The sequence below is a fragment of the Rhinolophus hipposideros genome (genome assembly GCF_964194185.1).
Source record: "Rhinolophus hipposideros genome assembly, chromosome: 13".
Lineage (NCBI taxonomy): Eukaryota > Metazoa > Chordata > Mammalia > Chiroptera > Rhinolophidae > Rhinolophus > Rhinolophus hipposideros.
In genome coordinates, this window is record NC_138059.1 from 31176257 (window position 1) to 31248345 (window position 72089).

Sequence of the window (72089 nt, forward strand, 5' to 3'; positions counted from 1 at the left end):
GTTTAGAGTGAGAGTATTGAATTCCTAGGAGTAGGAGAGAAACACATATATTTAAAGAAGCTGTTTAAGCGTCCTTTTTTCTGAGTCAAATACTATATTTAGAACTTTATAATCCAATTATTATGTCTCATGAAATAAATAAAAGAAAGAAATATATTTTGAACTAAGGGTACTTTATTTATTTATATATATTTAAAATTTTTGTTTTATTTTTTATTTTAGTGTGTTTTTCCAGGACCCATCAGCTCCAAGTCACGTAGTTGTTTCAATCTAGTTGTGGAGGGCGCAGCTCACAGTGGTTCATGAGGGGGCTTGAACTAGCAACCTTGTTGTTAAGAGCACCACGTTCTAACCAACTGAGCTAACTGGCCACCCCTCCATTAACTGTATTTTAAATAGGTAATGTCATAGTGTTATGAAACAACATCACTTTGACTTTTTGAGGATGAAATTGTACTTAAATAATTTTGTTTTAGTTCATTGAAGCAAAAACTTTCACTTCCAAAGGAAAAGGAAATATAAGCCAGCCAATTAGTACCTATGCAATTTCTACTAAACTTTAAAATACAATTGAGTTCATTATTACATATGAAATTCTTAGCTTCATAAAATGTCCATTGTTGTTCTAATTAGAAAAAATCCAACCATAGTATTCTTTTCAAATTTATAATACTGTAATCCGTGTCTTTTGAGCTTGGCACACCAGAGTTCTCCTCAGCCTACAAGGCCTGTCATTGCCTTCAAGGCCAATTTATAGAAAAATGAGTACCTGTCTAAGACCTCATTAAGAGAACACAAAATCTTTTATGATGATTGGATGTTCGGCCTTAAAAACATAGTGCTAGTGTTTCTGTTTCATCTGTTGTTTAAAATGCCAACATTTTACCCAGAAAGGAAAGGGAGTCCTTAATTTCCCTTCACACACTGGTTTGGGTGATTAGAAAGGACGACTCAGGGAAGGCAACATTTAAGCTGAGACTGAGGCCAGGGCCAACTTCATGGGGTTATAACCCACGTGGTCACACAGGACCCCACACTCAGAAGGGTCTGTGCATAATTTAATACTCTGCTGTTACCATCTTGAAATTCTTAATCATTTTTGAGTAAGAGGGCCTGATTTTCATTTTACTGGGGGCCCTGCAAATTAGGTAGTCAGTTCTGCCTGGTGTAGAGTAGTGCTTTGTGAAATATTTGTTGAGTGGATGACAAGAAAGAGCCAGTCATGCAAAGAACCCACAAGTGGACATATCAGGTAGAAGGATCAGCAGGTACCAAGGCCTTGCAGTGAGAAGGAGTTTGGAGTGTGTGAGCGGGGATGCCATGTTGCACATTTCCGGGGGCATCATTCACCTTGCAGCCTACTGAGTGCCCCCCTGAAATTACGCACTGAGCAACCTGCATGTCTGCACATAGTGGCCCTGTGTATGAGAAACAGAAAAGTCAGTGTGGATAGATCTTTGCAAGGTGATGTAGTGTAGGTGGGTGGGTCAGACACAGTGTAGACAGAGATTACTACAAGAGAGAGGAGAACGGTATGATATAAAATGGGAGAGTCTGGCAGGGGCCAGATCACATAGGGCCTCACAGATCATGAGGATAGGCTTGGATTTTATTCTGAGATGAGATGATGCAGATGAGTTTTAAGCAGATGAGTGACATGATTTGATTTACTTACAAGATGACTCCAGCTTCAGTGTGGAAAGTGGATGGAGGGCATCAGAATTAAAGCAGGTAGACTGATTAAGAGTCCAGGTTAGTGATAGTGATATGATGTCTTGGACTTTGGTGGTAGCAGCAGAAAGTGAAGTGTGAGCCAAGTGTGAGTATATATTTTAGAACCAGTAGTGGTATTTACTAGCAATATTTATGCCTGTTTCTACTGGCACCTACTAACCTTGTTTGTTCTATGTCATAAGAAATCACTAAATTCTCAAGGTCATCTAATTGTCAGAATTGATGGAGTCCTATCTGACTTGTCTGTTCCGAGAGTACACAGCTACATAACAGATCTAGGTATATCCAATTTAGATTATGAAATCATGCTCTTCTATGAAACAAGGAATCTGACACTTGTGGATATATTTATTTTTGATTATCAAGAATCTCTGTCATATCAATAGGAAATGAAACCACAAAAAAATAAAACTGTCAAAATTAGTTAAGACAAGAACTGCTGTATCATAATGACTATGTTCCCATAGCGATCTCACAAGATATGCAAAAACCTGGGGCCACTTTGCAGCCAGCACACGACTATGGATTGACAATGAGCTCGTTGGTGGATGATGGGAATCGGCTTATGGCTGCCTCCTTCCAATAGGCAAAAAATTCTCACCAGTAGCAGAATAGTGAAAACTGCCATAGAATTCAGCTACTTTAAAAGCACCCTGATGCACAATTGTCAAAGATATAGGAATACAGAATAAATATCAAACTGAGCACTTTGGAGATAAGCAACTTTGTATGGTGCCAAGTCCAAGATCAACTTCCAGACCAGCAGGCAAGCCTAGAGAATAAGGTCAGATTACTGGAATTTGTCCTTGACCAAGGTGTCCAGCATCTTCAGCAAATCAAGCTGTCTACACTTTAAAATCCATGGAAGGAGCTTCAGCAGTGTCATGCATTTGAACTTGAGTTATGCTTTTTAGTTATCAAGCTCCTCTTTCCAGCACTGGGCTGACAGAGCATGGTGGGCAGAGGGGTGTGACAACAACTATTTTGCATTGCTCTGAAGCTGGGATGCAGGGCAAAGCACACCATAAGGACAAAAGGCAACATGACTGCAGAACGCTTGGGAGGAAAGGGAAGCCCATAAACCAACCTGGTGTGTCACAATTAGACCTGGGGTGGGTCAGCTAGAGTAGATAGGAGGCAGAAAAAACCATGATAATTTTGGAAACTAGTCCTATAGGTGAGCAGAGAGCCACAAACCAGAAGACAGTTTTTATACACCAGCTCGGTGTGGGAGAGAATGTTGCATAGACAGTGTTAGAAGGAGAGAAACAATGGCTGCCTGAGCACCTTCTAGTGGGAAACTAGTGCTAGAAGACGTGATTCACCCTGGCTCTGCCACCTACTAGCTGTGGAGCCTTGGGCATGTCCTTTAAGCTGTCTGAGTCCCATTTTTTTTCTCATTTGTCACCAAAGAACACTTCTGAGTATTTGTTCTATGTGTCACTGCTGTAGCATTTGACGCTGGACCCACCCTGACCTTAAAGAACCTTCCTTTTTCTATTGACTTCTCTAAACTCCTAGTCTCTGGCCCTCCTACCAGTCTGACCACTCTTCATTAGTTTCTCTTTTAGTGCTCACCTCTTAAATGCCAGTGTTCCCCAGCACTGATCCCTCTTCCCATGTCACACTCTGGGCAATCCTGTTCACATCCAAGCTCTGCCTACCACGGTGTTTTCCAAATCTATCTCCAGCACCAACCATTCTCAGGGTCCATGGACAAGTATTTTCAACTACCTAGAGGAATGGAGATTTCTACCTTGATATTCTTCAGTCAACTCAAACTCATTATTTCTAGTTCAAGCTCATATTCTTCTCTCCTTTCTCTCCTGCTAGATTTTCTATCACAGTTAATAACTATGAGCGTCCACTCACCTAGAAACCTAGGAGTTGTTCTTCCTCCCTCACATAAGATCAAACAGTCATCAAAAATATATTTCTCAAATACATATTTTGCTCTCCAGTACATACCCACTACTTAATTCTACCTCCAGAGAATATTATTAGAATTGGATTGTGAAGAGTTCTATTTAATTGGCTTATAGGAATTATGCACTTATATTAAAAAAGAACTTAAAAATATAATAGAAACTAATCCAAATGTTTTTGAAGATCATGTAATCTGGACAAATACTTGATATTAAAGCTGTTTTGAACTTGTTTTGGTTAAATAAGCATGTCTTTAGAGTTATTAGCATGAAATAGTAGGTAATACAAAAATAAATTCATACTATCTCTGCTACAAAGTTTGACAGCAAGAAAATGTCTTGGGATAATAATTAGTTAATTATTATTGTCTGATATCTCATGGAGTTTTCATAGGTAATTTAACCATAATTATTAAGAACTAATAATCTAAACAGATGTAAGTAGGATAAAAACTTATTTTAGGGAGAACTTTTTAGTAATAATTATATGGTATATGTATTTAAAATGGTTTCCTAGGGTGGCTTCCAGTCAAGATGACACAGTAGGTAAATGCCGTGGTCACCTCCTCCCATGACCACATCAAAATTACAACTAAACTACAGAACAACCATCGTTGAGAACCTCCTGAAGTCTAGCTGAAATCCTATAACTAAGGATATACAGAAGAAGCCACATTGAGGCTGGTAGAAAAGGCAGAGACACTGAACGGGCTAGTCCCACACCCACGTGTGGTGGTTAAAAACTTGGAGAGCTATCTAGGTTGTGGAGTTCCCCCCATGAGGTCCCAGCCCACACCATGGCTCCCCAGCACAGGGTTCCAGTACCAGGAAGAGAAGTACCCATAACTTCTGGCTGTGAAAACCAGCAGAGATTATGACTGAGTGAAATAGAGGGCTGCTGGAGTCCCAGGTACTCTTCCTAAAGGACTGATGCATGGATTCACTTGCTGAAGGACTTATTCTCTCTGAGCTCCAGCACTTCGACAGCAGCTCAAAAAGTGCTGAGGACACTGGAGAGAAACTGAATTGTCTGGCTTTAAGGCGAGGACAGGCGGGGCAGCTTTCTCCCAGATAAAAGTTCTGGCAGAAGCTATCTAAGCTATTTCTAGAAGTTCCTTTGTTGAGCTTTCACCCCTCCCACTGTGCAGATGTAGGCTGCCACCGTGTCTGTGTCCATCAACCTAGTTAAAACTGTTTGCCCCACCTGATGATTCCCTGATACTTCGCCCTACCCAACTTGTGGGAGCACCCAAGCCACTTCCAGTGGCTTTTCCATACAAATGGCCTGTCTTGCTCATACTTTGAACTTTCCCCAAATCTCTCAAAGATTCACACCCCAAACAAGCAGCATCTGGCCTTGGCATGCCCCATACCTCATGCTAAGCAGCCCTAAGCCTGGCATTAATGTTAGTTGTCCTCAGTTTCCAGGTTAGCCTCCTCCAGGCTCCTCCTAGTCCAGCACAAGTGGCAACAATCTGCAGATCACTTTGTAGCTCATACCAAGTGGCCCCAGGCAGGGGACAGGCAGCAGCTGAACTAGGCCTGCTCCAGAGCCCCTTCCAAGAAACCTCACAACCAACACACCCAGTGGCCAGTTTCAGACCACACCAAGCCACCAGCTAACTACCTCCACAAATGACACACCAAAAGGGCACACTAGGTAGACACTAGAGCCCCACCAAAGTGCATCCTCCTCTGGAGGATCAGCCCCTGCACAACAGCTCCTCCATTATAATAAGGCCAGTCCTCACAACCAATCAGCCCAAGGGTGAATCCTTCCCACTGATGTGCAAACAGCAACCAAGGCTCACCTACAACAGGAGGGCACACACAACCCACACAAGGGACACAGCTGGAGCACCTGGCTCAGTTGACCAGGGAGACTATGCCACAGGGCCTCAAAGGACACTTGCTGCTAAAGCTACTCTACTATGACATGGAGGCATAGCTCTACCTAATACATAGAAACAAACACAGGGAGGCATCCAAAATGGACTGCCTCCATTTGGGACAAAGAACTATGTCCCAAATGAGAGAACAGAACGAAGTGTTTTTCTAGAATTTCCTATAAATGGAATCATACCAGGATGTCCTGACAATCAATGAGACCTGGAACATTGTAAGAAAGGGGCAGAATTCCAGTAAGGGGTTTTCTAAATCTAAATGCTCCAAGGAAGAAAGTATACAGTGAAAGATCTCATCAGTGTAGATAATAATAACTAGCATCCTTGGAATTATATACCGGGCATATAATCTCCCAATTGCCCCGTGGGGGACCTACTACTACTATTTCCATTTTGCCAGTGAAGGAACAGAGATATAGACAGAAGGAAACTGCCTGTGGCAGACACAGAGTTGTGCTGCTCAGAGGCCCTTGAGGGAAAGACTTGCCACTCAGCTGTCAATAGACAGCTTCCTCCTTCAGGTCCTGCTCAGTTGCAGAGACCCATATCATGCAAGGTCATGACCTGGGCATCTGGTGACTGGGTGAGATGGGTGAGATGGATAAAGTCCAGGCCATTTCAGCTTATACAGGAGATATTGGACAGGCCATCCTTGCTTGAGAATTTCCAATCAGATTGGCTGAGACTTTGTTGAGTTGTTTTTGACTTCTTCCTCTGCCCTACTTCCTCCCTCTTCCTCTCATGACCTTGATTTCTAATAACCATCTTGCACCTCAAAGTCCATCTCAGTGCCTGCTTTGAGGGAAACCATGCTGCGATACTGCCTGAAATCATGTAGCTAGTAAGTGGTGAAGATGGGCTTCTGACACAAGCAGTCTACCTATAATCAAAATTCCACAGCTGATTGCGAAATCTACTCACAGGATAAATTCAAGTCCCATAGAGTGGCATTTAAGGCCATTTATAATTTGATTCCAATCTTCTTTGCTCACCTTATTTCCTACCACTCCCCACGACTCTATTGCCATACCAAGCATTTGCTCAAGTGGTATTTTGACTGGAATGCCCTTTCTCTTCCCAATGAGGTCCTTCCAAGTCTAGCTCAGAGATCATCTCCTCTGTGCAGCCTCTCTGAGACCCGCCTCCTCACTCCCCCAGAATAAGAAATAGCATAGCATAGTGAATGCAGCCTGAAAGTCTGTCAGGCTTAAGTTCAAATGCCAGCTCCATGACATAGCTGTGTGACACAGAGTGAATTATGTCACTCCATTTCCTATCTATAATATGGGGATAATAACAACTACCTCACTGGCTTGTGAATTAAAATCTGCAAGTCACCTCGCCCAGTACTTCTCCATCATTAATGGGCATAGAGATGTCTCGAACATGTTGTTAAAATGCGGAGTCTGAATCAGTCGGTGTAGGGTGAGGCCTGAAATCCTGTATTTCTAACAAGTACCCAGGTGATGCTGGTGCCGGGTGAACCGCACTTTGAGGAGCAAGACCCTCGCCCAGTACCTGGCACTTAGTAGGCACTCAGTGGCATTTACTTTTCCCCACTCCCTTCTTTAATTCTTCCTTTTGGTGCCCATAACATTTTGCTCATTCCACTTGCGTAATGCTAACCCCATCACACTTTACTTAGCTGCTACAAGTATATCTGTGTCTCCCACTAGACTCTGAGCAATTTAAGGAGAGAAACTGTATCTTCCTCTCAATATCACCAGTGCCCAGCATAGGGCCAGATATATAAAAAGGGATCAATAAATGTTTGATGAACTAAGCCTATAAAATGGAAATAAAAATATCAAGTCTCCATGTCTCAATAAGTTGTTGTAATGAGGCAAGTGCGATAATTTGGGAGCGAGAGCGGAGAAACGTATCGTGTGGTACAGACATAAAGTATTATTATCCATCAGCTTTCCACTCTTCAGCACTTCAGATTTATGCAGCTGAAGCATGTTTACTCGTGGCGGTTGCTCAGACTCTGGTGATTATAAAAACTCAGTTTCATCTATAGTTTAAAAATAAACCAAGTTCTCTTAGGATAACAACTGTGGCATCTTTGCCTGTGGTAAGAAAGTAATTACAATGATGTAAATGAAAAGTGTGTATCTTTCATTCAATGGATCTTTCATCAGGAAGCAGGCAATGAGTACCTCTCTCCAGGTGGCGTTGGGTTTTCTAATCTACCTCCCCCAAAAGAGTAAGTGATACAGCCTTATCGTCTCTTACCTGTTTGAAGGTGGGCAGATGAATGGAAGGAAGATGAGGTCAGAAGCAGGGTAGATGTGAGAGCAGCTCAGGAAGTAGTGCAGAATCAGACTCAAGACTAAGGAGAAAATACCCCTCTTCCTTTCTGGGTGGGGCTTGGGCCATGTGGTGGGACCTACGCAGCTTTACTCGGTGAGTGGGCATGACCCTGCCTGCTCCATTAGCAGATGGTCCCAGGTGTGGTGGGACGGTGTGTGCCTCAAAGCTAGCCATCTGTAAGTCATTCCCACAAAAATGGTTACACTGGAGGACGCAGGCAGTGATTCACCTGAAACCCATTCAGGTATTTTTCCTTTTGCGTTGCAAAGGACGATGCCAGGTAGGCCACCAGCAAGAGCTCTGTGGGGCTTGCCCTGCTTCTCGGTAGTAGTGCTGGTAGGTGACGGAATGAGGGGACTGAGACAAGTTCTGGAGAAGACTCTGCCTCATGCTTTAGGCAGGCTTCTGAGTCAGCCATTCCTCACTAAGTAGGAAATGCTGGGTAAGAATTTTAACGTAAAAGTAAAGTTCCTAAAATCTAGCAAGATGTGGCTGATGTGATAGTTTCATGTAGATCAAGAATAAATATCTACAAACCAATAAAATAATATTTTAAAATAGGATAAAATTCATGGCAAATATAAAGAGAAAGGCAGAAAAAAAGCCATATGTTAAGAATGTTCAAGATGAGTTAAATATATATGTATATATCATTCAAAAAATATTAATTCTCATTATGTTTGGGTGATTTAAATTTCTATGTTTATTTTTTTCTGTATTTTCCTAATTAATATATATTATTTTATTACATGGGAAAATGTTTTCCTTTAAAAAAAAGGGAAAAACGTTTAGAAGTAAATGAACCAAAAGATTAATAGTAATTATCGGTGAATTACGGGCTCATAAATATTTTGTATTTCTTAATTTTACTTTCATATGTTCTACACAAATATATATTGCTTTTATAATTAAAAATGTTAAATTTTCTTAAGATATATAGTAGCAGTAGAAAATAAAGAAAAGTTCATTTACCCATCTCCAAACCTCAAAATGATCCCTGATTTCTTTCTCTTTTACTTCCTGCACCTAATTTATCAGCAAGCTTGTTGACTCCAAAATACCTTTGGAATCTCAACCATGTCTCCTCCTCTGTCTCTGCCTCTACCCTGGTTCAAGCCTGTCACCTGAATTATACTGCAATCACCTCCTGATTTCTCTGATTCCATTCTCTGCCATATACAATCTCTTCTCCCCATTCTAGCCAAAGAAAGCTTTTGACCCATAAATAGGATTGTGCCTGTCCTCTGCCTAGAGTCTTCAATGGCTCCCCATTGCCCTCATGATAAAATCCAGACTCCTCACCCCAGCCAGAGCCCATCACTCCAAGTTCCTCTCCTATACCTCTTCCTTACTCACTTCACTCCAGCCACGTTGTCCTTTCTGTTTCTCAGTTTAGGAAAAACTTGCAGTTGAATGCTCATCCCACAGATCTTTAAATGCCACTAGCTTCTTCTCAATCAAGTCTCATATTAAACCTCACCTCCTCACAGAAGACTTTGCTGACCATCTTAATCTGAAATAGCCTATTAGTTCTCTCTAGTTCATCATTCTGATTTTAATTTCATTTTTTAAGACACCCAATATTTTCTATTTTCTAACTGCTTGCATCAGAAAGTAAAGGGAAGTGTCTTTGTCCTTCTTACTCACCCTTGTATTCCTAAGAACTTTGAACAGAGTCCAGTACCTAGGAGGCACCCAATATTTTAGAATAAATTAGAGGTTAGGGAGAGTGTAATTAATGGAATTCCAAGTCTAGACTTACCAAAGCCAAGGAAAGCAAAATTATTTCTTATGGCCAATTCTGAGAGGATTCGTGGAAAATGTGGGAGGTTTGGGGACGTTCGCAATTCCCACAGACTGGCCCCAATCTGTCTTTGGAGCCATCTCTTCTGATATTTCCAGACAGTTTCTTAAAAGTCTTTCCCCATAGTATTCTCTCTCTTTTTCGTATCACTAAATTCTTGCATTCTCATCATCAACCTTTTAATCACTTGATCGCTAGTCCAGCTTTAGGAGAGAGCTTCTATTCCAACCACAGAAGCCATGGAACCTGCTTTGCTCCATCGAGCATTAATTCCTGGAACACTCAGAGTTCCAGAAGAAAGCTTTGATTTCTCCCTGCGCCATCTTTCCCTTCTGCTCCAAGTAGGAAATGCTGATGTGCTGGGAAGAGATGTTTCAGCCGAGTGTGCCATGGGGATCTTAGAATGCTAGTCCAAAGATTGCACACTCTGCATCGGAGAGCACAGAGCCCCACATCGTGTGTGACTGCTCTTCTTGTAACTACTGCATGCAGAAATCCTGCCTTTTGGTGGTATCACCTGAAGATTTTGCACTTAATAAGTAAGTTCATGCCATCATATAGAGAGATGATTTGAAATGTGCTTGATTCAATGACATATGTACATAGGCAAATATCCCCTGAATCAACCCATAGGTCCCTTCTCCTAGATGCAACCACTGTTACCATTTTGGTAGATGATCATTTAACTCACAGGATTTAGTCATGGTTACTGGTTAAGAATCTTCAGAATGGCAAATATTTTCTCCAGCCATTCCCACACTTTCAACTATCGTAAACATACTCTGTAATGAAGATAAGACACAAAATCAAGAGATTGTTTGCTGACTTTTAGTTCAAATTGTAACCAGACTATTGCTGATTCTTTGAGGCCTTAGGTGGGCCTGTACTGTTTGCTGTAGTTGGACATATTTCTAGATAAACAAGAAAATCTAGAATCCAGAAGAAGCTCTATACCTAAGCAGATAATACCCCTGTAGTGACTTCAGAGATTAAAAGATTCACTGTCCTTTAATACCACCCATGTGGGCTTTCTAGGACAGGCACAGTTCCCTCTACTTTGCTCTAAGTCACCATGGTGTAACACGGGGTCATACAAAGAACATGTGATAAACAGGTCTGGATGCAAAGCCCAGGTCTTCTTGTAAACTGGGTGACCTAGGACATGTTGCTTAACTTCTCTGAGGTGCTTTCCTCCAGTGTAAAGTCAGAACAATATATATACCTCATAGGGTTGTTGCAAAGATTAAATGTAATGATCTGTGTGAATGGCTCTCACAAAGTAGGTATGTCCTACTTTGTTAAATGACTTAAGACCCATTTAAAATTCAGATGAGATCCCCCAAGAGTGTCTTATGTTACTGGTCCCACTTGACTCTATGTAACATCAGCATCTGCTGGTATCTCTCTCTTCCTGTTTGGAGCCAGCCCCTCTGCAGCCAATCCCATTGTATCTCTCATCCTGTCTCCTTCCAACACCTGCTACCATCATTAATTTTTGTCTCCTGTATCTTGAGTTTCTCTTGTCCATTGGCTTTTTGCTTTCAGGTTGCTCAAGTCTTTCATACTGAAAAACAAAAGGTCCATCAGTGAATCCTGTGTCCTCCACCATCTCCCATTCTTTCATCTTCTTTTCTAACAAACAAACTTAAAAAATAGCCTGGGTGACTGTTCACACCCCTTGAGCTGGGACAGGACTTCTAGAATCTGCTCAAGGCTACAGGCTAAGTAGACTTCCATCCTCCTTCCATGTTGGCGGTAAATGAGGAAGACTTTGGATCCTAGCTAAGACCATGAGCAGGGAGAAAAGGACCCAGCAGTGATTAAGAGAAGGGGCCCAACTCCTCTTCATTTTTCTCTGCTTTTAAGAGCCTGGGGAGATTCCAGGTGAAAGACCAGTCTTCCCTGAGAAGAACCATACATTCCATTTTAACTGAGTTCAAGTTTGACCAGGAAGGGAAGGACATCCTGAGGCTCCCCATTCACCTTAAAGTTACAAGACTGCACTTGAGATAAGTCTCAAGTCACATCCTTGGGCTGTCCTCCAGAAAGCCACTGTCCAGTGGGGGCTGAGCAGGAACAAGCTGGGACTCCAGAGCAATGACAGGGAACCTCATCTTCCATAATATGGCGGCTCTCTAGACCCTAGAAATTGTGGGGGTGGGGGCAAGGTCTGAGGAAGTCAGAGGAGGGACATTAACTAAAAGGGAAGTGACTTGTGAAAGCCTACTAATTCCGAGGCTCGACAGATGGCTTCACTGAGAGATGAAATCATTCATGCAGAGCCCCCTGGTCCACTGCTTCCCCTTGAGGAGGGATCTCTGTTGGAATGGAAGATGGATCCATCATCTACAAATAGAGGGAAGCAAAAAGATGTAGACTGTTAGAGGTGTCCAGGGAAAGTGGAGTGATGTTGAGGAAAGGATCTCCCCCGCATTTCTCTACCAGGATTGGTTTTAGGGTTTCTCCTGTCTACTTTACAGTTCTTGTTCCCAATTGCTTGGCTCCTAGGCAAGGGGGAAGGTCAAAAAGAAAAGGATCGTCTCCCCCAAGTGACTGTGGTGTACAGCAGCATCTTACGATGGAAAGCGTGGAACTGTCTTCACTTCCGCCCCTCCCACCCATTCACTTCCACCACATCCCTGGAACCATCTCCCCCAGGGTTACCGAAGTCTCCCTTTATGCAGAATTCAAGGGACACTTCTAAGTCCTTCTTTCCTGGATCTCTCTTGGGAGTTGCCATCCTTCCTTGAAACTGTCCCCTTGGCTCCTGAAACTCTTCCATTCTCCTTCTCCTTCTTTGGTATCAGGACTTTTGTTCCTCTTCATGATTCTTCCTCCGCCTACCCCCTAAATATTGAAAAAATCAAGGATTTTTCCTTGGATCATTGTCCTTCTCTGACTTGTCTAAACAACCACAGTCTCAGACTCTACCTACCTCTTCTCTGTGGGGAACTTACAGATTCTTATGTCCAGCACGGACTTCCTCTCTGAGCACCCAGAAGCTACTGAATGCTGAACATCTCTACTTTGAAGTCACACACACACCTCAAAATTAACATTTGCAAAACTAACCTTATTATTTTCCCTCCACTTAGCCCCCTATCCCCTAGATTATACAAAACAAACCCTAGTATCCTTTCCCCTCTACTTCATATGTAAGTTCATGGTACTGCCATCCACTCAACACCCAAACCAGAACCTGCGTGTCCTCTTGTATCCCTTATCTTTCCTTTCAATATTGTGTGTCCAATACTAAGTCCTGCTGGTGTTTGCTTCTGGAATGTTTCTTCTCCACTATAATAGTTCAGAATTGACTATCTTTCTTCTGGAATATAATCTCCTAACTTCCTCTGGACTAGCATCTCAAAATCACACTCTACCCTAGAGCTGGGAAGATAAATCCAAATTTGCCCTGTTATTCTCTTGCTTAAAAAACTAGAATGGTTTCTTCTTACCCATGAGACTGATGGCTCTCCTTGATTTGACCCCTATCTGTTTTTCTATCCACCCCTCAACTTATACTTGTTATTCCCACAACTCACCATGCTAATTCTCATGGACTATGCTGGGAATGCCCTGCCCACCTCTCTCTACTTGTAAAATTCTTACTCCGTCTGTAAGATATAAGTCAGATGTTATCATTTCCAAGAACCCTCCTCTGAACCCTTAGGGTGGGTTCTGGCTCCCGTCATCATACCCTGTTACCATGTGTCCTGGGGAATAATTGGGAAGACTAGCAGTCTCCCAGGACGTTCGCTTGGTGAATTTACTATTCCAGGTTCTGGTACTCAACCTGGCAGATACAGAAACCTGACATCATCAGCTTATTGAGAACAGATCCATCTCTTAGTGGCAGACTCAAATTAACTAACTTCTTGAATAGGTATAGAGTCAGAATATCAACAGATTCATTATAGTAAGAACTACAACTTTCCTATGGACTCTAATACTGGAGTGTGAGAGAACAGCACATTCTTTCCCTGCAAAGAGACCTACCATGGCCATGAATGAGAATCAGAACAATGGAAGTTAGATAAATCAAACAACTCATGAAATCAGAGTAAAAAAATCTGATACCTCTATCTCCACATCAGGAATGGACTTGCCAATGAGAAAGCAATATTAGAAGTCTGTTTTTTAATGTTCCCTGGATAATCACTGCCAATGCTAGCCTCTGTAATTGCTTTTTTCACTTCCCTGGCTGACTAAATCCCATGCCTCCTGGTCTGGGTGCTTCTGTCTCATTAATCTTTTAATGAAGTTACTGAAGAGGCCTGTTAGCAAAGGCCACCCTTTTGGCTTATGCTTTGGTTCTTTAAGTGTGGGTTTCATAATTTAAGAACTCACACTTATTTCCAGGTTCTTGACTCAGGCCTCTCTGTAGCAGACAAATAGAAACCAGAAACTTTAACACTTTTCTATTATCAGAAACAGGAGTCCAGCACCTCGCAAGGGAGGTGGGGTGAAGGGATGGGAGTTTTGGGGAGAGGTTTAAGAATTCCTCTCCCCTACCCCCATTCCAGCACAATTTTCAAAAACAGCAGCCTTGTACACAATTTTTTGGAGTTAGAATTTGCCACTGCAGTTGTTAACATTGTGGTGAAGACTATCAAGGAAGTGATGGAAGCTCAGTGGTCAGACCTTGAGACCTACAGAGAAAGAAGGCAAAGGATGGCACTGGTTTTTCTGTGCTTCACACCCCCAGCTCTATGCCACCATCAACCTAGAGCAGTTCCGGAACCAGCAGGGTCAGCATCACCTGGGAATGTGTTGGAAATGCAGGCTCCCAGGTCCCACTCCTGATGTACTAAATCAGAAACTGTAGGAGTGTGGCCCAGTAATTTGTGTTTTAACAGGCCCTCAGGGAGAGTGTGACGTCCAGTAAAATATGAGAACTACTGACCTATGGCCCTCCTCCCAACACACACCCCCACCCACACTCAGGCTGACCTGTCCGCTGGATGGATTCCCCCTGATATTATGAAGTGGCCTTCCCTGGGCCAGCCTCAGGAATCTTGTTTTATTTATACCTGTATTCCCAGGTCTAGCACACTGAAGATGTTTAATATATGGCTAGTGAGCTAAGCTGAATTGCATAAACTGAGATAAGTTCATTTATGCTATTCCTTAGATGTCTATGATTCAGCGATACCCAAGATTGTCTTTCACATTATTTCTTTCTATTTTCTTCAGAAGTTCCTTTCCCCCCTTCCCCCTCTCCCTAATTCTAACGTCCAGAGCCCTCCAAGGCCCTGTGGTGCATAGTCTGTTCTTTCCTCTTTAAATTCAGTCTCTCAGAAATATTCACACTATTTCAAATATCACTGCTATGGCATAATTTCCAGCTACAGATTTCCCCCTGAAGGTCCCAGCATATCAAACTCAACATGGGCTACCCCATGCTTTAACCCCCTTTATTCCTTCCTCCTACCTTGTCCCCGGTTGTCTGACCTCATTCCTTCTGTGAGTGGTCTCCCCATTCTCTCTCACTTTGGCTCCAACTCCTATTCTTGCTGATATCCCTGAATCTGTCCTCCATTTGTTGCTTCCATTCCATTCTAGTCAACACAACAATAGTTAAAGTCTCAATTTCTGGGCAATTGTGATTGGCTCCCAACTGTTCTCTACCTCACATGTCTCCTCTCTCTGACCCAACCACGGCTCGTCACTATCAGAATAATTTTCATAAGACACCACTAAGGTCCTGACAGGGAGGGAAGCCCTGCAGAAAAAACTATCATGAATATGACATCCCTGTTCCCACAGCACCATTCCTGAGAATTTTCACAGGTCCTGCCGCAAAGAGTCTATCCACCCACATCACCCTTGTCCTCAAACTAGGCTCCTCTCTCTCCCCACTTACTCTAATTTTTTCTCCCCTTCCTTCCCAGATTTGAAATTTATTCTTCATCATGTAAGCCATTTGACTCCTAACTTATTCCTGCCATCTCCTTAAGACTACCTTCTGACAATCAAAATGGTCTGAGAAAGGATTTTACTAAGTCCTGTTGTTTAGCTAAAGATAGTTCTTTCTCTTAAAAGAAGTTCTGTTGACTGTTTTTAATCTTAACACTGTATCTTTTCTCCCCACTATAGAATGATGAAGGATCAAAGAGGTTCAGACTGCAGTGGGTTATCGGACTGCAGTGGGTTATCAGACTGCAGTGGGTCCAGGCCCAAAGGCCTCCAGAGGCTTCCTGAGTACACTGGAATCCTGAGAGAGGGAAAGAACCAGCCTTTAAGGGGTGGTGGGAAGAAAATGCAGAACTGGAATCTGTCTGACTGTACTTCCATAGAGAAAGTTAAACCTCCTTCCTTTTGGAAGCCACTAAAGAGAAGGTAAGAACTAAAGACCCGGAGGTCAAGAGACATTTGCAAAACTAGTCTCATTCTCTTCGTAGAGAAACCTCCTAGCTAAGAAGGCCAACCAAAGCATTTCCCAGCAAGGTGTTCCTAGGCTTGCTTGGGATGACATAATTGTTTTCTTAGTGAATATGCATCTCTTAATCCTGGAAAGATTTCCAATTAATAGAGATGTAGAGAAGGAAATCATATCTCATGGTGTTATATTTTTGTAGATAAGGGTTCTATATATGTGGTATTTTAAATGCTTCTGATGTTCGATGTTTTAAATACTTTTAATGTTTGATAGTATTTAACAGAAACACTTTTAAGGTTTAATAAAGTATCTGAAAATTAACCTTGCAATGCTGATTTAAAGCATGTAACTAATTGATTTAAACTTTTAAGTTAAAAATCTTTTTAAAGTTTCTATTCTATACTGGAACTTTTAAGATAACTTACCACTTGCAACGTGTACTTGTTTTTTAGTTTTATGAGAATTACTTAAGAATTTGGAAGAGCTTGTTAATAAAAAAATTGCTGTGTTTGAAAAAAATAATCAAATTATTAAATTAATAAATGCAATTTAAAATGATTAATCAAGTGGATCAGATATCAATTTGCTAGAGAAATGGAATAATTAAATGGATATATTTAATGTAAAAGCTTAAAGACAAATTTTGAATTTTAATGTGATGAATATTAATTTTTTAAAACCAAAGTTTAAAAACGTGTAGCTTCTAAATAATCCTATCAGGGTGAAAAGTCTTAATGTATTTTTAAAATCCTTTTCTTTTTTTATACTACCACACCACAGAGAAAGTTCACAAGGAAATATCAAAATCTATAAATGTGAATTCTTCTCAACAGTGAATTGCCAAGCAAAGAGCATCTAAGGCTACATGAGTAGGCAGAGAATGTGCTGTATGGGAAAGAGTCAGAGGTTAAAAAAAAAAAAAAAGACACAATATAAACTCTGACTTCTGACCTTGTTTCTAGACTTGTTTCTGTGGTTGCCTTCAGGACTTCAACTAAATATCCTTGAACCACCTTCAACTTTGCATTTCTGAAACTTTGCTCATCACTTTTTTATCTCCACCTCTCTACTGTTGGCTTCAGCCAAAAGGTTTTGCTTCAGAATTAACATGTTTATTGCACCACAATTAGCCCAGTTCTACAGGCTGGAAACCTTCTGGTTGGTTTTTTAATCTTCCTTCTCTTTCTTCCCTACTCAAAGCCATCATCTAGTCCTGATGAGCCTTTCTCTGAAGGTCCACTTTCCTTCCATTTTCCTCAGTTACCACCAGTTTATGACTATGTCTCCTTACACCAGGATTACTGTACTAGTCTTTGGTTGGTCTCCCCTGCTACAATTCATTCTACATAGCTGCTACAGAGTCATCAAATGTTGCTCTCATTTCTTTTATTTGCATAAGCTTTTACCAAATCCCCAACGCATGTCAAATAAAGTGCAATCTCACCTTGACATCTAAGGCCGCAGCCAACTAGGAGTACTCCTCATCTTAGTATCCTCAGCTTTCATTATTCCTACTAGATGGAGCCCCTCTATTTGCTGGCCACGTTCTCCACATGACATCCTGCCTATGGGCACTTCTGTGTTTGCATAGCCCGTTGCCTCTGTATTGAAGGTTAGGATCCCTCTTGTTTCTGACCCCTTGAATCTGGTTTCTTCCTCTCCTTCCAAATTGTTAACACTCACTTCTTCCTAGGCTTTCTAATAGATCTCATTCGGCTATATACAATGCTACATATGATTCATGATGTCCGTGGTGTCTGTATACATTTCCATAATTAATTTCCATGTGTTTGTATTACTCTATAACAATGTCTTCAGTTTTGCATGTGTATTGTTTCCTTTAAGAGACTATGGAAATTCTTTAGGGAAGGAATTTTACCAGTCTTGTCAACCACAAGGGTGGTAAAGAGGATCGAATGAAATAGTTTATGTAGAAGTACTTTGTATACTACCAAGTTTTATTCAAATACAGTGTTGGAATAGTGGTGGTGTGGCTGAAAACTTCAAGGATTTGGACTTAGAAGTTTGACTTGCAAGAGTTCAGTTCACTGATTCTCTTTTACCAGTTATGTTGTTTTAAGAAAAATTTAATCTTTCCTGAGTTCAAGTAACTTCACCAGTAAAATGGCCATAAGATGCCTTAGAGGGTAGATGGAGTTGTGAAGATCAAATAAATTGACAAAAAACTTTTTACAAACTTTAAAGCACCATATAAATGCATATTTTTCAGTAATGATGAGGTAAGCACTTGGCTAATAAATATCGACAGAATGACCAATACTTGTTGACTTAGTGACTCTAAAAGATTATACAATGAAGAGGACATACAATTATGGCATAAGCGGCATTACTTAATAGATGGCATATCATAGCAGATGCAAGTAGCTTTAATGAGTCAAACATATTGAACCACTCTGACTTGCAAAAGAAGTATTTAGGACTCCAGACAGAGGTTAACAGAATAAAAAGCCTCATATAAAAACAGTATTTCTTTTAGAGTAATATACTGTGTTTCATTATGAGGGACTATTTGAAAGGGCAAGCACTATTTTAGGTCCTGCAGATGGATTGGCGAAGGCAGTTCAAGTCACCTGTTCTCAGAGATCTTACATTCCAACGGAAGAGAGATAACGTAAATAAACAAAATAACTGTAGATTAAATAAGTGCTATGAAGAAAGTAGCAGCGTGTGGTGGGATGAGAGAGCACTACAGATGACACATTCAGGAAAGACATCAAGGAGGCGACATTTAAGCTGAGGTTGGAAGATGAAGTAGAGAGTCACAGAAAGAGCATGCCCCACTGAGAGAAGAGTGAGTGCAAAGGCCCTGAGGCAGGAAGGGAGGGGCTGGCTATGTTAAGAGGCCTATAGGTTTGGAGCCTAGTGATTAAGAAGCCTGGAGCCAATCATGCAAAGCCTGGCAGGCCTTGGTGAGGAGTTTGGATTTTATTCTACGCACAATGGGAAGCCACTAAAGGAGCTTGCTTGCATATTATTGAAACTATAATTATACCATTTTTTTAAAAAATCATAGTCAGTGTTATCATAATATAATATTTTGGGTCACTTCACAAAGCTTAGCATGATTTGGTTCAAAATGTAAGTTTAAAAGATAAAGGACTAGCCAATTTTAAATTTGGGCCTCCTCCATATGGGTGGGGTACACTGAGTAGGAACTGCCATAGGTTCTACCTGCTATTATCCTTAACTTTCTTGTACAATTAGTATTCTACATATTCTAAATGCAAGCTGTCTCATCAGTTGTCAATACGGCAGACAAGCCATCTTTAGGTATCCTTTAAAATAGATTCTTAAGACTGCAGTCATAGGGAAAAAGACTGTTGATATACTAATATAGAGTGATCCCTAAGATAAGTTAAGAGGGAAAAGCCTGTGCACAATGAAGGCATGATATCATTATACACTCTATATGCATAAACTATTCCCGGGACACATAAGAAACTGATAACATTTGTCACACCTATGAGTAGCTGGGGATAGAGTGGGAGAGAATTCTTACTGTCTGCCTTTTTATATTTTTTCATGTTTTAAACAACATGAATGTATTACCTATTCAAAAAAATTAAAATCCTAAATTTTTTTCAGTATAGATCCCATCTTTAAGAAAATGGAGAATATTCCAGAAGGAATTTGTATCGCTGGGTAACCTAAAATTATTCCATATACTTAGAAAGAAGGTTTAGGGTCTAGACCAATGCTGTCCACTACAGTAGTCACGAGTCACGAGTCTATTTAACTTTAAATTTAAGTTAATTAAATTTAGAATTCAGTTCACTAGCCACATTTCAAGTGCTCAATAGCCATTATCTGTGGATAGCACAGATATAGAATATTCCCCCGTTATGGAAAGTCCTATCAGACAGCCTGCTATAGACTTATGCAAAATATCACCAAGGTGATGAACTAGCTTTAAAACTCTGCTGATTAATGCAGAGAGACTCAGGAGTACCAAAATTCAAACATATTCCAACATGAATTTTCCCAAAATGACTCACTAGAATGGCACATTGAGGTGCAATCAAAACTCCCAGCATTAGATTTCTAAGGCAGTTAGGGACATAATTTTGTCACTATCAAAAAAAGTCAGTTTGCACTAGTATAGACACTGGCAGTTATGGCCTAAGAGTTAAGAATTATCCTTCTAAATGTAAACTTAGATTAAGTAAAAGTAACATACATAATATTTACTGAATTTAATATTCTGCACTGATTCAATACATGAGCCAAATAGTACTAACATTGTAAAGGTAAGTAATGAGATTCAATTATATCAACTTCTTTAGTACAATTCGTCAACTTTTCTCATTTTTGCTATCATTATGTACTCAGCTTTTTAAAAATTAACATATTTCAACTCACTGTAATCATCACTCACTGTTGTCAATACTCAAATTGACAGAATTTAGCCAATGGGTTTCCCTTAAACTGGCTTGTTTTCTTCCATACAACACCATTTTGAAAGCAGTCTTGCTTTCTGGCCCAATAAAATATTTCAAGATTCACCTGTACCTTCCCAGACACAGACATGAATCAGCCATTATTTGAAGCCATGTTGTTTCTTTTAAGTGAAAAACAGTATTAGACCCCAAAATTTAGGCATTAGGAGTACATATTAGGCTCACGATAGTGGATTAATATTATTTCTTGGGCATTTCATTGAACAGAGCTAGAAAAGACATATTTTATTAAATATTATTAGTTTATATTAATATTTCCAACTTAGTTCTCACATTATATGTGCTACTTCAATTTTTTAATTCTTCATCCAAATTATATTTCCTTATTATAATCCAATCAAACCTTCAATTATCGTGGCAAATAAAAATGTTGGATTCTTAGCATAATTACTCACTACTCACTTCTTTTATCTGATGATAAAAGCATAAAATATTAAAACAAATATTAATATTAATAGTGAAATTACTATGTAACATTCAAAATTTTCTTTGCTTTTCTATTTGAATGCATCTCACTAAGGCCGTCTAGCCAATTATTTTGCCACTCACAATAAGTCTTCATTTTGCACGCTTATATAATACTTACAAGTGTATAGTTCAGCCCTCTTGTCTTTTTCCATGTGAGGGCATCAGCAGACAGAAAACTGACACTTCTGAGTTCTTGGATGTAGTGGCTTTCAGCCTCTCACTTTTACCTCTTGAGAAACTAGGATTTTGTTTTTCAAATGCAAATTATTTCATCAACAGTTAAATGGCAGATACGCTATCCACATTATCTTTTAGAAATAGATTTTTATATGCAAAGAAATGGACACTGTTCCAAAATTATTAGTGAAAAGGCAATGGTATGGAGGTTCCTCAAAAACATTAAAAATAGAACTACCTTATTACCCAGCAATTCCACTCCTGGGTATTTATCCAAAGAAATCCAAAAGACTGATTTGAAAAAATATATACACCCCTATGTTTATTGCAGCACTATTCACAATAGCCAAAATATGGACACAACCAAAATGCGCATCAATAGACGATTGGATAAAGAAATTGAGCTACATTTCCACAATGGAGTATTACTCTGCCATAAAAAAGAATGAAATCTTACCATTTGCTACAACATGGATGGATCTAGAGAATATTATGCTAAGTGAAATAAGTCAGACTGAGAAAGACAAATACCATATGATCTCACTTATATGTAGAATCTAAAGAACAGAATAAACGAGCAAACAAAACAGAAATAGACTCATAGGTACAGAGAAAAAAAACTGATGGTTGCTATATGGGAGGGAGGTTGGAGGGTGAGGGAGAAGGTAAAGGGATTAGAAAGTACAAATTAGTAGTCACAAAATAGTCATGGGGATGTAAAATACAGTATAGGGAATATAATCAATAATGTTGTACAGATTATGTAGGGTATCAGATGGGTACTGGACTTTTTGGGGGAATCATTGCATAGATTGTGTAGATGCTTGACCACTGCGCTGCATGATGTAGAAGCTGATGATGTAGAATAACATTGAATGTCAACTATAATTAAATATATATATGCCAAAAAATGTAGACACATTTTAAGAAAGGAAAAACTGTATTAAAATTGTACACTTTGAGCATCTCTTTTAATTGCAGAAGTCAAATGTGACTTGTATTCATCTTTTGTTATTGGTATATGATTATTACAATTTTAATACAGTTTTCCTTAAAATGTGTATACATGTTTTAGCTCATATATATATATATATATATGTATATATATATATATATATATATATACACACACATATACACATATATACTATATATATTATAAATATATGGTCATGGGATGTAAAGTATAGCATAGAGAATATAGTTAATTGTATTGTAACAGCTATATACAATGCCAGAGGGGTAGTAGTAGACTGGGAGGGGAGTTATCACTTTGTGAGGTGTGTAAATGTCTAATCATTATGTTGTTTTGTATACCTGAAACTAACAAAAAAAAAAAAGGAAAGGTATCACTAGGTAAATCTTAAGTCTAACCGATTAAAAGTAGGCTTAAAAAACAGACAATACAACTATAGATTTCCAAGTCAGAGACCCACTGGACAGGCACCTATACACTATTCTGTCACTATAATCATTCAACGTACACTTGTGCAGAAGGACATAGGGCAGTTATCCACCATTTAGCATAAATACATTTTTTGCTCAACCTATGAGTGAGCCCAAAGAAATATTTCCAGAAGGAAGTTGTTCAGATGTATTTGGTTTTCTAGAAGAAGAAATAAAATAAACCAATGAACCATAATTACTTACAGGAGCTGCCTACTAACTAATAATACTGAAGTGGAACTGATTTTCTTCATTTAATCTGACATGTCAGTCGCTTATGACTCACGAGAGCTGCCACAGTGTTCTATCAGGGCCTAACCCAAAGGAGGTGGCACTACCACTGAGTGCGTTGCTAGTGGGCCTGGACCTGGAGTCTAGCTGAGTGCTGACCTCTGGGCCTCACTTTGCTCCTCCCTTGAGCTGTGTGTTCAGTAAACAGGCTTGCTAAGTGGTGGCTATTGTTAAATTAAGGAAACTCAGCCTGATTGCTCCTCTCATGCCCCTGCCCCAAATACCCAAAGCTGAGTTCAATGTACCTGCTTTGTGTACTCAGAGCAACTTGTGCTCACCTACTATTCCACTTAGTGTGTTGCATTATAATGGTTGGCAATCATGTCTGTCACCACATTAGACTACATTTCCTTCATGTAATATTTTGCCATTATAGAAGTCTCCAGAAAGCATATCCCTTTAGTAGGGAGTTGCTATATTCCCTTATTATTCGTATCAGATAGGCCTCTTAATGTTAGATTTAAATACCTCATAAAACCAGTCAACTCTGATTTAGGTTACATAACAAGGTATATTATAAATTATTCTAGGTATATCCTAGAGAGATGTAGCATAAAAATTATTTGTAAGTTATTTATAAATCTCTGGATTTATTCTAGAGAACTATGCAATCCTTTCACTAAAAACATCTACACAAGAGGTGAATTCAATGGCATTAATGTTATTACAGATTCTTTAAGGTAGAGATTTCTTTTCTCTATTTTTGTATCTGCAGTGTTCCAAGGTTCTTACCATATCACTCAGTAAATATATAGTGAAAGAGTAAAGTATGTATATGTAAATATATATAGTCCTTTTCAATCACCAGCCCAGAGTAGTTGTCCTTTAGTCACCTACAAGAGACTTCAGTTTGAAAATTACTTCAATCTACCTTTTTAAAAAGACCCACTGATATTTGAGATATATTGCCTGAAGGCTACACGACCACCAGTTTCTATAGATTTGGTAAGTTTTATGCCAAATTCAGCTCTTAATAGGAATACCTTTGCTGGATTATAGTTAGCCATTATTAAGAGGTAACAAAAGAAAAACACCCACATGAAAATTGTTCCTGCGTTTTTTGTAAAATCACTATGACAGTTGCCCAATTCTTTAGAAAGTAAGCTCCATGAAAGTAGAGACTTTACTGGTTTTAATATTTTATATACAATGCCTTAAACAGCACACACTGTAGGCCTAAATAAACATTTGATTTGTACTGAATGAATGAATGAATTCTGTAAATTCAGTGTCCTTTACATAAAGAAATACACAATAAATTCTTTTTAAGATTTACTACAGGGGAAAAGTTTTACTTCCTGAGTAAAATGGTGTGCTTCTTTTCATTAGACCAAAGTGGGGCTATTCCAAGAATATCTTAATTGGTCTCCCTTTGTCTGTCTTTCAAATCCAATACATGGCACTGCCACCAAAATTACCTTCTGATAAACCACAAGTCCACAAGATTAAAATTCTGTGCCCCGTTTCATTGCAGCCTCAATCTATTTTTCCAATATTCAAGCCCGAATCTATTTTTCCTTGTATTTGTCCCCTCTCACTCTTTCACTTGCCTTTATTTCCTTCTGTCTGCCATGTTTCAGCCTTGGAATTTTGTAATACCTGCAACAAATCTTGCTTATTCCCACCTCCATGACATCCGTGATGTTATTTCCTCCACCTTACAATACCCTTTCCTCTCATTATTCCAAGTACTGGCCCCCCCTTAATTCCCAAATACCTCATCTTTTGAACTTGCACTTCCTGCGTTTGAATCAAAGTTGTTCAACTTCTCTAAGCCTTAATTTCCTCATTGGCAATACTGTAGTTTCACACCTGATAGGGTTGTGATGAGGACGCATGTAAATGCTCAATAAATACTAGCTCTGAATATTAATTAAAAAAAATGTTTACCAGAAATTTTTGATCCTTCTTTATACTTTACATGCTTAGGTTATCTGTGCCTTAGGAACCACAGTCCTAGAGTATTATCCCTTTCAAAGTTCTCACATTTGACCCCTCCACACATATTTCACACCCTAATTATTATTGTTATTATTTTAAAGTTTGTTTAATTTTTTTCACACCTTAATTAGGTAATTGACTTACATTATTTTTTGTTGTTGTTATTTGTCTAATATTTAACATTATCTCAATGTAGCCATTGCATTTTTCTGTTCTCCAAATTGCTTTAGGACAGTGACAGCTGTATCTTTTGTATGTCTGTATGTGTCTCTGTTTAATACTCCTCACGTGAATTTGAATTTTGTATCTGCCAAATCAATATGTAGTTATACTTACAGAAATAGGAGTTGCTCAATAAATGGTAGCACTGTGCATGATGTAATTTAAATTTACATATAATATCAGGTCTTACAATAGTCCTATTAGGTAGGTAGTGATAATACCTGTTACAGTAGTGTCCCTGCTGTTATCATTGTAACAAATATACTGGTTCAACAGGGAGGGCTAGGTTTAGAAGAGCACTTTATAAGAAACTTATGTATTCTGACATTTCTCTGAGTTTATTATTCTCTTCAACAACAAAGCGTTTAATTACCCTTTTCTCCCAATATAGTTTCTGTGTTTATGACCCTAAGTGGGTCTGTTTCAGGATCTTGCTTCTTCCTTGGCAGTCATTTTCTCAGAACTCAGATGTTGCATCATCTGACACACAATGTCACAACCAATTTCAAACTCTTATAGATCCCTTTCTTCTTGGTTGGTATGAAGAAAATATGCAATGCATATGGAAGGAAACACAAAATCTGAATGGGACTTTTATTATAGAAAATCCTTCTGATCATAGGCACAATTTACAAATTTGAATAGGTATTTTATTCCCAGCAAACCAATCAAAGAACTAAATAGCTAATCTTCCTAAACATTGCATAGTTTGAGTCTTATTATGGACATTGATTAATATTTTTATATTTTAGGGACCTACAGAAAATATATCCCTTCAGTTGGGAGGGGACTACTATATTCTCTTACTATTCATCTCAAATATATCTCTCATTATTACCTAAAAATCTTAAAGCCCAGACAACTTTAATTTGTCTTACATTACGTGAAACACTATAAATTATTCTGTAATTATTCAGAATAAATCCTGGATATAGCCTGAAAATTATTTATAAATCTCCAGTGAAGTTCAAGTGAGCAACTTCTGTGGAGAACTTTACATTTTATCTGCTAAGATAAAAACAGGTTAATTGAATAGTGTTGATGTCATTAGACATTCTAAAGCACCCACAGTGAGATGCTGCACATATAGAGACATTATTCTGTCCCACAGCTTGCAATCTAAAATTAGATATACACAGGCAAGCCAGATAAACATAGACAGCACATTTTTTAAGACCAAAAATAAATGATGGAGAGAAATGTGAAGAGTAGCGAATCAAGAAGCCAAAGGGAATTGACAAATATTCTATCTTCTGCCTTTTATTTGTAGCCTCAACCATCTTTATCAAAATAAATCATACTGCTAAAGTCAAAGAGGGAGGCTGTCTGATTGCCCCTGAAGAGTGACATGACAGGACGTGAATGGGATTTGCCATTGTATAGTGTCCTCAGCTTTGGAGGCCCAGAAACTCCTTTTATCCAGCAGTCCTTGTTTGCCCTGCTTGCCTAACTCTGGGCACTAGCGATCTACTACCTCCAAGCTCAGCATTGGAAATGAGCGCCTAACCAGGATGTTAGGAAATACTCCTTCCAGTAGCCTGGGGAGTTTGGAAGTAGTACACTGCAGTAGGCCAAGCAGTCTGGACTTGAACACAGCTCTACGTGTCCATGTGAACTTCAGGTTGCGATCTGATTAATCCCCAGCCTTGTGTGGTCAGTCCACAAGGCCGGTTGGTCTTCTCCCTAGTCAGGTTGAAAAAAAACAAACACCTCCAATGTGCGAGGCTTCACATTTGGTGGTAGGAATACAGATAAATAGGATATAGGCTCTCTTTTAAAGCTTGCAAATTATTTTGGGAGATAGCTCATAAACAGAGTGTTTTAATACAATGTGGTAAAGTAGGGGCAAAGGGGTAGTCAAGTTAAAGCCCAAAGGAAGGGTACCCACCCCACTCTGGTGGTGAGGAAGGATGACAAGGAGACGAGGAATAGTTGGAGAGCTGGGTGGAACCAGAAGCCAAGAGAGTTAGAAAAAGAGGAGGAAAACAGGGTCAGATTCTGCAGATGGTAAACAAAATGGATCTGAAGAAAATCCATTGGATTTGTCAAATATTAGAGGGATCATCGGCAACTGTTGACAGGGGCAGTTTGAGTGTGTAGAGGTGAGAGAATCCACATCATAGTGGGTTGAGGATTTAAGGGGAGACAAAAAGTGGAAATAAAAAACTTGGCTGTGAAGAGTATGAATTAGAGAAGAATGTTATTAAGGGAAAGTGTGGTTTTTTTGTTTTGATTTTTGACTGGAAAGGTTTCTAATTTGAGAGAAAGGAGCTCTTGGAGATAAAGAGAATGAGGTGATTTGATTGATGGACCAAGGGAATTACCTTCTTGGTTCCAGTTCCAGATCCCACTGTTTCCTCCTGAGATTAGCTCTGATTCTCTCTCCTGATTCAACTAGCCACCTCCCCCCACCACCCCTGCCACCAGGGATGGACTTTGCTTCTAGTTTCCCTTGCACATACTCAACTATACCTCCCTAAAATATGACAGTGATATCCCCTGAATGTCAAGAACCATAGCTGCATAGAAATCCTGATGACCAGCTTCCTTTCCAAAGTATTTATTAATGTACAAAGAACTGATTATACCTTTCCAGTGACTAGAATACTTCTACCATTCAGGTCATCCATTTCCTGTGTCAAGGTGCCCTGGAAAGTCAACTATTCACTGGACTAATCAATTGGGAAGTCATTTTTTCAAAACGGATTTGTAAGAGGTCTTTTGAGAATTATTTAATCCAGGCTCTAGTGAAACCTGAGAGTAAACCCTTTCTAGTGACTGGAGTACTCAAAACCACCCTAGACAGTGCTTGCCAAACTCTTACTGACAAAGTTTTCTAGACTCAAAGCAGACTATTTTTTTCATCTTTGTTATTTATAATCATTTTAGTGAGGCCCACCAGAAACTGTACACTCATCTTCCTCTACCAGAAGTATATGTAAAATCTTAGTAATTACGCATGATTTGGATAGTTTTAACTCAGTGTAATCTAATTTCCAAATTATTAGAGCTGATCTCCCTTATTCTTGTTTATTGAATACACCTCCTCTTTTATTCGTTTGGTATTTCATACTGTCTCTGCTCAGTAATTTAATGAAAGCACTAAAATGAAGTCATGTTTTCTTTTCAAGTACAATAATGGAATTTCCACCCTCTTATTTTTTTAAGAAATAAAATTTAGAATCCAGTAGAAAATTTTCATTGACAGATAATATACTCGGATTGGGTGTTTATTGTACTGATTTTAATGCTTACATTTATATGACTATCAGAGAACTCATCCTAAGCCTCTTAGAACAGGAATTTATTTTTGTCATCTGTCTTCCTTACTAACAGATACAGTACTCTCCACCTAGTAGACATTCTATAAATATATTGATGGATTGATTTTAACCACAGAATTCTAATAGATCAAATGATTTATCATTTGTAATAGATCTGTCTTAATGAACAGTCGTAAGTTTTGCTCTTTTGCCTAATAAAAGCACATGAGGCAACATGTTTTTCAGAAACATTATCTTTTTATCAAGATAGGGGTAAAAGAGCACTTATGTAGGGTTCTGCTAGTTTAAATTTTAATTGAATGAGAATAAAGTACCCAGTCCACACTTGGCAATACATTGACCATGCATTGAAGTGAAGAATGCACTGGGCATTTAACTTGAGACTGTTCCCTTAACAGTAAAATGAAATTATTACTTGCTCCACCTCCTACACAAGATTGTTGTAGGGAACAAATGATGTTTATGAAAATGCTTTAAAAACTGTAAAATACATCACTACTTTAAAGTGGGAACTTGTATGTTGACTTAATGTCATTCTTATTATCTGGTATTTCTACAGCTATCAATTCATTAAATTTAGCATTCCGATTAAAAGCCATTAACTAATGTACAAAATTGTTTTAAACATTGGTAATACTGCGTTTTAGACTCTTTTAACTAAATTTGCCTGGTTGCAGGTCTGTGGTGCCATGTGCAACTGTGATAGCCTCATACTTTTAAGAAAAACATTTTTCTCGAGTGCCGTCTTCTACCTCAAAGAAATTTCTGGCAGAAATAGAACGAATCAGTGATTCCAACCTAGCCCCTTAAGTTAACAGTGATCACGATACTTTAAAGAGGGAAACGGACAAAGCCCCCAAGACAGCGTTCCCAAATTAAAGCCACTGACCAACGACCGAGTCCAAACAAGAGCCTGAGTAGTCTTAAGGCTCGGAAACCCGAGGACGAGAAGCCCAAGGAACCCTCCCCCTACTGGACGCTCCGCGGGGGCGGCGACCGGCGTCCAGCGCCCAGACGGTTGGGGGTCCCAGAGCGGGCGGCCAGGACACGCGGCCAGTCAGGGTCAGCGGGCACAGCCGTTGGGGACTCCAGGTACCAGCAGGCACCGCTTCTGCGGCCGACGCGCGTGGCAGCGCTGCCCGCTAAGACTCGTAGTGCGGTCTGGGTAGGAAAAAGGGGGACCAGCCCTGGCTCCTTTCACGCACATTTCGGAAACCGGGCCTAGAAAGGATCACGCCGGCCCATTCGTGCCCGGCCTCCCTCGGGGACGGGGGCGGGTAGAGCAGAGCTGGCTGCCGCGGGAGGAGGCCCGGGCAACCGTGCACGTGGGGGGTGGTTAGCGCTGAGGAACCCGGAAGCCCTAAGCACCGCCCACTGCCGCGGTGACGGGTTAACGCTTCTCCGGGGTGGAGGTGGGGGCGGGGTGTGTGGAGAGAGAGGCCGCACCACCCGACTTCTCCGAAAGCCGCCCGCGAACCGGCTCTCCCCTCCCCCACGGGCCCTAGCACAGCGCGGGCCCCGCCTCTCCGGCCGCGGCGCGTGCGCAGAAGCCCCGCCCCTCCGTTCCAGCCCCACCCCCGCACCCGCAGCAGCCGCCGTCACCACCTCTCCCTTCCTCTCTGCTCTTTTCTCCTCCAGTTTTCTCTTCCCTCCTCCCCTTCGCTTCTTTTTCTCCACCTCCTCCTCCGGCGCTGACGCTCACGTAGGCCCTGGCGTCAGACGCGCGGGGGCGGGGCGAGTGCCGCGGCGGGTATAAGTAGAGGGTTTAGGAGGCGGTGCTTCCCCTTCTCCCCGGCGGTTAGTGCTGAGAGTGCGGAGTGTGTGCTCCGGGCTCGGAACACACATTTATTATTAAAAAACCCAAAAAAAATCTAAAAAAATCTTTTAAAAAACCCAAAAAAAATTTACAAAAAATCCGCGTCTCCCCCGCCGGAGACTTTTATTTTTTTTTCTTCCTCTTTTATAAAATAACCCGGTGAAGCAGCCGAGACCGACCTGCCCGCCCGCGGCCCCGCAGCAGCTCCAAGAAGCAACCAAGAGACCGAGGCCTTCCCGCTGCCCGGACCCGACACCGTCACCCTCGCTCCCCAGCCAGCAGCCGGCAGTCAGCGGCAGCGGATCGACTCCGTTCTGCGGCCGTTGAGTAGTTTTCGATTCCGGTTGATTTTTGTCCCTCTGTGCTTGCCCCCGCTCCCCTCCCCCCGGCTCGGCCCCCGGCCCCAGCACTAGCCCTCCTCACGGAAAGGTCGCGGCCTGTGGCTCTGCGGGCAGCCGTGCCGAGATGAACCCCAGCGCCCCCAGCTACCCCATGGCCTCGCTCTACGTGGGGGACCTACACCCCGACGTGACCGAGGCGATGCTCTATGAGAAGTTCAGCCCGGCCGGGCCCATCCTGTCCATCCGGGTCTGCAGGGACATGATCACCCGCCGCTCCTTGGGCTACGCGTATGTGAACTTCCAGCAGCCGGCGGACGGTGAGAAGCCGGGCCCGGCGGGCGGGCTGGCGGCCATGAGGCTCAGGCGGCAGCAGGCGGGCTAGGCCGGCGGGTCTGGGGGGGGGCGGGAGGGCATGTCACCCCCTGCAAGCCGGGACCGGCGGGAGAACGCCGGGACCCGCGTTCCCCGTCCCCTCGGGGACACGCGCAGCCGACAGCCGCACGCCTCTCGCACGCCAGGCCACTTCCTCCTTTGCAACCATTTTCTCGGCCTCAGCCGCTCTCAAACTTTAGGGTGATGACGCGCCGGGAGGGTGGGTGAGAGGAGTCGCTCCCGCCTGTGGTCCTGGGATCCTGGGGAGTGCGGCGCCGAGCCGCTCTCCCCGGTCGTAGGTAGAGGCGCTCCCCCCACCTGGGGCTCTGGCCGGCGCCCCAGGACCGGGAGGAAGTGTAATTCGGTGCTCGAAAAATACCACGTGTTGAACCCTGTAACCTCACAGGCCCGAGGCCTGTTCCTGTTACTGGCCCAATCGCCTGGGGAAACCACAAGGACTTGGAATATTCAAAGTTAATACGGTGGTGCAGTGGTGGTCCTCAGGTTTCTAATTCCATTCTTAATAACTTGTCAGTGATTGATGGCTCTAGAAACGTGAATTACCAGTGAGATTTGCATTTAGGGTTTTCCCCTAGTTCAAACGTTTCTCACTCGAACATTAATAGGGTGGGAGGAGGGGATGTGGAGGATGATCCCTTTGAAGGCCGTCGTTTTCTCAGGCAGTTAAGATCATTTTAATTTTTTAATCAAGTTAGTTTCATAGTACTGGTGATTTGTTCAGAATATTGTTTTTATCTCTTCTGAAATAGTCCTGTGATTTTGAGGGGTTTTATTTTAAAATGTATTGACCAAGTTTGGCTGTAAAATGTTACTTGTGAGTGTAGTGTGTGGACTGGACCATTATAGTTCTGTGGCAGAACCTATAGTTCAGGTTTCTTTATTTTTTAAAATGGTCCAGAATATCTATAAATCATAGAGAATGAGTACAAAGTAACAGATTAGAGTTAGCTTGAAATTTGTGGGGGGAAAAGCTAGCTAACTTTATGTTTTTATTTTGAAATTAAACAGTTCACAAAAGCAAAATTGAGCAAACATGATGCCATATGTGGCCTGATGTGTGTTGCCAAGATTTTTTTCCTTATACCTGGATCAGTTGACTTCCAAAAGTCACCTTCAGTCAACTTTAGGGCCCAGTTTTGCCTTTTCCTACCAGGCTGCTTAAATACATGTCAAACATTCTAAAATACACAGATAATTGTTTTTATTTTTGTAGAAAAGACGTTAAAGGTGGAATTTAAACTTTAAGTTCACTTAATGAAGCTTAAATTACTTAATGATCAGCTTTTCATTTGTTAAAGTTAATACTCAGATTTTGGGTAGGCAGACTTATTGAGTTACACTGAGCCAAAAGTTGTAAAACTGCACTGCAGGTTTCCTGCCCTTTTGCTCTGTAAGCAGTAGCTCCAAATGTCACTCCATAACAGTTCTTCCCAACTCTGGGCAAGATTTACCACTCAACAGAAGACAAAGTAATATTAGGGAAGATAATTTTGAGTCAGGTAATCAAAATCTAACGAGTTGATAGAGAAAACTTGAACAAATTCTAGATACTGGAAAATAGTAATTTTTGAAAGTGGCTTTTATTTTTTCTAAGCTTAACCATTTTAAAATTTAAAAAACAATTTTTAAAATTTCTTGGGGATTTGAAAAGTTGAACTTTAGATTACCATGGTTAGAGGACAGGGTAGGTAGTAATAGTGTATACCAAAGAAGATAGCATTTTTCCATCTTTCAGCTTGGTTTCTATGTGTACAAATTACTGTCTTTCCAAATAGTTTTTTTAGTGGTTTTCTTTTTCTGTTTCCTTATTTATTGCTACATGAATAGACTTGTAGAATAACTTCTGAAAGTGACCAGTTTCCAATTAAACCGGAAGAGGTGACTCATTAAAAAGAAGCTTTAGCAAAGTCAGCTTAAAAAAAACTAGGGGAGCTGAGTGGGTGTGGTCAATTGATAAAGAGCTGACAGCTGATCGGCACTATTTTTTAGAAAGTGAAATTTTCATTGTTAAAAATAATTGGCCAGAAAATTTGCCCCCTCAATAACTTCAGTTACATTGGCATGGAATTTGTGAAAACTGGTGTAGAACTTCAAATGGACCACATTTTTCCCCCTCTGAAGAGATTAGTATTAGCCTTTTTCGCTTAAGGATGTATTTTTTTCATTTTGAGTCTCAACTGCTTTAAGTGTTTCTTTAATGGTACAGGTGCACATAATTCAATCCTTTGTAGACCCTGAAATCATAGGGTAGATTTTGAAATTTTGTAGCACTATCCAGAAATAATTGGTTAAATGATCAGTTACTGAGTAAAACAGTGATCTAAGATAAAATTGGTTTTATACATCAAGAAAGCGTTAATAGTGAATTGTGACTATTGTAGTTGTGGTATTTCAAAAATTATTATACAGCTAAGAATGTCCAACTTCATATTAGCTTTTGAAGGCCTGATTCAAATCTTGATCTTAATAAATATAGTCTTATTTTTTACATGGCAATAGGAAGTTGTGCCATGATTCACTGAAAATCCTCCCAATAATTCAGGAAGTTCTTTTTTAAGAAAATAGACTAACTTGTGTAATATTGGAAGTGATAAGTTGCCAATGAAACCACTAATTTTGGCGAGCAACAAAGAAGTTAAAATACTTAAAAATCCATGAAATACTTTTCAGCCTGTGGGTCGTTTTCAGTTGCCTAATGTCTTTTATATTGCTCATTAAACATTATGTTGTTGCTCATTATGTGAAAGGGAATTTTGGTTTTATCTTGACTAGGAACAAAAAAATTGCTTTTAAATTTAATGGCAATGAAAGGAAGAAATGTTTTAGAAATACATTAATAGTGATATGTCATCCATTAACGAGTGGGAAATTTGGGTTTCTGATATTTGTCTTTTTTTTTGCATTATAAATTTAAATCTAGACTACTGAGAGGTAAGGTCCAGTCATCGTGAAGTTTAAAGAGGTAGAGCGATCGAATGCCTAATCACTCCACCTCACACACAATAGATTATATAATTTTAAGTGGCTTGTAAAAGTTTTGAAGTAATATTTACTCTGAAAATGTCCTTCTTGTAGCGGAGCGTGCTTTGGACACCATGAATTTTGATGTTATAAAGGGCAAGCCAGTACGCATCATGTGGTCTCAGCGTGATCCATCACTTCGCAAAAGTGGAGTGGGCAACATATTCATTAAAAATTTGGACAAATCTATTGATAATAAAGCACTGTATGATACGTTTTCTGCTTTTGGTAACATCCTTTCATGTAAGGTAAGCGAAAAGGTGATAGTAAACATATTTATAGTATCTTAGCTATTTGCAGTTTATTCCTTAAAATAAGCAATATTGTCTGTTAATAGATATCTTTGTGTCCCAAATACCCAGGTTAGGTGGCTGACAAGTTACAGTTGACCCTTGAATAATGCATGTTTGAACTTCGTGGGTCCACTTAAACACAGATTTTTTTTCAATAAGTACCTGTAGTGTTTTTTATCTGTGGCTGGGCATCCACGGATACAGAGAACTGGTTGTATGCATTTTATGTAGGGACTTTGAGCATCTGTGGATTTTGGTATCCATAGGGGGTCCTGGAACCAATTCCCCCATGGATACTGAGGGACAACTTTTGGGGAGTCAAAAGTTATACTTAGATTTTTTTTGCTGTACTGGAGTGGGGGGAGGTCTGCACCCTTAACCCTTGTGTAAGCTGTGTTTCGAACACTGGAAAAATGCTAAATTAGTAGTAAGTAATGAAAAATTGGTATACATTTTTTCCTAGGTGGTTTGTGATGAAAATGGTTCCAAGGGTTACGGATTTGTACATTTTGAGACACAGGAAGCAGCTGAAAGAGCTATTGAAAAAATGAATGGGATGCTTCTAAATGATCGCAAAGTGTAAGTATAACTTTAGTTGACATATATTTAGTTTATATATATATTTAGTTAATCATACTTCAAGTCTGTTTTTAATAATTCAGATGTGTTCATTTTATAAGTTAATATATTTGCTCTTAAAGAGATACAGTTAGAATGAAAATAAACCACATTTTGGTAGATTTTATAATTGTGTTTTCTCTACATTTAATGTAACATACAAATAACTGAATTAATAAAATGGTCAACATTCAAACCAAAAAGGAAAAGGGAAAAAATGAATATGCTAGGATATAGAACTTTTTCAAAGTAAGTGCACAGTTGAAAAACTAGGAGTCAAGACAGAAACTTAATTGTAAGTCCTGAGGTAGTAAGTAGCCCATTTTACATTTGAGGAAACGGGCTAAAATAATTTTCCTGTATTTACATGCTAGTATGATAGGTTAGGATACAAACCCAGTGGGGAAAATTCAGAGACCAGGGTGGCTTTTACTAGTTATACTGCTGCAATTTATTGATGGAGTTTAAAGTTAGGGTGTTGTTTTTGTTTTTTTAACCTTTTAACGCCCTTCACCTCTTTAAAGAAAGATGAAGCTCAATTAAACCAGAAGTCTTCGTTTCATGATTAATCTTTCTGAAGTAAACTTGTACTTAAAAGTTGCAAACTTTTAAAATAATGACACTGATAAGACTTCTATAAGACTTCTGCTTCAGGTTGAAAGAATACAGACTTTATGAGCCCAGCGAAATGACATATCTTAATTTGTTTTATCCTCAGTGCCATGGATTTTGGTTAATTATCTGGGCAGTTTCAGCTGTGAGGTCATATTGTAAATGATCTGTGAGTTCATGTTACTCTGTAATGATGGCATGCAAATTGGGTTTGGTTGTTATAAGTCAATTGCATCACTCTTAAGGTGTGGGTCTCATAAATCAGCGCATCAGGTGTGATCCGGTCTGTACATGAAGGAGTTCTTACGTATATGGTGTTACCTGTTTGAATTCTGTGTCAATTGCATGATTAAGGAAAGACTTTGTAATATATAAAGAACCCATGTAAGTCTTAGGAAAACTAGCAATTCCTCAATATGAATAATGTTTACAAAGGCTAATTCTTAGAAAGAGTACATCTTTAAATGAGAAATAATTCAGCATTATTAATATTCACAGATGAAAACAACTTTGTCTGGCAACAATGCTTTAGAGAGGAAAAAATTATGCCTACCACTGGTGGGGTCTCTAGATTAAATAAAGACTTGATTTATTGCTGTTCTGAGAATAAAATGATATAACCCTTTTGGAAACAGTTTGAATGCATAAACTTAGGGTCGTTTATATACCCTTTGAACTACCATGATTTTTCTGCGACTCTGCCCTAAGAACAAGTAATAGTCTCATAAAGTTCCAGCATTATTTATAGAGGCGGAAAGTTAAGTCCACAAAGGAATATTATGCTTCCATTGGAACATTTATAAAATTAATAGCATGGAGAAGCACCACCATATGGGTGGGGGGGGGTATACAAGGAAACAAAATCATAGTTATCTCCTTGAACGTTCTTGAACACAGAAACAAAAAGACATACGAAAATTCAGTTGTGATTTGAATGGGATTATAGGAGATGGTTTTCTGTTTTGATGTATATTAAATATTTTTTAGTGATCCGTGTACTACTTTTGTTTTAAAGGAAAACTAAATTTTTAAAATGCATTCTGTTGATATTGTTGCAAAGAAAATTATGCCCGGCTATTGTGTGTTAAGAATTCAGAATTCAGAAGTTTACATTTTAATTTAGGAGATTATAAACAAAGTTTAAGGCCCACTTGAAAAAGCAGTGATGAAAGCTTTTAGGTCTTTTCATTGGCATGGTGCATGTTTTCTCCCACTCATTTGTATTGATAGGCGTGATCTCATTAACCCTGGGTTAGCTGGACAGAAGGGAGACAAGTGTGTATTAAGACACAAAATTGTGATTGTAATGACAAGGTTTGTTCTTATTTTATGCTTTCATTTCTTCAATTGAGGCCCTGTTCTGTTTTACAGTGTGCTCTATTGGGGGTGCTGAAATTATCAGTAACATTTACAAATCAACCATCAGGCTTAATTAATTTGAACTTCATAAAATAGAACCTAATTTTATAGTCATTTCATACTTCATTAGATTTGTTGGACGATTTAAATCTCGTAAAGAACGAGAAGCAGAACTCGGAGCTAGGGCAAAAGAATTCACCAACGTTTACATCAAGAATTTTGGAGAAGACATGGATGATGAGCGCCTTAAGGATCTCTTTGGCAAGTTTGGTAATGTGTCTGAATTAAATTTTTACACCCAAAAGTTTTTAATGTAATTGCTCAACAATAGTTTTGGCTAATTTTTTATACTACAAAAGTAAATGAAATGAGATTTAACATGGTACTTAAAAATATTTAGTTATTTGTATCAAGCTACTGATAGTCTATTATATTTCAAAGCAGTATACAAATAGAATTTTATTCGGTTATAAGAACAATAGCATTGTATTAGCACAGCAAGGTGTGACTAATCCGAACAGATTTTAAAAGGTTTTGCACTGTTAGAAATTGGTGGATTTATGCATTTATGGATCCTATCTCATCAGAGCATGTGTGTGACACAGCCATTTTAGGATGGAGTGCAGTCTTTATGGGACAGGAAGGCTGGCTAACTTTAGGCTATTTGGCTAGTCTTAGTAGCATCATATTTGAGCAGTGACATTTACAGACAAAGCCAAAGATCCAGATTTTCCAAGGGTATCTCCTTGGGATGGCTTTCTGAATCCATGGGATCTTAAACTACTCTTTCCTTGTATTTCAAATTAACTTCATTAAACTCCAAATTAATGAGGTGTAACCAGCCTTACTTTAGGTAGTTGTGTTAAGTGATCAGATGAACCTTAAATTGCACATTTTTGTAAATGATTTGCCTCTTACCCTTTGCTTTCCTTTGGTTGACCTTAAATAATTTAAGGTGGCTTTTTAAAAGCATTTCAAATAATAAAGAATTAGGAACTCTAATCCTTTTCTATTGCCAAGTTAGCACGCCACATTGAACCCTCTATTCCTTTGAGCAAAAACATTGTCATTATTGCATAAAGATGAATTGGGTAAGACAAAAATATGTGACCTCATGTCTTGCATCTTATTCCACATTTTCTTTGGTGACCAGCTTTTGTATATTTCATGTTTTGTTTTCTAATTAGAAGCTATTTCTAAAGTTGGATATTGTTAACTGCTGTCCCAAATGAATAATGCTATGTCAGTTTGAACACCAATATGTAAATACGCCAATTATTTATGATTTACATAACAGACTTTGGAAATAGAGCCTTAGGACTGAGATAAATTCAGAAGTAACAGTCTACCTATGCCCATACATTTTGAGTAATTTCTGTAATCAAATGTGATTTTTACCCTTTTTTGCCCCGCCTGCCTGAGGTAACATCTACCTCACTTAAGTCTCTATTTCACTTACGAGGGTAGAGAAGGGACTTGTGTCTTCAGAAACATGCCACCTTCTCCAGGTGATGCTGCTATGTCTTCCCAGTGTCAAACCCTGTATTGCCTGTTGAAATATAGACTTAAGAAATTAAATAAGAAATTCTTATTTCTTAATGTGTCTGATGTCAAGGAAACCAATTATTGGGTTTTAAAAAAACACCTTTTTTTGCTAATGTTAAAAATAAAACTTCATTTTTCACAGATGTCTAAAACATACTTCTGTAAATGAAAGTAGGAATGTTTCAGGGAATAAAGTATTTATTTAGCTTCTTAGTAGAAATAAAGGGTCTTCGAAGAGAATATTTAGTGTCTATGGCTAGGTGAATGGGGTTCAGTTAGAGCATGAATAAATTTCTGAAGGCTTGGAATTTTTTTAACCATTTTTTTTCATGGCTTTGTTTTTATATATTGAAGTTTGAAATGTATAAACTAAATGTTGTATAGAATATCTTAAGTCATTAAAAAATTTTGTTTTTAGGACCTGCCTTAAGTGTGAAAGTAATGACTGATGAAAGTGGAAAATCCAAAGGTTTTGGATTTGTAAGCTTCGAAAGGCATGAAGATGCACAGAAAGTAAGACTTAAATATACTAAAGGCAGTGTGGGTTTTCTGTATGTTATGGTAAAGGGGGATATAAAGTTGGGTTGCTCTTGTGTTGAAATTTACATGCACACCAAAGGCTACTTTAGTATGTTCATCTTTACGTGTGTTTTGAATTAGTTGCATTTTATGTATCAGTTTTGATAGTATAAATTGGAAACCTGTGTTTTCCCAAAACTTCAGTTTTATTTTTGTAGTGGGTCTATCTTTAGCTTTCATAATCTAACAAGTTTTCTTTATTGTTAAAGGAATGAACTTTGCAAGTTAGTAATTAAAATTTTTGTGATTTCTGTAAGGCTGTGGATGAGATGAACGGAAAGGAGCTCAATGGAAAACAAATTTACGTTGGTCGAGCTCAGAAAAAAGTGGAACGGCAGACGGAACTTAAGCGCAAATTTGAACAGATGAAGCAAGATAGGATCACCAGATACCAGGTTCATTTTTAATTGAACAAGCAAAATATGACTGGGATGAAGAAATCTATTTTACTTTAATTTCAGTTACTGCCAGGTAACTGGAAGGTTTGAGAGGGTGAAAAGAGAAGAAACATGGGATAAAACAATAGGAAGTGTGATTAAGTACCACCATGGTTTTCTTTTTTCTTTTTCTACAGTTATGTTTTTTTTTTTTTTCCTTAGGGTGTTAACCTTTATGTGAAAAATCTTGATGATGGTATTGATGATGAACGTCTCCGGAAGGAGTTTTCTCCATTTGGTACAATCACTAGTGCAAAGGTAAAGCATATGATGAATTTTTTAAAAAAGATTTTGGGAAAATCCATACACATGGATATATGTATATAAATTTTACATTATTTTGTAAACCAATAGCCAAATAGGATCCCCCTACCCGAGACAAACTTTATTTTTCTGGAAATTGAGTTTTTCATTCATTGCTTCAGAAACAATCAAATTTGAAGTGGATGTTGTAGCCCCATGGTTTAGTTTTGCAGATGGCAAGTTCTGAAATCTTTATGAAGAAGGCTGCATTTCATGACTGTAGTTACTGATTGGTCCTCAGTGATAAGCACTGTTCTATACTCTGCTACGCTGGTTATTTAACTGGTTAAAGAAGGCAGTTTATTAGGGAACTATACTTGTTAACTACCAGGCTAATCTATTCACTTACTCAGTTCATTCTGGGGAGTCAAACTTCAAGTCCCTAGCAGTAAAGATAGAGATCATATTTCTTTTTTACTTGAAATCAGAAATTAAGAAATACAACAGTAGGACTCTATTCTAAATTATGGAATTTTGATTCAAGAAACTGCTCTAGGTGTTTTTTTTATGGTGTCCATGGTACATGAATCCCTTTGTATATTAAGTTTTGTGCACATGTATTTTGGAGGGGTGGGAGGACTGTCTAAAACTTTAGGCAGGTTCTCAAAAGTATAGCAACAATTAAAACTCAGTGCTCTGGAATGACCAGAGCACTGGTCATTCCAGATAAGTCTAGAATGACTTATATTTCTACTCAACTTTTCCTGCCAACCCCATTGGGTTATGAATATGAAAGTAAGGAAATGATAGATGAATACAAATGAAAATGAAGGTGATGTGGTTGCCTTGTGTTTCAGCCTGGCTTTTGTAAGTACCTGGAGTGTGATAGAATATATTCCTGATTGTCTTGATCCTTAGTGTGTTCCCTGAGAGTTGTTTAAATTGAATATTTTGCATTAGTTTATTTTAAATGCATGATGCATGCATTTTTTTTTTTTTACAAAGGAGAGTCTTTATTAAGTCTTTTTTTTTTTTTTAAGTCCTTTGTGGATTGTAATGTGCCTGTTGGCAAAGAGGGGAAAAGTTTGGCAAGAATTTATTTTGGAGGAAGAGGTCATTATGTTGGTTTAATAATGCTTGCTGGAAAACAAATTTATCAAGGTAGAAGGATAAAAAGTGAGAGGCGACCCTTCCATCTTCTGTTCTCAGCTTCCAAAAAGGAGTTTGAGTGGCCATCCCAGATAATCTTCCACACTTGTCCAGTTTATATGTATAGCTTTTAGAAAACAGGATCATACTAGACATATTTTGCAATTTGCTGTTTTATTTAGTAGTAAATCTAAATGTATGTTTATTTCAATCATTTTTCTCAATTATTTGCTGAATATTCATGGTGTGGATGCACCATTAGTTATTTTACTGTAACTGTATTGATAATCATTTAGGTTGCTTTGCATGTTTCCACTATTAGACCTACCAGTATAATAAACATTCTTATGCATGTATATCTTGACACACGTGCCAGTATTTCTGAAGTTCTAGAGTTGAAATTACTGATTAGTGGGTATATTGTGTTTAAAATTGATACAACTGAATTGTCCAAAAGGGCTGAACAAACTTCTACATCTTGTTAATTTAGTAGAAAGTGGTGTGCATCTTTTCAAATGGTGACATGTTTTTCATGTGTTTACTAGTTTTGCCTTTTCTTTGCATATTTTTATATTACATTGTTTTGGGGTTTTTAATGGAGAATTTTATGTCAGCCCTTTTTTTTTATATATTGCAAGTATTTTCTCCCAGTTTTTCACTTAGGACTTTGGGATCTTGTGTCATCTTAGATTTTCCCTGTATTTTTGCATTTTATGTTCAGATTGAGACTTTTATCTGGCAATTTTATTTTTTAATGTGATATAAGAGATTTAACTTCTTTTCAGTTGTGCCAGTGTACCATGTACTAAATAGTTAAAAGTCCATTTTTCCCCCCACTATTTAAAAATGTTTAACATACTAAATTCACATAATTGCACGGGTATGTTTCTGGAGGCTTTGTTTTATTTAGATATAATTGATATATGACATTTAATTTCAGGTATACAACATAATTCAATATTTGTATAGATTGCAAAGTGATCACCACAATCCATCATCATATAATTACAAAATTTTTTCCTTATAATGAAAACTTAAGATCTGCTCTCTTAGCAACCTTCAAATATACAATACAGTATTATTAGCTGTAGTCCCCATGCTGTACATCATTCCCATGATTTATTTTGTAGCTAGGAGTTTGTATGTTTTTAACCCCTTTCACCCATTTCCCTTCCCACCCTCACCCTTCTGGCACCAACTAGGCTGTTCTCTGTATCCATGAATTTAGGGTTTTGTTTGTTTTCTTTTACTGTTTATTTTTTGGGGTTTTTTTTTTTTTTTTGATTCCACATATAAGTGAGATCATTGGACTCTGTCTTATTTGTTCCACGAGCATACTGTTTTTAAAGTTGGATTGCATGCTTATATATATTACAGGACCTGTGAGTTCTTTGCGTAACCTCATTGCTCGTTTACATTTAAAAGATCTTTGCAATCAATGAATGGTAGCTTCCTCCTGAATATTGTTATACCCCAATATTTATGGCCCTTGTCTTGAATGTGAAATTTTTATTTTAAAATAATTGGTATTAGAAGATTCAACTGTTCCCTCCCAAACAGTAGTCAAGCATCTCATCAGCTTGAATTTCTACAAGAGTCAAATTTTATGAGACTGACGCACTACTTACTGCGCTAACGAGGCACCTATAGAAGACTCAAATTTTAATTGTGTGCATTTCCAGTGGTGCCAAAGAGTCAAATATAGTAGGCCTTGAATCTATTTAGATATTTATACCTTAATATTCAAAACCTAATATCTAAATAACTAACGTTGCTGTTTTACCTTTACCCCTTCACTTCTTTGGCTTGGCTGGGATAACATATATGTGTGGTTTGCCCTTAATATGTAGGTATTAAGGACAAATTGTTGGGATGTGGTGAAAGCATTAAGTCTTTAGTTATTTGAGTCAGTAGCTATAATCGACTAAATAGTAATGCTCTCCTTTTTGAGCCTCATTCTACCATTGCATTAACCTTGTTTAATATTTTTTTCTTTTAATAGGTTATGATGGAGGGTGGTCGCAGCAAAGGGTTTGGTTTTGTATGTTTCTCCTCCCCAGAAGAAGCCACTAAAGCAGTTACAGAAATGAATGGTAGAATCGTGGCCACCAAGCCATTGTATGTAGCTTTAGCTCAGCGCAAAGAAGAGCGCCAGGCTCACCTCACTAACCAGTATATGCAGAGAATGGCGAGTGTCAGAGCTGTGCCCAACCCTGTAATCAACCCCTACCAGCCAGCACCTCCTTCAGGTTACTTCATGGCAGCTATTCCACAGGTAGGTTTTAGAAGAGAACAAAAACAGCATGAAAGTTTTCATATTTGGTCATTTTTAGTGTTTTGTGCGAAAAATAATAATAAAAGCCTTAAGATGAAAATATTAAGAGACATGTGAATTGTGATTAAATTTGGAAAAAATGCTTAAAGTGTGATGACGACTTTCTAAATGTTTTGAGAATGTCTAACTAGTTACATTATTTGCATTTTTCTTTCACTGATGCATTTGCTTGGCTTTCTGCAGACCCAGAACCGTGCTGCATACTATCCTCCTAGCCAAATTGCTCAACTAAGACCAAGTCCTCGCTGGACTGCTCAGGGTGCCAGACCTCATCGTAAGCCTTTCATTTTTCTCTTAATTAAGGTGGTGAATTATTTGGAAAAGAAATACACATGAGTTAAATTAGCTGTATATGTCAATGGTATATTAACTTGATTTTCATAATTTATGGGTATGTTCATTTTGCAAATCCTAGCTTTTTTTTTAAAGAATTATAAAATGCTTTATAATTCATGTCTTAATGACAGTGATTTCTGTGCTGGTTTGATTTTCCTTTATAAGTTTGGAAATGGATCTAGCTCTTAATTTCATATTTGGTTAGCAGTATTTTAAAAGATCTTGTTCCATGTATGAGGACCAGCGTCCTGGCATTGTCAGCTTTGCCCTGTATAATAGTGCTATATTGCAGGAGCACTTGGAACGCGATTCATATATCATGTTCAGATATTAATAAGCCATTGTTCTTATGTGAATGAATGTTTTTATTTAACTGATCTATTCTGACAAGTGTAGACATGGCAGGTATGAGACTAAGCTTTAAAAATGGTATTTATATTTGGTCACTTAGCCTTTTGTGCAAACCTCAGCTCTAAAAATGCACTTTCAGTGAGTCTTTTCAAGTTAATGTGTTTTCATATCTTTACATGTAGCATTCCAAAATATGCCCGGTGCTATCCGCCCCGCCGCTCCTAGACCGCCATTTAGTACTATGAGACCAGCTTCTTCACAGGTTCCACGAGTCATGTCAACACAGCGTGTTGGTGAGTCTTAACCCTGCCTGTAAAAATTGACCTCCAGTTTGAAGTAGCAACATAAAACTAAAAAATACATGTTTTTAATTTTTTTTAGCTAACACATCAACACAGACAATGGGTCCACGTCCTGCAGCTGCTGCTGCTGCAGCTACTCCGGCTGTCCGCACCGTTCCACAGTATAAATACGCTGCGGGAGTTCGCAATCCTCAGCAACATCTTAATGCACAGCCACAAGTTACCATGCAGCAGGTATGGTGTTCATGATTTCTTTATAAAGGTGCCAGCCCTTGGTTGCAGTCAGAGAAATTGAAGACAGCTATATGATATAGGAGAGCTTAAAATACCTAGGACATCTGGTTAATTGATGGTCCCAGTAATTGATAGTATGTAAAAATGTCTTATTTGCCTTACACTATAGGAATTAGACAAGCATTCAGCATCCTGAATTTACTTGTGTGGCTTAACAGGTTTGTTTGCCATAGCTATAAGGAAGAAAGGGTGAGGTTTAGTTTGGTTTGTGAGGTTTGGCTTACCCTTTTTTTTGACCCTGAGATCAAAAACTGTCATTGATCATAATAGAAATATGGTTAAGAAGAAGACTCCAGGTTAAAAACTGAAATATCCTATGTGGTTATAATACTTGAGCAGATAAGTATTAAAAGCTCCCTTAGGCTATTCTGATTGACTCAGCTTCTCCTATGTATGTTTAGATTTCAGTCTTGATCGCTTCAGTGATTTTTCCAGAGATGAGTGTCATTTGTACTTGCCATTAGTTCTGTACTTTAACTTAGGAAATTTCCTATTTTATGTCTAGCCTGCTGTTCATGTACAAGGTCAGGAGCCTTTGACTGCTTCCATGTTGGCATCTGCCCCTCCTCAAGAGCAAAAGCAAATGTTGGGTAAGTACCCTTATCCCACCCAGTTAGTTACAGAGAGACTAGAAAATAGGAGGACATCTCCTTTTCACTGGATAATAACAGGGTGGCAGGATTGATCTGAATTGGCATGAATGATTATGATAGCACAGTTTGTCTGCCTAACTAATTAAAAGCCCAAAAATCTATTAACACATTGCTTTTGATGAATTACGGTAATAGGGCATTACTTGCCATGTACCCCACCACATGTTTGGAAGAGGGAATTTGAACTAGATATGCGGAAACAAATTTGACTTTGCCTGAGCAAAGATCTAACTTAATATTGTAACATGGCTTAATCTCATTTTTTGGCAAATTCATACTGCCAGGAACTAACTGCCTTGTGGTAGATGTTAATTTCTTCTATTTTAATAATTTTCCCTTGAAAATGTATTAAAATGTTGGACTGTGGGTTATCATATATTTGCTATATATAAAAGGTTCATAAAACCCCCCTTTTTATGTGGTAAATGCCTTTAAAATTCTTTCAATTGAAAAGAGTCTTTGTTTTTGTTTCCAGGTGAACGGCTATTTCCTCTAATTCAAGCCATGCACCCTAATCTTGCTGGTAAAATCACTGGCATGTTGTTGGAGATCGATAATTCAGAACTTCTTCATATGCTTGAGTCTCCAGAGTCTCTCCGTTCTAAAGTAATTTAAATTTATCATTTATCTGCCTCTTAGACCTTGTATTTCAGGGCTTTTTTTTAAGAACTTAATTTCATAGAACATTTAGAAGAGCTGTATACAAGCCACACACAGTTCTAAGAGCTTTGTAAGTGTTAACTGTAAATTCTCATAATAACAACCTATGGTGCTATTATTTACATTTTATAAATAGGGAAACAAACATAGAGAGCTTGAATAATTTGCCCAATGCTCACACAGCTAGTAGAGCTTGGTTTCAAATTGTCAGTTTAACTCCAGTGTCCATGTTCTCTTTAACTGCTGCTGCTTTTTTGGAGAAAGATATTTGCTGATACTTCTCAACTTTGGGGGATTGATTTTTGGTGGAAAGAATAAGTGCAAGAGTTCATAATTCTAGAACAGTGGTGGAATGGAACCCAAAAAGATATGTATGGATACAACTGGGATGTTTTCTTGATTAATAGTTGTTTCTACTTTCATCTTTGATGGACATTTGTGTATAGTCAGTTTGAGATTGTTCTAGTTATTCCTTTTCAGAGCCAATTTGTTCTTCTTTTAGGTTGATGAAGCTGTAGCTGTGCTACAAGCCCACCAAGCTAAAGAGGCTGCCCAGAAAGCAGTTAACAGTGCCACTGGTGTTCCAACTGTTTAAAGTGAGCTTTACTTCGTCTTTGTTTTAAGCTTGTTTTCTTAATCTTTTATAACAGTTTGAGCATATTTTGAAACATAGGAAGAAATTTTTTTTTACCATTAATTCAAATGTATTGCTAATTTTCCAAAGAGATGTAGGAATATTAGAATTAAGGAAATTTTACCTGTTACCCTGATAATAAACTTGGGTTTTTAAAATCAAAGCATGTTCAAACATTTTGTATAGTTAATTTTTATCAAATTGCCTGTAATTGATTGGCCCCGTTGTGTGATTACTCTAGAGCTCTCATAGCTAATACCTTTTCTTGAGTGGCAGTAATGACAGTTGCCCTTGGGCCTCTACTGTTGCCTTTTTTTTTACTTCCAAGAAACAGCGTAGCCTGGACCAGATATTGGCAAAGCTTTTTTGTAAAGGACCAGATAGGAAATATTTTTGGCTTTGTTGTAGGCCTTGTCTTTGTTGCAGTTACTGTACTCCCACTGTTAAGACTGTGAAAGCAGCCATAGACAATATGTAAACAAATGGGTGTGGCTGTGTTCCAATAAAACTTTACAGAAACAGGCTGCAGACTGAATTTGACCCAAGGCTTTTAATTTGCCACTGATGAGTACTTGTATTGGTCTTCTTCATTTCCTTGTTTTGTTGGTTTGGGTTTTATTGAAGTATTTGATACATAACTTGGAAATTTAATGCCAGTTAATTTCATACATTGTTATATTGTGATACGATAAATAGCACCTATCACTTTACAGTGGTTGGATAAGATCTCGTCTCATAGCAAATTTGATGATTGTAATAATCTGTTTTTCCCCTCACACTTACAGATTGATCAGGGACCACGAAAAGAAACTTGTGCTTCACCGAAGAAAAATATCTAAACATCGAAAAACTTAAATATTATGGAAAAAAAACATTGCAAAATACAAAATAAATAAAAAAAGGAAAGGAAACTTTGAAGCTTATGTACTGAGCAAATGCCAGGTCTAGCAAACATAATGCTAGTCCTAGATTACTTATTGATTTAAAAACAACAAAAAACACAAAAAAATAGTAAAATATAAAAACAAACTAATATTTTATAGACCATGAGAAAAAGAATTTTCATGTACAAAAATTTAAAGCATTCCTTTCTTTAATTTTGTAATTCTTTACCGTGGAATAGCTCAGAATGTCACTTCTGTTTCAAATAACAGAATTGATAACTGAGCAAGGAAACGTAATTTGGATTATAAAATTCTTGCTTTAATAAAAATTAAACAGTGCACGGTGATGTTATGCTATTTTATTTCTTTTGGCTTGTGTAAATATGTGATAAGCTGGAATTGGCATAAAAACCTTTCATGACAAAGGTACTGTTAAGTTTCAAGAGTGTTTTGGTTTTATGGAAAAGAGGAGAAACAAGATTCTTCCTCTATAATGCATTTTATGAATTTAGGCATTCATGTGAATTGAACAAGGAATATCTTATTGTTAAATGATCTTAACATTTTTTGAGATGATGCCAATTTGTGACTTAAGGTTTCTAGGCTGGGACATAATTAGCTAAAGCTCTCATTCATATGTATAATATAAAACAGTAACAACAGTTAGACTCTATTACCATGTTTCCCCAAAAATAACACCTAGCCAGACAGTCAGCTCTAATGCGTCTTTTGGAGCAAAAATTAATATAAGGTACATAATTATTATATAATGTATATAATTATATATATGATTATTACATAATCATATATATTATATAAGACTGGGTCTTATAGTAAAATTAGTGAAATAGAGGAGGATGTCTTTGGTACAATTTTTGTATTGATATCAAAAAGTTAGGATTCACTCATTTTAAGCCTTTTTTTGAATAATTTTTAATTTGATAGTTTAATTATGACTTCATCTCAGTATGATATCTTAACATCCAACGTATTTGTGAAAAAGGGAGATAAGGGGTCCTATCTCTAGAGAACGTATTTTAGAAGATGAGGGCTGGGGCCCAGAACATCTGCATAAAACAAAAATCCCTGGCAATTTGAATGCACTTTTGAGAATGGTCTGGTTTTAATCTCTGTTCCATTATCTACATACTACTACTGCCAGAGTTAGATTTCAAAGGTGCACATCTGATTATGTCATTACTATGCTAGAATTATATCAACACCAGCTCTGTTGCCTTTGGGGACAAATAAATAAATCCAAATAAAACCATGCCTGTGACAATGTAAGCCCTCCTTGCAGAATGAAGCCTTATAATGCTCTACCTGGAATGGCTTCACTTTGGTTTCCTCTTTAGAAATTAAGATGTACACATAAACCCTATTTCCTATGTGGATAAATCTGTACCCAGTAGGCATTCTAATGATCATTTTGTATTTTGCCTGACCATAGTAGTACCCTCTAAGGGGCGGACAGTTCGTTGAGATGAAAGCAATCTGTCACCATGCAAGTTTTTCAATACTTGAAGGTATCCTTCAAAAATAATGGGGGTGCCAAAAAAATTGTATACACATGACTATGAATATCTTTTGTTATCGGTATATATTACAATTTCAATACAGTTTTTCCTTTCTTAAAATGTGTACACATTCTTTTGGCACCTTTTGTGTATACCATTTTTTTTCAAGTTTGAATACAAAATGGTTCGGCTTTGAGGTTTTAAAGGAGCGAACTAGTTTGAGACACCTTAGAAGTTGTATCTGTAATTTACTACAGTTTCAAACTATTCTGAAATCTAAAGTTGCAGATAAGAGTACACAGCTTTCTTTATACATTGGGTAGTTGGAATTTGGTGTTTCTTGTGTGATACGAAGATAAATCATCTCCATCTGTTCTTTAAATACCTTCATTTTCTTAGATGTAGCAAACGTTTGTGACTGAGAGGAGCCATCAAAACTAAAGTTTTGTGATCTCAATTTAGGGAAAAAATAGTCGATCCTCATCATTGGAAGATAACTGTATTTGCAAATTCACCTCAAATTTATGTCTGCTCCTATTGGAAGTTTTGAGACCAAATCGGTAGGTGACATTCTTCTGTGGGTGCTAGATGTATAAATGGCTCATGGGAAACTGCTTTTTTAGCCTAGAATCTTTTCTCCATTTCAACATTTATACTGAGACTTGCATGGATGAAATCAGCTAAAGTATCTTGTTTACAGTATGCTCTCTTTGATTATACAAGCCATGAGCTGCTTAGCAATGGGGATACGTTCTGAGAAATGCATCCTTAGGCAATTAATTTTGTTCTTGTGCAAACAGTGCACTTAAACCTGGATGATACTTTGATATGACTGGCAGCACGGTAGGTTTATACCAGTATCACAAACATGAGTACTGCGTTGATCTGTGATGTTATGATGGCTATGATGCCACTAGGTGACAGGAATTTTTCTGCATTATAATCTTTTGAGACCACCATCGTGTATGCAGTCTGTCGTTGACTGAAATGTTACGCAGTGCATGAGTACTTGCTCTCATCAAACTATAGTCATACGTGACTTAACAGACAGGGATACATACAAATTCTTTAAGCACTTGCGTCACTCTAAACATAGGGTGCACTTAACACAAATCTAGGTGGTGTAGCCTACTACACACCTACGCTGTATGGTATAGGCCATTGCTCCTAGGCTATTAACACAAGGTAAGTAAACATAGAAAGGTACAGTAAAAGTAATGAAAGACTTAAATACTGGAACACCTGTATACGCCACTTACCATGAGTGGACCTTGGCAGGACTGGAAGTGGGTGTGAGTGAGCCGGTGAGTGGTGAGTGAATGTGAAGGCCTAAGACAGTGCACTGTTGTAGACTAAACACTACATTTAGACTACACTAAATTTATAAACTATACTTTCAATAATTAACAGCTTACTGCAACTTTTAACTATAAACATTTTAATTTTTTCACTTTAAAAATCTTTTGTAATAGCATCAAGTTAAGACGTACAGCTGTACAAAAGCATCCTTATTCTATATGCATTTTTCCTATTTAAATTTTTTATTTATTTATTTTAAACTTAAAAATTAAGACAAACATTAGCCCAAATCTACACAGTGTCATGTCATCGATAACACTTGTCTCCACCTTCACATTTTGTCACACTGGAAGGTGTTCAGGGGTAATAGGTAATAGCTCTCATGGAGTTGTCGTGTGAAAAATGCCTTCTGTAACACTTCCTGAAGGACCTGCCTCGAGCTTGTCCGGAGGCCATGTTACTCTGTTCAGAAGTGTATCCATGGTGGTTTGGTTGGTTGGTTTCTTTAGGTTTTCTTGTAAGCAGATAATGCGTCATGTACATTTCTCAATAAAATCCTTTCGGTGTTGGGGTCCATGTTTTCAAATTTTTTAAGGACCTTGTTGCCATGCAAAAGCATCTGCTAACCTCTGAATTTTCTTGGGGATTCTTGTTCTGCAGTTTTCCCTCTTCTTAAGCTTTTCATTCTTATTCCAGTTCCAACAACTCACTCGTCACTTACTCAGGAACCACCTTTAGGACTCTGTCACCCTCATCCACACCCAGGTTAAAGTGTTTGCCATCTCAATCACAAGCTTCATTTTTGCAACTTCCTTACCTCATCCTTGACGAGTCCTTTGAAGTTAGGGATGAACCTCTTCAGTGTCTTCCAGATGCCATTTATACACTCACTCCTTGGTGACATCACACTGAATCCAAGCAAGGTTCTTGATAGAGTCAGATGTAACTCCAGAATTTCATCAGTGTCTTCCTCAGTTGCAGCAATAGCTTGAGCAAAACTTGAACGAAGTTCCTCAGGTGGTAGGCCTTAGAAGCTGCTCTAATTCCCTGATCCAAAGAGGGTGTTTGGAAGGGAAAACACCATGTTGACATTGGGATGAAGACCAATAAGGATTTCTGGAAGAGTTAGGGTTAGGGTTAGGGTAACCTAACCCAACAAACAAAATCTTGAAAAATAAGTTATTCTTCAAACTCCATTTTGCTGGCGTAGCAATTCAGGAGGGCATTCTTGGAAGAGGAACTGTCATCCATAGCTTCTTACTGCTTCTGTAGTACACTGGTAGCATGTGCTTAATGGTATGCTACAAGGCCCTGGGTTTCTCACCTTGCCAGATCACGAAGGATTTCAGTTTGTAGTCTGAAACATTGCCCCTATTATCCTGTCCTTAAAAGCCTTGAAACCTGACATTAACTTGGCCTTGTGGATGAAAGTCCTTTCAGGCATCTATTTCCAGAATAGGGACTTTTCATCCATATCGACTATTTGCTCTGGCAAGTAATTTTTCTCCACAGTCAGCTTATCTAGGCTAGAGTTTACAAAAATTTTTCAACTGCCTTCACGAGCCCTGGCAGATTCACCAGTCACTTTTACATTATGTAAAGAATAACGATTCTTGAATAGTTTAAACCACCCAGAGCTAGCAGTAAATTCAGCATCATAGTTGGGTCCGGCCTTCCCAAACTGCAAATTTTTTGCTTTGGCCATGATCATTTTTCTGCGAGAGAGATGCTTCTGTCTGGTTGTCAATTCAGGTCCATGTCTTATGAAGGCCCTTCTTGAATTTTTCTTAGTCTCATTGCTTTTCGTGAATCAGATCTTTGTACAGTTTCCCTCACCTTGTTCTTGTTCTTCAAGATGGTAACTATGGTGGAATGGGACATGCCTGACAGGCAAGCAGTAACCATTACTGATTTTTCCACCTTTGTAGTCTAATCACTTGTTTCCAGGTCAATCACTCATGTGGCCTCTTACTGGTAATATTAGTGAATTTTATATGTTCAGGGGCCATGATGAACCAAACAACAAGAGACTGTTTCATTTTCTCTTGTGCTTGATTTAATCAAAAGACGTGGTAACCTATGAGGCTGCTGCTGGCATAACAGCATACTGTTTTACAGCAAACTTACAAGTAGAAACTGAGTACACTCTAAAATAATCATAAAGAGTATATGTAGTAAATACATAAACCAGTAACACAGTCGTTTATCATCAAGTATTAGGAACTGTATAATTGTATGTGCTATGCTTTTATATGATTGGCAGGACAGTAGGTTTGTATACACCAGCATCACCATAAACGTGAGTAATGTGTTACACCAAGACATGATGGCTACGACTCACCAGGCAATAGGAATTTTCAGCTCCATCATAATCTTATGGGACCACCATCATCTTTGAGGTCGGTCATTAACCAAAAACATCATTATGTGCTACATGACCGTACTAGGTCATGAGTAATATTTTCAAGGATACTTTGACATTTTCTTATTTTTTGGATGTAAAACCATGGTCCCAGATTATTCGTTTGCATTGAGTAAATGACTGCAGAGGACCTGAAGTGCATTTTCCCTATACATTAGTCCCTGCTTACCTTCAGGGGATGTTTTCAAGGTCCCCAGTGGATACCTGAAGCCACAGATAATACCAAACTTTCATATTTTCTCTTAAAGGAAGCACTTCATGGCTTTTCTTTGGCATACCCAAATTGCCAGCATCCCTACTCTTGTGCTTTGGGGCCATTGTTAAGTAAAACAACATAACTTGAACATAAGGACTGCAATACCATGACAGTCATAACTGAGATGGTTATTAAGTGATTCACAGACGGTAGCATATACAGCGTGAATACACTGGACGAAGGGATGACACACATCCTGCACTAAATAGCATGAGATTTCATCACACTACTCAGAACGGCACACAATTTAAAATTTGTGAATTATTTCTGCCTGGAATTTCCCATTTAATATTCTCAGACTGTGGTTCACCGCAGGTAGAAACCATGGAAAGCAAAACTGCAGGTTTCAAGTTGGAGGCAAAATGGGTGGAATTGGTTAATATACTGGCCAATATCATCAAGTCATGATAAAGTGATACACATTGCTCTGCTAGGAAACCAAACCATCATGAGGACATCCTGGAGTCCCCCAATGCTATCTCCCTTTTCCTAGACTTCATAGTGACTCACTCTCTTTAGTAAATAGAGCCTATCTTCAGTTCGACAATCGAATTGGTTAGATACAAGAGTTCTTAGTTACCACTTTAATATTTCTCAGATGCTGCTGTGTCTTGTCAGTCATCTAGTTGCAAGTGCTAGGTGTGTACATGGTAGAATTAGGTAACCCAATTTCAAATTTTAGATGTTACCTAATTCAGCTGTGATGTGTCCATCACAATCATGGCAAATTTGGGTGTGTGTGGGGAGGAGATTGTCTTACCTATAAAGGTAGAAAAGCATGCAATTTACTTATTGACATGGTTACTAATAATATCCCCAGAAAACTTGAAATGACGTGGGATATTCATTCGCCTAAACAAACATTCTGTAGAGAAAAAGGTCTTCACATTGGAAGTCAAGAATATTTGTATTTTTTTGGAAAGACCCCACAAAATACGTAACAACCACTGATAAGATATATATGAACAGATGGATTTCTGATTGAGATGGGATTTTGTTTCTATGTATCACCCCTCATCCCAAGTAAAATAGTGTAGTACTTGGAATATTTTGCACTCATTTTAAAATTGCCAAGTATATGTACCAGCCTGACATCCAAAAGTACTTTATCAGTCCCCGAACGTTAATATTTCCCAAACTATTGAACTCAGTCTAAGACATTTTGACCATTTTTCTAAGTAACAGCATAAAAAGTTATAATGTAAAATGAGTCTGATGCTAAACTGTATGCTACACGCATCTTTTCTACTTTTAAACTTATTGAATAGAGTTAATTTTTTAAATAATCACTTATAAATGTTGGTGACTATTATTCATAATACCAATTGTGATGACTGATAACTGGTGGCACTGTAATTATTATGGCCAACAACGAAAATTTGGAATGAAGTGCCTAAGGAATGGAATGGAGCTCATGGTCACTAGGAAGAAATAGCAGTTGTAAGCACCTGCATAGAGAGCAGTGATTCTTAAGACAGGGGCCTATGTTGTCGGAAAATCAGTGGATCTTTTTTTTAACAGTGAAAGAAATGACTGCTTTTGAATCAATAATTGTAAATGTTAAATTGACCATGTGCTATATGTTTACATATCAAGTGAACCCTTTATGTGCACTATCTCATTTAATTCTTACAACCACTCTATGAGGTTGGTCCTGTAATATAGTCCCATTTTACAGATAAAGAGACTAAAGCTTCAACAAGTGTAGTGACTTGCCCAAAATCACACAATAAGTGGTGGTGAAGCTAGGATAAGCTTTGTGTAAACTGCCTGTTATCTACTGTAGAAGTAAAGTTCCATAAAATTTCACTTATTTGGGGTAACTTCAGCCCAGGGGGTGGGAGGTGGAATGGACTCAGCACACAATAGCAAGCCAAAACATAAAAAATACTTTTCTGTTGTAATGTTTTTGGGCAGTCAAAAAACTAAGGGAAAGTGAAAATCATTCGTTAGAAGAAAAAGGAGATCTTTAACTAGGTTGACCTCCTTCTGATTTAGAATAATTTTCTTCTTTCTGAAATGCCTAGACTGCCTAGAAATATCAAACATTTCCTTTAGCAACACTGTGATCATTTTTTCGAGCTTGTTCTTATTCCCATTCTAGGTGCTCTTGGAATTGTAAATGAACTTAACCAAAACCTTTTAATTATCATAAGAGTTTTTATAAAAACTTGTGGAATTAAACTTCTGACCCTGTATTGCTCTTCTGTGCCAATTAGAAAGGTTTACAGGCTGTATACATTACCTTTTCTCAATACTTATTAAGAAATATGTTAGATAAAATGCCAATTGCTGTTGCTAAAGAAGAAATTTCCAATAAATTAAGTATGTTTTATTTAAGTAACATATACTGCTAGTGAGAGGCAATTTATTTCTCTTGCTAATCTTTTGTTTTTTTTAAAAGATTTTATTGGGGAAGGGGAACAGGACTTTACTGGGGGAACAGTGTGTACTTCCACGACTTTTTTTTTTTTCCAAGTCAAGTTGTTGTCATTTCAATCTTAGTTGTGGAGGATGCCGTTCAGCTTCAAGTTGTTGTCCTTTCAGTCTTAGTTGTGGAGGGCGCAGCTCAGCTCCAGGTCCAGTTACCATTGCTAGTTGCAGGGGGCGCAGCCCACCATCCCTTGTGGGATTCGAGAAATTGAACTGGCAACCTTGTGGTTGAGAGCCCACTGGCCCATGTGGGAATCGAACCGGCAGCCTTCGGAGTTAGGAGCATGGAGCTCTAACCGCCTGAGCCACCGGGCCGGCCCCCTTGCTAATCTTTTTTGCTGAAAAAATTCAACAGACAAGAATTCCTTGTATTTTCTTTACCAACTATATTAACGGATAATAACTTAAAAGGCAGCACTTTTTTTTTGTCATTTAAATTTAGCTTTCATCTGGTCCCAGATAGAGATGACTGAAGCGACATCATATTCATGGTGATGTAAGTTATTCCTCTCTTCTCTCCCCTTTAATAACAAACATCTTGACATCCATAGAGACACCAAATGAAAATGTCTTTGCACATTACACCAACGGACACACCAGTCCACCTATGCACCCCCAGCTAAACAAACAGATCCTCAGTAAGGGCTACAGATCCAAGGGATTTGGAGAACCTGTGCCACAGTCATTCACCATGATGGGGGGGAAAAGAGCCTGGAGAGTGCAACATTGAGCAGATACCCATGAGGGAGAGAATTTATGGCAGTCCAACCTGCCAGAGGGAAGATTTCAGCATGCTATCAGAGTGGGATAGAGATGAGTTTGGATGCAGAGGAGAGAGCGGAATTCACCAAGGTGGGCCCTCTCCCTAGGGTAACACTGCAAGGGGCTGGGCTTCTGACTCTGGCAGTGGCAACCTCTACGGCAGAGGATGTGGGAAGTGGTGACCTCCTCCATGGAGGAGGTGAAAAGCAAAAGTGGTGAGAGAATGCTGGGATACCACAGTAGTGTAGGTTTCACAACAAACCATTTCTCTCCTGAAGCACCCAAATTTCTGAAGTGGGACCTCCATAACTGGAAGGAGCAAAGAGAAAGGAAAGCAAGCAGATAAGAATATGAAAGGTCATTAAAGAAACGCATTTCCTCATGTCTGCTTCAGGACTTGAGCAAGAAGTTTACTCACAAACCTCTGGGAGTACCACTCGAGGATCCCCTCACCAACATGTGGGCATGTTGCCCCAAGTGCCAAACCTACACCTCCCCCTACTTGTCTGCCAGCTCCTTGTGTGCAATCCTGAGTGCATCCCATGAGCCAGCTCCAGTAGACATAATGGATGTTCAGATAATAGGCCAAGCTCTAGGGCAAGTGAGAAATCACAGACTTGAGCTATAGTGCCACAGTCTGGAATACAAAACAAAGGTTTTTTATAGCCAGCCTGTTGAATTGTAAGAATCAAAAAGGACATAAAACCTTAGTTAAGACGGTGTCTGCTACTTCAAATGCAAAAACAGAAATGCATACCTACAAACACTGAATAATTGAGAAAATATGGTATCAAAAAAGAAAATAATTCTACAACAACTGAATGCAAAGGCACAGAATACTGTGATCTAACTGATGAAGAAGTCAAAATAGCTTTTATGAAGAAATTTAATGAACTTCAAGAAAACTCGGAAAGACAATTCAATGAACGTGGGCATAAAATTAATAAATAAAAGCAGTCTTTACCAGAGATTATAAAAAAGAACCAAACAGAAATTCTGGAGCCAATGAATTAAATGAGATGAAGAATGCCATAGAGAACATTGGTAACAAGGTGCACCACATGGAAGAAAGAATAAGTGACTTAAAGAATATGAATATAGAAATTAAATTATTTTTAGGAGAACTAAGGTCTAAAATAAGTGAAGAAACCCTATGAGAACTATCAGATTCAATCAGAAAGACAAATATAAGAATAATTGGTGTACCAGAAGAAGAGAGGGAGAAGAGAGGGAGAAGAAAGTAGAGAGATTATTTAAAGAAATAATAGCTGAGAACTTCCCCAAACTGGGGAAGGACTTGAACATACACATCCATGAAGCTAATAGAACACCCTATTATTTCAAAGCAAAAAGACCTTCTCCAAGAAATGTAACGAAACTGTCAAAAATCAAAGATGAAGAATCTTAAAGGCAGCCAGGAAGGACAAAAGAAAAGAACCTACAAAGGAATTCCCATTAGTCTAGCAGTGGGTTTTTCAGCAGACACTCTGCAGAGTAGAGAGAATAAGAAATAGCAGAATGACATATTCAAAGTTCTGAAAGATAAAAGAATAACAGTCAAGAATACTTTATCAGGCAAAGTTATCCTTCAGATATAAGAATAAAAAGCTTTCCCGGACAAAAGCTGGGGGAGTTCACCACCACCAGACCAGACCTGCCTTGCAAAAAATGCTGAAAAAAGTTCTTTAAGCTGAATGAAAATGTTAATCAAGACATGAAAACATATAAAAGTATAAAATACTCTGGTAACGGTAAGAAAAAAAGTCAAAATTAGAAAACTGTAACTCTATATTAGAATGGTATGTTAACCAGTTAACTATAGTATAAACGTTAAAGGAAGAGTATTAAAAAAAACACTATAGCTATGTATTTAACAAACACACAGCATAAAAATTGGTAAATTGTGACATCAAAAATACAAAAGGGGAGGAATAAAAGGGTGAAGACTTTATAGGTGATTGAAGATAAGTTGCTACCAGCATAAAATGGACTGTTTTATCTATGAGATGCTTTAGGTAAGCCTCATGGTAACCACAAAGCAAAAATCTATAGTAAGTTCATGAAATAAAATAAAGAGGGAGGGATGGTGAGACAGAATACAGCACCATGAAAAACCATCAATTTACAAAGGTAGGCAGAAACAGAGGAAAAAAAGAAATGATGGAGATACAAAACAATGAGAAGTCAAACAATGAGATGGCAGTACTTAAGTCCTAACATATCAATAATCTCTATCAATGAATTAAATTTATCATCAAAAGGCACAAGTGGCTTGATGGATTAAAAAAACAAGATCCAAATATATGCTGTTTGAAGGAGACCTATCTCAATTCTAAAGATACATATAGGCTCAAACTGAATGCAAGGGGAAACCAAAACAAAGCAGGGTAAACATACTTAATATCAGATAAAATAGACTTTAAGGCAAAAAAATGATAATGAGACAAAGAAGGTTATTATATAATGATAAAGGGTTTGCTCCACCAAGAAGATACAACAATCATAAATATATATGTACCCAACATTGGAGCCCTAAATATATTAAGCAAATACTAGCAAATCTGAAGGGAGAAATAGACAACAACACAATAATTGTAAGGGACTTCAATACCTGATTGTCAGCAAATGATAGATCATTCAAAAAAAATCAACAAAGAAATGTTGGAATTGAACTATACTTTAGACCAAATGGACTTAATAGACATAAAGAACATTCCATGCCAAAGCAGCAGAATGCACTTTCTTCTCAAGTGCACACAGAATCTTCTTCAGAATAGGTCATATGATAGGACATAAAACAAAGCTTAGCAATTTTAAAAATAATGAATCACATTAACTATCTTTTGTGACCAAAATGGAATGAAACTAGAAGTCAAAAAGAGAAAAGCTGGAAAATCAACAAATATGTGTAAACTAAATAACACACTTCTGAACAACCAATGGGTCAAAGAAAAAATCAAAAGGGAAATAAAAAATTATCTCAAAACAAATGAAATTGGAAACACACCATATCAATTTCTATAGGATTATGCAACAGTTCTCAGAGAAAAGTTTAAAGTAGTAAATACACATATTGAGAAATGAGAAAGATCTCCAATAAACAACCTAACTTTACACCTCAAGAAATTAGAAAAAGGAGAACAAGTTAAGCCCAAAGTTAGCAGAAGGAAGGAAATATCAGAGTAAAAATAAATAAAATAGAGACCACAGAAACAATGGAAAAGATCAAGAAAACTGAGCTAGTTTTTCAAAAAGATAAATAAAATTGACAAGCCATTAACTAGACTAAGAATAAAAGAGATAAGACTCAAATAAATACAATTAGAAATGAAAGAGGAGATAGTACAACTGACACTACAGAAATACATAGCATCATAAGAGACTAGTATGAACAATTATATACCAACATATTAGGTAATCTAGAAGAAATGGATAAATTCCTAAAAACACACAATTTACCAACACTAAATCAAGAAGAAACAGAAAATCTGAACAAACCAATAACGAGTAAAGAGATTGAATGCATAATGAAAACTTCCAAATACAGGAAACCTCGGGATCAGAAATCTTACCTGGTGAATTCTATCTACCAAACGTTTAAAGAATTAATGCCAATATTTTTCAAACTCTTCCAAAACATTGAAGAGGACAGAACATTTCCAAACTCATTCTATGAAGCCAGCATTACCCTGATACCAAAACCAGATATGGGCAATATAAGAAAACTATAGCTCCATATCCCTGATAAGTGTAGATGCAAAAATTATCAGCAAAATAATAGCAAACCAAATTCAAGAACACATTAAAAGGATTACACAACATGAGCAAGTGGGATTTATCACTGGGATGCAAGAATGGTTCAACATATCAAAATCAATAAGTATAATACATCACATTAATAGAATAAAAGATAAAAAATCACGTGGTCATCACAATAGATTCAGGAAAGTACTTGACAAAATGTGATAAAACCTTCAACAGATTGAGTACTTGTCGCGTCCAGCGCAACACAGGCAGTGAGCGATCGAGAAGGGGTGGCGAAGGGCTAAGAAAGAAACAGAAATTAAGAAAGTTATGAAACGGGGCCACGGTTCTCACAGCCTCAAAGCACTGAGATCCCCAATCGCCCGCCTTGTGGCTTTTGTTGATGCACACACAGGAAAGCAACATTGTTTTCTCCATGGTCTGTGAATTTCACACATTATACTAGGAAACTGATTCGAACTAATCACCCTTGCCTGCAAGCAGCGGAACTATCAATTTCAGGATATACCTCCCCAAGGGACAAAACCTTTATGCTGAAATTTATTGATATGAATAGATGAACTGTTATCATATCATTGAATCTCTTCCCAAGCAGGTTGTGGGAAGGAATGCAGCCACAAAGGCAGAAGCTCTCCTTAGCCGGGGGAAGGTGGGGGTCTATGCCCACCTCTATCAACCCTGTGGGTTCTCCTGTCGGTCCCCAAGTGTCTGTACCTGGCTTGGGTTGTTCCCCCTGTGGGGAATCTTACCTATCATTGGCCGACCAGCCATCCCCTGGGGCCTAACAGGGAGACATAAGGTGTAAGCACAAGGTGAAGCAAAGTCCCTGAAAGGATTAGTCTCACAGATGCTCCTTTCTTTAGGGGTAGGTACAAGGGGACAGACGGGTAGGCTGCTGCGTGACAAGTATTGAAGGAATATACCTCAATGTAATAAAGGCCATATATGATAAGGCCACAGCTAACCTCATACTCAGTGGTGAAAAACTGAAAGCTTTTCTTTAAGATCAGAAAAAATAAAGCTGTAGATATAAAATTAACCAATAAAAATCAGTTGTATTTCTATAGACGAATAATGAAACATCTAAAAACAAGTAAAACTATCACATTCACAATAGAAACAAAAACAATAAAATACCTGGTACTAAATTTAATCAAGGAAGTGAAAGACTTTACAACAGAAACTAAAAGACTTTTTTTTTTCAATAAAGATTTTATTGGGGGTGGGAACAGGACTTCATTGGGGAGCAGTGTATTTTTCCCAGGACCCATCAGCTCCAAGTCAAGTTGTTGTCTTTCAGTCTTAGTTGTGGAGGGTGCAGCTCAGCTCCAAGTCCAGTTGCCCTTGTTCAATCTTAGATGCAAGGGGCACAGCCCACCATCCCTTGCAGGGAGTCAAACCGACAACCTTGTGGTTGAGAGCATGCGCTCCAACCAACTGAGCCATCCAGCCGCCCGGGAGCTCAGTGGCAGCTCATTGTCTTCATTCTAGTTGTGGAGGGCGCAGCTCGCTGGCCCATGTGGGAATTGAACTGGCAACCCTGTTGCCCAGACCTCGCGCTCTAACCAACTGAGCCACCCGTCTGCCCAACTATAAGACTTTTTTTTGAAAGAAATCAAAGAAGACACAAATAGAAAGACATCTTGTGTTCATGGATTGGAAGAATTAATTATTAAAATGTTAATACTACCCAAAGCCATCCACAGATTCAACTTAATCCCTATCAAAACTCCATTGTCATTCTTCATAGAAATAGAAAAAAAAAAATTCTAAACTGTGTATGGAACCACAAAAGACTGAAGAGCCAAAGTAATCTTGAGAAACAAAAATCGGAGGTGTCACACTTCCTGATTTCAAACTACAACTGACTCTTAAACAACACAGGGGTTAAGGGTTATTATTATTTAAATAATAAAAAATCCATGTATAATTTAAGTCTACCCTCTGCATATGCAAATTCCCAACTGTGAATCAAAAATACAGTTGACTTTTAAAATCCAGGAATATAAGTGGACCCTTGTAATTCAAACCCACATCGTTCAAGGGTCAACTGTATACTACAAAGCTATAGTATGGTCTAAAATAGCATGGTCTTAGCATAAAAATAGACACATAGATCAATAGAACAGAATAGAGAGCCCAGAATTAAATCCCCGCAATCAACTAATATTTAACAAGAGAACCTCAAAACACCCAATGGAGAAAGACTAATCTCTTCAACAAATGATGCTGGGAAAACTGGATAATTACATGTAGAAAAATGAAATTAGGCCTCTATCTTACATCATACACAAAAATTAATTCAAAATCGTTCAGAGACGTAGATATTAAGACCTATTACCATAAAACTCCTAGAAGAAAACATAGAGAACACTTCCTTAACAATTGTTTTGGCAATGATGTTTTGGATATGACATTAAAAACACAAACAACAAAAGCTGAGATCAACAAATAGAACTACATCAAACTTAAAACCTTCTATATAGAAAGAGAAACAATCAACAAAAAGAAAGGGTAACATGTATTGAATAAGGGGTTAATATCAAAATATATAAAGAACTCATATAACTCAATAACTAAAAAAACAATCCAATTAAAAAATGGGCAGAGGAGCAAAATAGTCATTTCTCCAAAGAGGACATCTAAATAGCCAACAAGTATATGAACAGATGCTCAACATCACTATTCATCAGAGAAATGCAAATCAAAACCACAATGAGATATCACTATGCTCTTTTTAGAATGTTTATTATCAAATAGTCAAGAGGTAACAAGTGTTGGTGAGGATGTGGAGAAAGGGAACCCTTGTACACTGTTGGTGGGAATGAAATTGGTTAAGCAACTATGGGAAACAATATGGAGGTTCCTCAAAAAATTAAAAATATATTTACTATATGATCAGCAATTCTATTTCTGGGTATATACACAAAGGAAATGAAAACAAGATATCTAAAATATATATGCACTAAAAAATATATGCACTCCCATGTTTATTGCAGCATTATTCATAATAGCAAAGATATGGAAGCAACGTAAGTGCCCACGAACAGATAAATGTATAAATGTGGTTATACACACACACAATGGAATATTATTTAGCCATGAGAAAGAACATTCTGCCATTTTGTGACAACATGGATAGACCTTGTGAGGACATTATGCTAAGTGAGATAAGTTAGAGAAAGATAAACACTGGATGATAGCATTTATATGTGTAATTTACAAAAGCCAAACTTGTGGGGTTCAGGTTTAAGATGACGTAGGAAGATCCTGAACTCACCTCCTTCCATGGGCACACCTATCTACATCTACATATGGAACAATTTCCTCTGAAAAAAACAAAAACTAGCTGAGTGACTCCTATACATTGGGCAAATGAAAAACAAAACAAAACAAAACCAAAACCAAAACCACCCCGTTTCAAAGCAGGTAGCAGCAGGCTGAGACACAATTTCACTACACGAGGTCTGACAATTAAGTTTGCGAACTCATCCTAGATAAAGTGCTACATACTCATTGCTGAATATCACTACGGTCACCTTCGAAGCACTCCCCTTGGGAAGCTATGCACTGACACCAGCACCTAGTCTACCCTTCAAAGCAATTTTGGAACTCTTTCTGGAATGGCCATCAGAGCGGTCATCATATTACCCTTGATGTCCGGAATGTCATCAAAATGTCTTCCTTTCAATATTTCCTTTATCGTCGGGTAAAGACAGAAGTCATTGGGGGCCAGATCAGGTGAGTAGGGAGGGTGTTCCAATACAGTTATTTGGCTAAAAATTCCCTCACAGACAGTGCCATGTGAGCTGGTGCATTGTCGTGATGCAAGAACCATGAATTGTTGGAGAAAAGTTCAGGTCGTCTAATTTTCCATGTAGCCTTTTCAGCACTTCCAAAGAGTAAACTTGGTTAACTGTTTGTCCAGTTGGTACAAATTCATAATGAATAATCCCTCTGATACAAAAAAAGTTAGCAACATCATCGCAACAAGTTTTCAAACTTTATTAGATTCATAAACCCCACCTCTAGTGCTGAATCAGGAGGCAATTCAAAATTCAGAACTTCTCCCTAAGGAGTGAACAGCTTGAACCTCACATCAGGCACCTTCACCTGAGAAATGAGCCCCCCCACCATCTAGCTTTGACAACCAATGTGGCTTGCATCCACAATAATCACAAGGATATAGTGAACTGAAAATGATTCCTAAAGGTTTCATGTGTTTGCACTCACCCAACCCGGGGACCAGCACAGAGGCACCTGACTGAGAGGCACCCAGACTTCCTGTGAGAAAAGGCTTATTTGCATAACTTAAAGCATTAGCCTATGGGGCAGGCATTTAATGCACATCTAGGGGCCTGCTGGGGTACTCTTCAGAAACAGAGGCCGGTGGACGCCATCTTTGCACTCTCCCTCTGCCTCACTCCAGCTTGTTGGTATCTCTGGGGAAGAAGCTTGTACTCTCTCTCCTCTAATGCTTCAATTTTTGTGGCTTCCACCAGGGGACACCTCCAGAATACCTGGCTGTGGTGGCCAGTGGGTTTATGCTCAGGGGTTCCACAGGACTGTAAACAGTAGAGAATGTTCTTAAAAGCCTACCATCCCCTGGGCACAACGAGAGAGGCAACAGACCAAGGCATCCAGCTTTACTGTGAAAGAGGCCTATTAGCTTATCTTCCTAGCTGCAGCCTGAGGTACAGGCTTCTAATTAAACACACATGTAAGGGTCCGCTATAATTCTCTCCAGGCCCCAAAAGGCAGGCACTGTCTTTTCACTCTTCCTCTGCTGCTCTCTAGAGTGCCAGTATTTCCCAGAGAGGAGCTTGTACATGTGTCTGGTGCCCTGGTTTTGTGACTGCCACCCAGGTGATGCCACTTGATCACCGAGATCTGGTGGCCAGTGGGGCTTGCATTCCCAGTCCCATGGGACTGGAATAAATGACAAGACATTTCTTAGCCAGCTACCACCCCTGGGGCACTGTACAGACAGCAGAATAAAATACACCCCTATGCTTTCTATGGAGAAGGCCTGTTTGCTTGTTCTGGAGCTTCACCCTGAGAGGCAGGATGCTGATTTGGCACACAGTTAGAAGCCTCCTGCAGGGCACTGCAGGGACGGAGGCCGGTGGTGGTGATCTTTCCACTTTGCCTCCTCCACTTTCCCTCCACCTTGCTCCAAGTTGCTGGTATCTCCCAAAAAGGAGGTTGTACACTTGTCTGGCATCTCAATTTTTGTGACGGATGCCCAGAGGACACCTCTAGATCACGTGGCTCTTTCTTATATGGTTCTTGCTACTTGGGTCCTCTGTTAGTACTCAGTAATGCAATGCAACACTTAATATTGTTAAACTCCATTCTGATTGCTGGAGTCAGGGTGTGGAGGGGCATCAAACAACAAAGCCTTAGAGTGTAACCCAGTTATGACATTTTAATCGAGATATAATTGACGTATAACATTATATTAGTTTTAGGTGTACAATATAATGATTCAATATTTGTATATATTGTGAAATGATCACCACAATAAGTCTAGTTAACCCATCACCGCCACCCGCATTACAATTTTTTTTATTATGATGAAAACTTTTAAGATCTACTCTCTTAGCAACTTTCAAGTATATAATGCAGTATTATTCACTATAGGCATGGTGCTGTATATTATATCCCTGGGACTTATGTGTAACTGGAAGTTTGTACCTTTTGACTACCTTCACCCATAGCATGTTTTTTTTAGAAGTGTCTTTATTGTTTTGTCCTTTCACTTACTTAAAAAATAATAGTTCCTCTTAAATACCAATTCAAAATAAAGCAGAAAGTGAAAGCCCTTCATAATTAGATGTGGGAGGGATTGGGGATGGGGAGTTTTGGATTATGCAAAACTCAGAAATGTCTATTGCACCCTAAAAGAATAATGTTTACATTTTCAAACAAGAGATTTTGACATGGCCAAATCAAAACAATCATATCCATATCCCCGCCTCCAAATCAAAATATGCTCTGCATGGATAGTTCAATCAAAATGTCCTGCTGTACTGCTGAGCATGCTATTTTTTACATCAAATTTAACTTTTTACTTTGAAACAATCACAAAGTTATAGAAAAGGTGGAAATATAGTACAAAGAATTTTTTTTCTAAACTGTTTGAGAGTAAGTTGCCAACCAGATGCCCCTCAATCTGAGTATTTTAGTGTCTATTCCCTATAAAAGATGCCTCCTATAAGACCATAGCATCACCATCCAAGTCATTGATACATTACTACCATCTAATCCTTAGACCCCGTTTACATTTCTCCGATTGTTTCAATAATATCCTTTATAGCCAAAGACTGTAGTTTAAAAGCATGTTAGTTGTCATTCCTGTTTATCTCCTTCAATTTGGAGCAATTCTTCAGTCTATTCTTGACTTTCATGACCTGCGCACTTGTGAACATTACAGATCAGTTATTCTGTAGAATATTCCTCAGTTTGGATTTGTCTAATGATTGCTTATAAAATTGAGATTGTATGTTTTTGGTGAAAATGTCATAGAGTTGACGCATTTTTCTTCTCATCATCCTGCTAGGCAGCCGATGGTTCTCGATTTATTCTATTACTGATGATGTTCACTTTGAACACTTGATTAAGTTGGAATCTGGCACCACAAAGTTGCTATTTTTCCCTTTGTAATTGATAAGTATTTTATAGGGAGTTACTATGAAACTATGTAAATACCCAATTTCTCAACAAACATTCTGTTTACTCATTGATTTTTAAAATATCTGTATGGATTCATTGCTTCCTACTGTATTCACTGGGTTATAATCTGTTACTATCATTAATTAATTTTAGTGCTCAAATTGTCTGTGATGTGACTAGTGGCAGTTCCTTCAAGCTGGCTTCTGTGTCCTTTTGACAAGTTCCCATTATTTTTTGAGCATTTTCTTGCTTTGGGGCACAAGTTGTTCCAGGTTTTCTTTTTCCTTCTTTCTTTCTTTTTTTAAAATTGGGGGATATTGGGGAACAGTGTGTTTCTCCAGGGCCCAACAGCTCCAAATTGTTGTCCTTCAGTCTAGTTGTGGAGAGCACAGCTCAGGTGCAAGTCCAGTGGCTGTTTTCAGTCTAGTTGCAGGGGGCGCAGCCCACCATCCCATGCGGGAATTGAACCAGCAACCTTGTTGTTAAAAGCTCACGTTCTAACCAACTGAGCCATCTGGCCGCCCCTCTGGAAGCTCATTGTCTTCAATCTAGTTGTGGAGGGCACACTTCACTGGCCCATGTGGAAATCGAACCGGCAACCCTGTTGCTCAGAGTTCGCACTCTAACAAACTGAGCCATCTGGCCGCCCCTTCAAGTTTTCTTATATTTTTCCTGCTCCCGCCCTACAATCAGCCAGTTCTCCAAGGAGCCCTGGTTTCTTTTAGTGAAAAATAGCATTTAGAAGCCCAGATCTGAGTGACAGGTGTACTCGTATATCTTTAGAAGGTTGATGCACCTAAGCTCTATCAGTGAAAAGTGCTAGGAAATATACCCAAGACCTACTGAATCAGAGTTTGCATTTTTAACAGAATCCCCAGGTGGCTCATATGCACATTAAAGTTTGAGAAGTACTGCCCACCTAGAGTAAATGACCTTAGTGTCTAAGCCAGTTGTTAGGGGACCAGCCATTACAACTGCATCTCAGCCATTAGAAAGGACACAAAAACACTCACCTCCCTGTTGAGTCAACTTCCTTTAATCCCAGAAGACTCTCACAACAATTCTGAGAACATCTCATTTCTTAGAACTTAGTCACATGGCTGAATGCAAGGGAGACAAGAAAATCTAGTCTCATTTGGGCCCTTTGCCACCTGGAATAAAACGTGTGTTCTGTTTCTAAGGACGAAAAGGAATGGTAGATATTGGTTAGGGTTCATGAGTCTCTGCCCCCCTGCTCCTCTATGTCCTCTCAACATTCTGGGAAGTTGTTGGCACAAGCAGCCAGCACTGGGCACAGCTACCAATCATCCAAAGGTGGACAGCAAGGAGGTCACTGTGGTTAACTCAGAGTTGAAGCATAAAGGTAAAATCTTCCTTCCATATATACTCTTGTTACTATCATGCCTGCCCACCCTACCTTCTGCCTGGCCCCAGTCTGGAGCTAGGGCCAAAATTCAGGGAGCGACAAGGTAGAATAAAGAGTGTGGAAGGCTCAGTAGCTCAGCTGGCAGACTCTAGAAAGGGCAGATTCTAGAAACAGACTTCCCAGATTCAAACCCCAGCACTATCATTTACCAGCTTTGGGCTTTCAGGAAGTTATGACCACTTTAATTAACTTTCAGTAAATTAGCCGATTGGTTAAAGGGCTCATTAGGCCTCAATGCCTTTATGTTAAAATGGGGATGAGTATAGGGCTATCTCACAGGTTGTGAAGATGTAATGGAAACAACCCACAAAAAGCTCTTGGAGCACCTGGCCCATAGTGAGCTCTCCATAAACAGTAGTTCTTATTACTGAGCAGAACTACGAAGAGCAAAGACACAAATTTCCTGGACACAGCTGCCAATCCTGACAGTGGGCTTGGGCCCAGAGATCTGTTTCACAAGAAGTACAGAAACCACCAATTTGGAAATGCTTCAGTTTACTTAATTCTTTCAGGCCAACATTCCCACCAGTTTAGAGACTAGCTCCACTATTATTTAACACCCTTGTGACAAATACCTAGGATTTGTCTGTTTATTATTTTATGGCACAGTATCTTTTCTTTCCTTGAGTTTGGTTTCCCTTCCTAACTACTTGAACTATTTCCAACACATTTTTAAACAATATTTCAAAAAAGAAAAACAAACCGAAAAACCCAATGTGCTAGATGTAGTGTTTGACTTTGCACACATCCTCTCCACAATAAAGCCTGCGGCCACCACTGTCCCTTTATAAGGACTTAGCAAACCCTGGCAAGGCCACATCCGTCACTAGATACACAAAAAGCGACACTATCATTTTCTTAGACAAACATCCTGGGCAATTTGGCTTCTTTTTCTTTGTCATTAATACAACCGGTTTTGCTGAGTACCTTAGGGGACCTTGAAAGACCAGTTCTTGTTATTTTTAACCTCCTCTCTGGCTTATCATTTTGGTTTATAATTCTAACATACTTGCCAATGGTTCCCAGGTACCACTGAAGGAAATGTCTAAGATAAACAAAGAGCATTTTTTCTTCTTAAGATCCATGTCTCCCTGACATGATGGGAAAGATTTAAAGAATGCCAAGGAGCATGTGAGTGTGTGTGTTTTTGTGGGTGTTTATGCAAATGTAGGACTAGATGTTCCCCGGCTGCCGCAACATTGCTTTAGCTCCTTCTGCCACATCCCAGTTTGGCTGGAACTGTTGGAACTAATCTGTCTGCCCTTTTAACCTCTGATTTAAGCTGGGGCCAAAATGACACCTGGTTGGCCACCTCTGAGACCAAAGTGCATGAGAAGAGTAACAGTGCCCCCTACAGGTGTGTGTCTATGACAGTGAACTTGACAATTTCAGGGGCCTCCTGAGCAGCAGGATCATGTTTCTTGGTATCTGCCCTGATGGCATATGCAAACTGATGATTAGTGGCAAACATAAGCATGCTGCTTATTGCCATCATCTCACGAAGGTCAGAGACTGGACCCTTTGTGTTATCTCTGCAGTGGGCTGTGGGAGCCACAGCTGGGTCTGGTCTGTTCAGCTGATTTTTCCATTTTTCTCTTCCTGGAAATAGTACCCCCTTTCCTTCAGGAAATTTCTCCCCCATTCCAGGTGAATCTAGTAGGTTTGATAAACTACAGTGCTTGATCCTGCCTATAGGGGTGAAATTATGATCTAACCAGACCAACCTTAGTCCTGTATCCCTTTGGACATTGTTGAGTAAGCTAGAAAGCAGGAGCTCATCCTTGCTACCAACCTCTCACTTACATGCCATATCCGGTTGTCAAGTCCTGCCACTCAACCTCCTAGATTTCTTTCCTGTCCATTCCTCCTATCAATCTAATCCCAGTTGTTATCATCTCTCTCCTGAACAACTGTATAGCCTCCTAATGGATGTTCCCACGTTCATCTGGGCCACCTCCATCCAGTCTATTGCAGCTGGAGTCATTCTTTCAAATGACAAATATGATTGTGACACCCCACCCATTCCCCATTTCTATCCTGGCTTCTCATAGCCTTAGGATAAAGACAAAAGTCTTTAATGTGGTCCACAAGGCACTTCATGAACTGCTCCCTCCCCATTTCTACTGTCTCACTTGCACTCCTCTCTGCAGGATATTTTCATTCTAGCTACTCCAGCTTCTAACAGCCGCAGCCATAGTATTAATATGCTGCTTTGTACATATTGCTCTTTTCGTCCTAACTGCCCTTGCCTTAACTCTTCACCTAGGTTACTCATCATTTTGATTTTAGCTCAAATATCATTTATTTACAGAAGCGTTCCCTGACCTCCAAGGTCAAATTCTCTTGTACACTCTCATATCACCATCTATCTCTTTCTCAATGCACTTCCCACAGTGCAACTTTGCACTTGTTGGCCAATTGATTTGTGTTTGTCTCCCGCACAGATTACTTGCTTCATGAAGCTAAATATGGTGTCATTTTAATTGTAATATTTGTTGAATGACTGACAATAAATTAATTGGTCCAAGTGGTGGGCACCAAGCATAGGCTGGGCCAACTGGAGTCTTTGCCCAGAATTTCCCAAAACAAAGGTGGAAGAATACTGCCCTCTTTTCCTTTGGGCTTATGAGCTATCGAGAGGCAGGTTCTGGGTCATAGGTGACAATCTTCCCTGCCATATAGTGCTTACCTGTCTGCAAAATGAAACCTGGCAAGTGGAGAGGAAGGAGGGTTGTGCTGGAGTGGCATCCCTTGTTCCATTCCCAGGCCCCTGAGCTCGGGAGCCTCAGTTCTCCAAACCCCAAGTCATTCCCAGCTGTGAGAGCCAATAAATCCCCCCAGTTTATGTAAGCTGGTCTGAGTTGGGGTTTTGTCACCTGCAACAGAAAGACCCTTGGCTAAGTCAAGTGAACCCCATGAGTGAGTCAAGAGATCTAGGACTTTCGGAGAGACATTGAGTTAGAACTTTAAAAAACAATCAGCCTAAAGGCAAGTTAAGATTGTATTTGACACGGCAAATTTTGCCTACTACAGTTAGACCACACATGTGCCCATTGCCATCTGCTATAGGAAAGGTGGCCCTAACCTGCTATCAAGGACTTGGGGTGTGGTTTAAGTATTTCACTCAAAGGCTGAGTCCATCTCTGCAACAAAAAGCAGCAACCAATCTAACCAGCCACTCATTCCTGCAACAAACATGTATTATGCAGCTACTATGTGCACCACAGATACCACAGGGAACCCAGAGTGAATAAGATCCAGTCCCTTGAGAGGTTTACAGTGGTTTATTAGAGGGTGTGGCATAGACATAAATAACAAGATAGAAAGTGCTCAGAACTACTCTCAGTTAGCTAACTGCTGAAAAGGATGAGGCAGCATGCTATTAAGAGCCAGAAAGACCTGGCTGTGAATTTTGGCTCTTCTACTCACTGACACTGAGCCTTACTAGTTTCCTCTGCTGTTAATGGGGATAATAATACCCTTGCAGTTTATTAGAAGGATTAAAACAGATAAAATATATCAAGTGCCAAGCAGAAAGGCTTTCAGTAAACTGGAGTTAATGTTATTATGTCCAGATGGTACTTTCAGAGCAACCTGGAAAGAGCCGCTGCCCCAAATTGTACCTCCCACCCCCAATCAGCCAGAGCACTTGAAATCTCAAGCATTAGGGATTTGGGTTTGGGGGCTATGGTTTAATGGCTAGAAAGTCTCTGTGAAAATGCAAATGTGTTACTTGAAAGTCCTACCACAGTGAGTCATTAGAAGACATAAACACTTATCACGGATGAGTTAAATTGATCATCAAAGAGCAGAACAGGACTTGGAGAATAAGGTACAAGGTAATGTGACCTGATTACAATGCCAGGCACTGGGGCATAGGCTTTTCATGCCCAAGACAATTGACTAAGCTCTTGGTGGCTTCGTTTCCTCATCTGAGGACCCTAATAATTACAGCATGTTTCTCATAGGATTGTTTTGATAATTAATTAAAATCATGCAGGAAAATCACATGTCATAGTGCCTGGGAAATCCAGAATTGGAGCCCAAGCCTGTCAGAGTAGTTAGGAAGCACTAGGAGTCACAGTCCATCTAATAAGGAGGAAAACAGCAAAAGAAGATGAGGGAGCCCTCAGATTCACCTGCCACCCAGAGCAGTTAAGGTAACAGAGCAGCTGTGGTAACATGACCACAGTGTACTGTTTCACCAACTGATTTTATTTCCTTCAGATGTATACCCAGAAGTGGAATAACTATTGGGTCATAAGGTAGTTCTATTTTTAATTTTTTGAGGAAGCTCCATACAGTTTTCCATA

The 72089-nt window shown here is 38.9% G+C and overlaps 1 protein-coding gene across 2 annotated transcripts; it reads left to right on the forward strand.

The window, feature by feature from the left end:
- The first annotated feature begins 30147 nt into the window (after positions 1–30147).
- Positions 30148–47560, forward strand: PABPC1 (poly(A) binding protein cytoplasmic 1). Of its 2 annotated transcripts, none has more exons than XM_081070459.1 (15): positions 30148–30840; positions 33992–34185; positions 34694–34809; positions 36950–37089; positions 38783–38877; positions 39201–39338; positions 39543–39638; positions 42775–43047; positions 43291–43381; positions 43977–44087; positions 44176–44330; positions 44896–44980; positions 45519–45649; positions 46206–46299; positions 47123–47560. In XM_081070459.1, the coding sequence occupies exons 1-14, from the start codon at positions 30648–30650 to the stop codon at positions 46296–46298; spliced, it is 1911 nt and encodes a 636-aa protein (XP_080926585.1). In that variant the 5' UTR covers positions 30148–30647; the 3' UTR covers position 46299; positions 47123–47560. The 2 variants fall into 2 exon arrangements, with proteins under 2 accessions (XP_080926585.1, XP_080926586.1); XM_081070460.1 differs by having other exon boundaries at positions 36950–37080.
- Positions 47561–72089: the final 24529 nt, after the last annotated feature.

Excerpts from the sequence above, each read along its gene's own strand:
- PABPC1 (XM_081070459.1), top strand. The coding sequence starts at position 30,648 with ATGAACCCCAGCGCCCCCAGCTACCCCATGGCCTCGCTCTACGTGGGG. Across the intron at positions 34,810-36,949 it reads CTTCTAAATGATCGCAAAGT|ATTTGTTGGACGATTTAAAT; the intron begins GTAAGTATAACT and ends ATACTTCATTAG. Across the intron at positions 43,048-43,290 it reads TCATGGCAGCTATTCCACAG|ACCCAGAACCGTGCTGCATA; the intron begins GTAGGTTTTAGA and ends GGCTTTCTGCAG.